The sequence below is a fragment of the Otolemur garnettii genome, unplaced genomic scaffold, assembly GCF_000181295.1.
Source record: "Otolemur garnettii isolate 467f Iridium unplaced genomic scaffold, OtoGar3 scaffold00004, whole genome shotgun sequence".
NCBI classification, from domain to species: Eukaryota; Metazoa; Chordata; class Mammalia; order Primates; family Galagidae; genus Otolemur; species Otolemur garnettii.
The window spans coordinates 18,750,346-18,822,434 of NW_003852399.1; the positions used below are offsets into that span (position 1 = coordinate 18,750,346).

The 72,089-nt window shown below is 39.8% G+C and overlaps 1 protein-coding gene across 1 annotated transcript; it reads right to left on the bottom strand.

Annotated features, from left to right (window-relative positions):
• Window positions 1-15,603: 15,603 nt before the first annotated feature.
• TRHR (thyrotropin releasing hormone receptor) lies at window positions 15,604-48,753 on the bottom strand. The gene is made up of 2 exons (XM_003782407.1): window positions 47,875-48,753; window positions 15,604-16,143 (listed from the first exon to the last, which is right to left on the bottom strand). The coding sequence occupies exons 1-2, from the start codon at window positions 48,661-48,663 to the stop codon at window positions 15,736-15,738; spliced, it is 1,197 nt and encodes a 398-aa protein (XP_003782455.1). The 5' UTR covers window positions 48,664-48,753; the 3' UTR covers window positions 15,604-15,735.
• Window positions 48,754-72,089: the final 23,336 nt, after the last annotated feature.

Here is a 72,089-nt window from a genome sequence, read left to right on the forward strand (position 1 = left end):
TTACTGAATCCATCTTCTAATTTTAAATTTTAGATTGTTTCTATTATAATTTTTCTCTCTGAAAAATATTTCCTCACAATGAAAACTAGATGTGTTAGGTTTTAATGTTCCTTAGTAGCATCTCAAAAGACTTCTTTATACGGAAAGACTGAACTCACGGAAATCCAGAACTACACTGAAAAATGAATTTGGGGGCTGGTTTGGAATATATCACTAAGTTTACCAGAGACTTGAGAGCTGGAGCCATGTAGCCGTTTCTTTTCAGTGCCAACAATGCTCGAGTAATAGACCCTAATTCCTCTTCCCTATCTGTTCATGCCCCGAGTATGTTAGATTCCATTTGCCTCCCAAATCTTCTCAGTCTGTGGTTGTCTACTCATTGTTTTCCAAAGGTGACCCTTACCCAGGCTTTATTCCATTTCTGCTTACTAGGCACTAGGGTCCTTCTGAGAGCCTAGCCCCAGCCTCTCTGTTTTCTTTCTCAGCCTTTCAGATTTGACAGCTCAGTTCACACCAGCTCTACTCTCTGGTGAAGTACAAAGAGGTGATCATACATGAGTTTTTAACTGTTCTCAGTAAGGGCAGAATTAAGAGGGTAGTGCTGAGGCCAGACGCAGTGGCTCACAACTGTAATCCCAATACTTTGGGAGGCTGAGGCAGGATAGTTTGAGCCCAGGAGTTGGAGGCTACAGTGAACTATCATGACACGACTGCACACTCCAGCCTAGGCAACAGAGCAATAGAGTGAGATTCTGTCTCTACCCCCTCCCCCCGAGAAAAAGCAGTGTTGCATTCAGATAGTCCATGACAACTTAAGGAAAACTGTCTCCAGCTTAGATCCCATGCTTTTCCCAGGTGCCTTCCAGCCATGGAGTTTATTTCCTCTTCGAGTTAGGCTAATGTTTCAGCAACTGCAGCTGAGCTGTGCATTTCATTTATTTGTATTTATTTTCAATCATCCAGGCTCCTACATTTTACTGAGATCAATTGGCTTTCAGACCTTCTTCCTCCTTCTAACCCTCTCAGAGCTCCTGAAAACCCAGGTGCCTCTTCCTGCCTCCGCCTGCCTTGGTAATGAAGAGGCTGTGCTGCTCAGTCATTTATTCAGTGATTCATATTCACAGAAAAGCATAAAGACAATTTTCTTAATTACAACACTTGATGCGGCAATGTGTCTCTCAATTTTCTGTGTGCGGTTCCCTCTGCGTAACAGGCACTCTGCATGAATTTAACACCTTTAATTGCTGGGGAACTTTCTCCAGGAGAGGCAATACACAGAGAGGGAAATCAGTTTCCAGGATTCCATTTATTTGACTCTGATCTTACTGGGTTCATGGGTTCCTGGCTGAGCCGCTGCTTTGTAATTTACATGCACAAATCAAGATTAAGCTTCTGATTAGGACTCTTCATCTGCTAATGAAAGTTTTTTACTTTTTCTTTTTAAATTTACCTGTAGGTGAAGATTTAGACCTCACTCTCTCTTGAGATCGCCGTGAACAGGGGGAATGAATAATGTCTTGGTCTCTAAGACATAGAGAAATGCTCTAGCCTTTTACCATAAAATTGAATTTTGTGAATCCATTGTTAACAGCTGGGGAAAGTGGCGTGTGGACTTGGTGGCTTCCCTCCAAGTGCACTGGAAAAACAGTAGGTCTGTTGTTTGTTGGGCAGAATGCTTTGTCATCTCAGTCCAGTCTATAGGATTTTACAAGGACAGGTGGGAAGCAGAATAAATATCACCACATAACTTTGTTTTTAGGATCTTAACAGCTAAATCTCCCTGTTTGATTCCACTTGACCTTTATCAGATGTCAGTTGCTCAAACTAAGCAGATTTTTAAAAAGGCATTTATAGTCTAATGACAGCCAAATATGTTTTGTTCTGGCTCTGCCCCTCACTCATGCCATCTGAATGCTCAAGGCTGTCGCCCAGGGAGATACATTCTGAAGCCCTATGTGAGGATGCCTGAAGTTGGTATAAGTTCTTCTTGTTTGGGTAGGGTTGAACTCAGGTCTGAAGTACGCTAGGGATACCTTGAGTTTTTCTTTGCTTTAACATTTGTTCTTTTTTAGAGACCCCCCAAAAAGAAGGAAACTAGCATGCCTGCTTTGTGCTGCAAACAGTCTGTTTTCAATGCAACAGCGATTTTCACTGAAGCTGTACTGGGATTCAGCCTGTTGTTGCTGGTGGGCCAGTGCCTGCCATTATTCACCTTCAAGCATTGACTCATATTGAAGGAGAAAGATATGCTAAAAGTGAAAGTTTTGTGATTGAATGTCTGAAAGCAGAGCTGAAGAAGGCAAAGGACAGGATAGATTTGATTGGATCTGACCTTCTAGCAGATAGCATTTGCAGGTGGAAGCAGAGAGCCTGTTTTTATGGGAATCATTGCTGCACACAGTGCATAAGCAGTGGCACAGAGAACCAGAGCTATGACACAGATGATATGAAGTAGAAAAAATGGGCCATTTTTCCATGCAGCAGGAACACAAGATGATATGAAGTAGGAAAAAGAAGCCATTTTTCCATGCAGCAGGAACACAAGATGATATGAAGTAGGAAAAAGGGGCCATTTTTCTGTGCAGCAGGAACACAAGAGCAGTTTTTCTTGGCAACTGTTAAAAGATTTGCACCTTTCAAAGTCAGAAGAGATGGTTCTGTGGGCAAAGCTGAATTATCATGGTGGGAAACACAAGTCATGGCAGATAGTAAGTGATAACCTTTGGTGGTTTTGCATCACTGAGAGAGGAGACTGAGGTTGAAGAACAAGATAAGTCCCGAGCAATGTGACACATTCCCAGAACTGTAAGGAATAACTCAAGGGGAAGCTGAGGTGCTCTGGTTAGGCTGAGATGTTGACTAGCCAGTAAAATTGCACATTAACCTTGATGTGATTTAATTTGTGTCCATAGTCTGGTGAAGTCCAGGGGACTCTCAACTGCATTTGCATCTATTTCAGACAGTACAAATACATATCTGGAAGCTCAGACTTCAATTCACTGGAAAGTAGAAGCATTATCCATTGCCTTAGGACACTTGAGTCAGTGCCATCTTTTGGCAGAGATCACCCTTTTTGCTGCATTTCCATTACTTCAGCACATTTACATCTGATGACTTTTTCTAAAATCTGATGAGATAAAACTTTTCTATTTGTTTTGTGTGGTTTCAGAAATGGAAGCTTGCAGAATGTGGGATCCTCCCCGGGGTGATATAAACAGATATCCTTCTTGGCAGAGAATAGTGTGGGGAATGAATTAGTTGTCTTATTTAACAGAGGGGTGAGAGTAAAGTCTGAGTGATGTAGGAAGGGCAACATATGGCAATTTTGAAAGAAATTTCTAGAAAGTGAACTTATAGTGGTAACAGTAATAGGAAGAAATGTACCAAGAGTAACCCTAAAAGCATTTTTTAAAATCGAGTTACCTTTTAGCAACTTAAATATGGAAATATCAGCTTATATGTCTGGTTGGGTTGATCTTTCTCTCTCTGCATATTTATCCATCCATCCATCTATCCTTCTTAAATATGTTGTTGGTCTTTAATTGAATAAGGTTCTTTTCTTCCATGTATAGTACCAGAAAAAAGGTATAACTTTATGTTTATGCGTGTTTGATGTTGAAAATTGTATACTTAATTTTTGACTTATATTGCCTTTCTTTTGGTCAAAACCATAGTAAAGTGAATAAGCATTTAAGATCTTTTCTGGGAAATATTCTGAAATCAGGAAAATACTCCATAATTGGGCTAAGCAAAGGCTTTATTGATAAGCCCCTTTACTCCTCCTTGAAGTTTTAGTACCATGCCCTTAATAAAGCGCTGGGAATACCAGGAGGAGAAACAATGGTGAGAAAGAGAAGAAAAGATAGAGAAGGAGGTAGAAAGAGAGAAAGAGAAAGATAGTGAGAAGGATGACTAAGGTGCCGTGAGGCAGTAGTTTCAAATAGGCGCTTAGATTCTGGGATACTTTAATGTACCAGCTTGTCCCAGAGGTTTCAGAGCACGAACACTTTGACTTAGGCTGAGGAGAGAAAATTAGTAAATAATCAGTAATTCTTATTACTGGGAAACATTTGGAACAAACATCCTCACCCACATCTTTGAGTTTCATGTCCTTGAGTTGTGTGCACTGGACATGAGGAGGTGATTGAGATATTGGGAAGAGGAGCGTGAAACTCAAGGCTGAGGAGAGGAAGAAGACGGCTGGGAGCTTCCAGCTCTAGACACAGTACATAAAACCAGGAGACATGCTTACCAGTGTACCATATCAGAATGTAGAGTCACTTGTGCTAAGCAAAGACACTTTTCAGTCTTGGGGGATCCCCTGGGATCATAAATGGTCTCCATCTCACTACCAATTGGTTGCCTTCAGCTTATTATGTGGCACCATTTTTTCTCTTGGACATGACCCTCTCTCTGCTTCCGTAGAGAGATGAACCCTCACTCCACCTTTCTTCTCAGGAAGTTCATGCAAGTAGAAATTTGGGTGTTGGGTCCCAATCCCTCTAGATCTTCTTGGTGTCATTCAGTTGCCCCAGCACTATTAATTTTCATAAAAATCTCAAACGTACATAACTGACAAAGGAAATTAAAGGGCAGCAATTCAAACTAACTATCTGCATTGCCATTTCTGCTCAGCACAAGGACGGGCAGTATGAGGCATAGCCTGCTGATTGATAGCTGATGGCTAACTCAGCAACCTCTCCATATGCCCAAATTGCAGCTCACCATTTGGTTATACTAATCAGTGTTACCATAGCCTTCATTTCCTGGCATTAAGAAGAATGTGTTTGATGTTCCAAACCAAGAAACAAATTCTTTAACTTGTCTCAGATCCTTCTGGTGACCAATTGCATACCTTTCATAGAAAATGACCAATTGTGGGGCAGTGCCTGTAGCTCAGTAGGTAGGGTGCTAGCCACATATACTGAGGCTGGTGGGTTCAAACCCAGCCCCGGCCAGCTAAACAGCAATGACAATTGCAACAACAAAAAATAACTGGGCGTGTGGCAGGTGCCTGTAGTCCCAGCTACTTGGGAGGCTGAGGCAAGAGAATGGCTTAAGTCTAAGAGTTTCAGGTTGCTATGAGCTGTGATGCCATGGCACTCTGCTGAGGGTGACATAGTGAGACTCTGTTGCAAAAAAAAAAAAAAAAAGGGGGAAGAAGAAAAAGGAAAATGACCAAATGTAAATAAAATAATGGCATTTGTATAAAATATTTAATTTTAAACTATGAAAGAACTTTTTCCCCAGTAAAGTCAACAAAGAATATGCTATTTGGAAGATTTTCAATGATCCTCTTAAAATCTTTTTTTCTTGTTTTTCCTCTGTTTATCAACCTGTTATCTCAAGATATTTCTATATATCTCTGTTCAACCATAACAAATAGGACTTAGAAGCCAACAAACGACGATTTGAATTGTTGCTGTCGTTAGCTGCTTTTCAGTGTTTTATTCAGCCCAAGAGTCGGTCATCCTTAACACTTAGAAGTTACCACAGTCATGCCACCTGCCATAATAGCCAAGGGCATGAAGCATTTAAGGTCTGGAGTGTGAGGCAAAAGTTGAGACCTCATTTAATCATCAATGTTGGAGTTTCTCTGAGAATAACTTGCAAAGCCAGTCATTAGAAACTCCTCTGCGCCTACTTGTGTTGATTTTATCAGGCATGAAAGTGACAAAGTCATCTAGTGGATACGTGTGATATTTTAGTTAATGAGTAAATGTGTGCACGAAGTGAAGAAAGAAAGAAGTCTGTGTTTCCTCTGCACCTCCCATTGTTTTACACTTATGAAAATCTTGTGCATGTGTACTTGGAGTTGAGATGGACTTTTCCAGCTTTGCTGCTACATAATAATATATGAAACTGACTTAAGTAAGAGCCATTCAAAAAGATCTTTGCCCAAAACACCTTGCTGCACTTGAAATATGGTTTGAAAATTATGAACATTGTTATTCATTTGGAAAAGAGAATTTACATAATTTTGCCATTTGATGAATTTAAAAAATGCCTCAGTGCCAAAATAATTTTGACGCTTGTAGGAGAAATATTCTAGGTCAAATTGATTTACTTTTGGACTTCCATTACCAGCATTTGTTATGTTTTTAGTAAACATATTCTTTTGGAATAATTTTAGATTCACAGAAAAGTTGCAAAAATAGTACTACTATTATTCTTTACTAGAAAAATAATTAAGTGAAATATTGTTATTATTTATCATGCCTTATATTTTCAGGAAGAAAGTTCCTTAATTGGAAGGTAAGACAGGGGCCAGGAGAATTTATTCCCTCTCTAATGACCACTACCTGACTGTTACTGCACGCGTGACATTCTATTTTGAACAAGTTAATTTTCGTAGTTTCTGTCTCATTCCTGTGTCTCCACACCATCTTCATCCTCTCTTCTCATTACTTCTGCTCAGACATTTTTTGAAGGCCTACTATCAACTCCACCCTGTAACTTCTGTGCCCTTTCTTATTTGTGCCACCATTTAACTTTCAGCTCAGGTCCCACTGTTTCTCAAAGTCTTCCCCTGTTAGGTGCTGTGATCTGAATGTTTGCATCCCACCAAAACTTAGACATTGGAATCTAATCACCAACATGATGGTGATGTGGGGCCTTTGGGAGGTGATTAAATCCTGAAGGGGGAGCTTTTATGAATGGGACTAGCGTTCTTGTACAATAGGCTCAAGGGAGCTCAGATGGCTCGCCCAATGCATGAGAACACAGCTGGAAAGTTCCATCCATGGACCAGAAAGCAGCCTTCACTATACACCAAAACTGCCAGGGCCTGGATCTCTGAGGCACCAGCCACAAGAACTGTAAGGAATACATTTCTGTTATTTACAAACCACTCTTCCATGGTACTTGGTTATAGCAAGTGATGAAAAAGACCCTAGCTTTGTCTGGATTGACTATGCTCTTTTTGGAACTTTTGTGACTATCATACGTGTTAATAACCAAGTTGTTAGTGCACTTTCTTTTTCTTTCTCTTGGCATCTTGGACTGATAGTTAAATCTTGTACTGTTACCTAAATATAAAATGTTTGTATTTGGTTTTATCAACTAGATTGTAAGATTCTTGGGGACAATTCTTACCATCTTACCCCATCACCAAAAAAGGACCTGGTACCTAGCATTTCTCAATGAATATTTGCATTTGATATAGTTGGTATTTTCTTTCTGGAGTCCAATTAGTAATTGTTAAGAAATGTCATGCCCATACCATGGGCCATATAGTCATAAGACTCGATTTCAACATGTAAATTTTGATAATGTCAGATAAAAAGAAAATTTTAAATTAAATTACATTTAATTCTCATAGTTCACTCATGAATTAGATGTTTCTATCTTCATTATACAGATGCAATGATTACATTCTAACCACCCACTACCTGTACTTATAAATTACATAGGAGATAATGAGAATAAAGTTGAATTGAAATGACAAGATCCTCTATGGTTCAAATATAGAGAAAGAACTTCTTGTGATTCATAAAATCAGTGATACATTAAAAGTGGGATAACTGACACATATATGCAACATCAGCTCTTTAAGATCTTTGAAGGCCATTTCTAATTGGAAATATAGATGGTCCCTGACTCAATGGTTCAAGTTGTAATACATGATTTTTCAAATTTACCATGGTGTGAAAGCAACATGCATTCAGGAGAAATCATATTTCAGTACAGTATTCAATAAATTAATAAATAAGATATTCAACATTTTATTGTAAAATAGGTTTTTATGTTAGATAATTTTGCCCAACTTTAGGTTAATATAAGCGTTCTGAGTGTGTTTAAGGTAGACTAGGCTAAGCAATGATGTTCAGTAGGTTAGGTGTACTAAATGCGTTTTCAGTTTGTGATATTTTCAACTTAGAAGGGTTTATCAGGATGTAACCCCATCCTGATGAAGTACAGTAGCAAGGGGGCAATGAGATCTATCCTCAGTGTCACTTTCTGAATTTTTAATTTTCAAGATGATATTTTTGATCCAACACTTAAAAGACATCACTTAAAAAAAAATTGGCATTGATGGTACCCCAAAGCCGAGCCTGAAACGAGGATTTGGGAACATTTCAGAAGTTATTGAGGAGACAGAAGTGAGGAAGTTTAAACAGTGGGACAAGGAAGGAAGAAAAGTTAATAGAGTGTGTTTGGGGGTTGGTTTCCAAATATGGAGAATGGGGGCTTAATCATTCCAAGGACCCCTTGAAGGATTTTTCTGAATATGCCTCAGAAATGTTCCACCAGAAGATAAAAGGCTGGAGCATAAAGCCATTGGTTTTTCCACTACCGTTTGAGTGTTGTGTCCAAGGGCATTAACTGCCTTGAAATTAGTGGTTCCCGGTGCCCATGCTGAGGGACTTTCCAGTTTTGGAGAGCTCTGTTACTTTGGTTTGCTGCAGCTGGGAGAGTGACAATGTGTATGGAATAGCCTGCCACAGCTGTGCTTAAATCAGCACCGAAGAGGAGAGACAGCACCAGACACAGCAAGGGGAGGCAACCTCTGGGGTTTGGGGTATAGAGTCTTCTATGTTATCTCACCTTTTTAAACAAGTACATCAGCTGAGTGGAAAGTTTTGTGGATTGCATGGCATGGACATATTACATTTATGTCCATTGGGCAAGTGATGTAAGGTCAAATGACACCAGAAATGAATCATTTGTGAGAAAAAGAAAAGTAAAGAGCCAGATCTTTCAGTTTGGTGCTTTATTGCTCACCATACACTACTGGAACACACACACACACTGTTTCCCACAGTTGAACACATAACACTGTACTTCTTACAGAAGAGTGTGTTCCACAGGACACAATGGTTAGTACCCAAGTGGTGAAATAAGTCAGCACACAACTTTCTAAAACTGATAGAGGCAGCCAGAACATTCCAAGGCACATAATAAGCAACATGCACGTCAACAGTGTTGCCACAGTAACCTGAAGCTAATCACTAATGTGGTTTTCAATTTTGTGTTTAATGCTGAAGCTTAGGTTTACAAAGGGCCGAGGTCCCTGAGCTAGCTCTGATCTCTACTGTTAGTTAGCATAACTGGGTGAAGCCAGAGTTGTTAGGGACTCCTGATAACATATGCATATATAAATATTTTTAAATATGTGATGACAATATAATACAGAAATAAGGTGTATATGCACATCTATTTTTCACTTGGAAAATTAGCACTATAAGAAGACTTTAGAATTGTAACACAAGAGAAATAGCATACTGTATTTTCTACAAACAAAATTCATGAAGTTTAGAAAATAAACACAACTGATTTATGTACATTTCTACTTTATATTCTTGTGCATGGGTGAATATTTCCTCAGCAAATATAAGTGCACACAGGTCCCTTCCTTCCTGTATGTTTCTATATATCAGCTGCCTCCCTGATGAATTGGATTTACTTGGGACACATAGCCTTAGGATTCCAAGCCTTGCTCTAAGGTTTATTTGTGTCTCCTGTCCTTACTCATCCTTGTTCTCTTCTATTTCTTTCCTGTAAGTATCTAAATCAAATCTTTCCTGGAAGGAAGTCCTACCTTCTCTACAAAGCTCTCCTTAATGATTCCAGGCCCCACCGATACCCCTTCCCCTCTGAAAAACTCAGTTATCTGCAGTTTGAAAGCATACAATTTGGCTTCCAATTATGCACTATGTTTTTCTTGTACGTTTCTGTGTTAATGTGTTACCACCAATTGTAGTCTCCTTGAATGTAGAGACAATCTTTTAATCTTCTTTATTTACGTGATGGACATGAGAATGCTACTGAAACTGTCACGCATGATGTACAGACAGGGATGGTTCTGATCACCATCTGTGTGCTTCATGCACTGCCTGTCACTGAGCCAAGAGAACGGTTTCAAAAAATAAAAATAGCACATTGAGTTATCTTAGCATGAGGATAGATCAACAGGCAAATTGAGTGTTATCAAGATTTTAGAATACAGTCCTTAGTTTGGAATTCGTTGATTTCTGTCCTACTCATTTGATACATACTTAGACACCATTGAATAGATAATAATAAACTAAACAATAGTTTGGATAATTTCTGGGATACAAAAGTGAAATAGACTTGTCTGTGAGGAGTAGAACTTAGTTGCTTATAAAGAATTACATGGTAAAGAGTCTTGAAAGCTCTTTGTGGGGGCCCAAGACCCAGCTATTTTCTAGGTGTGCTCAGGGGACTACCAACCTCAACATCACCTGTAAATGAGACTCTCTTAGGGCAGGGCCAAAGAAAGCACATCTTCAGATAAGATCCCAGGTAATCTTTATGCATATGAATTCCAGGTTTAGTTTATTATTCTTGGCTAGGAAGTATTTGGCTTCCTTACTGGTGCAGAACGCTCCTATTGTCTTCTGAATTCAGATCTCTGGTGAGTCTTGCTCTATTGCCTTGTGGTATTTGTTTTTCTTTTCTGAAAAGCATCCATCTTTATCAGGATCCATTCAGTTATTCTTGAGGAAGTTCACACTCTCTCTTTTTTTGTAAGTCAGGAATCAGCTGCATGCACAAGAATGAAGTCCATTATTCCATGAAGAATGAAAGAACCACTTGTAGGTCCTGCTTCAGGGCTCAGATACATTGAAGGAGCCCTAGATGACTCCATGGTCTATCCAACTTCTTCACTTTTACTCTTTCCACTGTGCTTTCATTTCCATTATTCTAGGTGAGAGTCTGTAGTCTGGACTCGCTCCATGAGGCCACACAGGCAATCATTTGGACATTTGTTGTTTATTAGCCATTGAAACACTCTTTGGTTTTTGTGCTGTATCCAGATTTCATACTGTGGGCAGTTCACTGTCCCAGCTGTTATACTTCACTGAGTTCTTTCATTTTCCTACATGTAATTTTCAAAATCTGAATAAATCATCTTATATAGGATTTATCACAAATGTGCTTGGTGTAGAAGGAGAATATGAACAGGCCTGACAACATTCTGTACAAACATCATGATTACTTTTGTCAAAAGAGATTACAATAGCTGCCTCGTATCCATGGCTTGGTTTCATTTTCTATAGTATCTGTTACCCATGGTCAACCTCTGCTCAAAAATGTTAAATGGGAAATACCAGAAATAAAGAATTGATAAGTTTTAAGTTGTATACAGTTCTGAGTAGCATGATTAAAGAAATCTCACATCATCTTACTCTGTCCTGCTAAGATGTGAGTCCTCCTTTTGTCCAGAGTCCTCACACTATATTTACTACTGGCCTGCTGGTCACTTAATATCTAGGCTATTAGATTGAAAAACCATAATGTCACTATAGGGCTTGGTACTAGATCAGTGGTTTCAGGCATCCACTGAAGATAAGGGAGAAATGCTGTATTTGAATGTTAAAATCAGAACTGTATAGATCTAGCTTATGTCAGCACAGTCAGCATTCAGTGCTAACCCTCTCAGTAACAGAACTATTCCGCAAGTGAAGCTCTTCCCTATGAAGACTGCCACTGAGATTGTACTCATAGACTGATCCTACAATACAAATATGACAGGGGCTCATCTGACCTTTCTTTTTCCCAGTGTAGATAAAAATTAAATTAATTGATATTTATAATTACAGTCCATAAAATAGAATCAGAATATGTAAGTGATTTTTGTATTAAAAGTTATCCCAAGACATTTCCCAATTGACGATTAACCATCGCTTCTTTCATCCATCTGCTATCTCAAATTCATATTTTAAATATTGCCAAATGGTTACATCTTGTATTCCTCATTGGATTGTGAGCTTTGTAAGAATGGGAAGAGCCTTTTATTTTCTGAAACAAATTTCTGCTGCAGTTTTTCACATTCTGAGTATTCTTCTATTGCTTTCTGACTGAAATCTCAGAAATACAGAACATCCTCTTTGTTCTGGAAGGAAAACGCCGTATTAAGCAGTTCAACTCTACACGTGATTCCTGCCTTTAAAGGAGGACCTAAGTAGAAGTGTTAGGTTTTCCATAATTTAAAAGCGATTCTATGAAAATGAAAGCTTGCAGAACTGTATTTTCTTAGACATAAATACGTGTGAAAGAACATTTTCACTTTCACATAAGCTATGCCAGGTCCACGGTTAGTCTTGAGTGAAGTTAGATCAGTCTTCCTGTTCTGAGGACATCAATGCTTGTGGAGAAATGTGAGTTCAGCCGGGAGAAAGAGAAAGACAAAAATATAATACTTATCACTACAGAACTCTGAAGATTTCTTCATGTGTGTTCTAAAAACTCAGTATTTGCTCAGTTCATCAAATTTTGGTTTTGACAGCTATTGGCTGTAGACAGCTAAGGATAAATGGAAAATAAGTTACTAGAGATTGTCAGGGTCACTCCCTCCTAGGGGAATGTGTGCCTCTCCACATTGGAAAATGTTTTTCTTTACACCTGGAACTGACTAGCTGCTTCTGGGGGCTCTCTCATTCACATCTAGTTTCCCTACTTCCTACACAAATATTCCAACCCTGTGCAAGTTGCACCTGAGAGGCAAAAATAATGTTAGATTTAATATTTATAGAATTCATAGATTCACGAGTTAACTGCTTAAAACCTTTACCTCCAAAAAGTCAAACGTTAATATTTTCTTTCTTCCATCATATTTCTAGATTTAACATAGTTTAAACTGATAACACTCATTTCTTCTTTAGGAGCAGACCAAAACCATGTAGACCCAGGTTTAAGCACATGGTGCTTAATATCCAACCTAGTCTTCTACAAATAAAACAATCCAAGTATCCATTTAACACTTAATCACGGTAAGCTAAGTTCTATGGCTATAGTTTTTCCTTTGACATTGCCAGTTGTTTAGCACAAACAAGCCATTTCTTTTGGTATATTACCAAAGTGTATTATTCTGTGAGATTAATCTGTTTAGAGTCTGGACTTTTCCTTCTTCAGCATTTATATTTGCATTGGAGGTTAAGCTCCAGGGTTATACTCACAATACCGATGAAGTCCTGAGAGGGAATTTATGTTTGCTCATTTTATTCATGATCTCTGTCCTTTACCCAATTACCTCAAGTGCAAGATCTAACCACGGACACTCAGCAATTAATGAAATTGGAAGTAATAAAATAACTCAGGGAATTTTATTAAGGGAGGCTCTTAATAACATGACTTCATCCCACCAGCAAATTTTAATCTGGCTTTTTATTTTTCACTTGATGGTATATTAAGTTTTGATAATTTATGCAACTATTTTATGATTTTCATATAGTGTGATAAAGAATACTTTAAAAAGTTATGTCTCTTCTGGGTAAACTCAAATATCCATTGGACATTACACAGGAACATTTAATTTTATAATGGCATTTGCTTTCGAGTTGAAACACTATGAACTGTGTTTTGAATTTCTTGTGTGGGCCAAAACTAACAGATTATTCATAAATAACTTTTAAAAAATTAAAATGGAAGAACTGAGTTCATATATTGAATTTACAAAATGAGAAGAGTATATTACTTCCTAATTATAATTTTTTTTTAACAGCTGATATTACCATTCTGCAAGGCATTTTTTTTAATTAGTTAGGCTACCAGGGCACACCAGTTTAATCACTATGCCAGCTTAAAAAAGGAGGAAAAAGGAAATACAGATTTTCTCCATTTTCTTTGTCCAGTAGCCACACTATTTAGGAAAATGGCCTTGATGTCTGATTCCTTGTCTTATCACCAGAGAAATCACAGCTGTAATGAGATTGTGATGAAGTTAATATTGACTAAGTATGTACCAGCATGCCTGAGACATCATAGGAGCTCAATGTAATTATTAGTTCCTTTCCTTAATGAAAAAACATTTAATACACTCCGGTCCTCATTGTTAAGCAATTTATGCACATGTGGGACTCATACGTGTTTTCACGCACCTACACATGTGCTTGTGTGATGTGGGTTTGGTGCTTCATCCATACGACCCTAAGATTAAAATTTAATCCAGGATGAAAAGGTAGGTAACATCAGTAGCTTCGCGTCATTCAGACAAACTTCTAGGATATTTCACGTAAATATTTGCTTATATTTATTTACTGATATAGTTACAAAATAATAAAATCTTCCTTGAGTAGATGAAGCCAATTTTCAAAAAAGCATATTCTAAAATGAGGTTCTGAATAGCAGAATCTCTATGAAGCAGTACTTGAAAGGCTCAACTACAACCACAACTTTACCTTAGAAATGCCAACAATATAACCTCATCATCTGTACTCTTATATTAATCTGAAATTTAAAAATAAAATAAAATAAAAGTTTCCAAAACTGAATGATGACTTCTTCATTAAACAGATGGGGAGGAGTAATTCTCATTAGCAATTAGGTTCTGTAAAATATCCACAGAACAGGGATATAGAAGGGAGAGGGCAAATGCCAGTCTATGAGGCAATTTTTGACACAGTTATTAAAAATCAGCAATCACAGAACCATCACCAAGGGCAATTTATACCCTTGGAAATGCTGATTGGCCAATCTCAGCAGGTGAATTACTTGAAAGAAATTCAAGGAGAACCTGACAAATGTCCCAGCCAGATTCACATTGATACCTCTCAAAAAATCACTGGAATAATAGCAGGTCTCAATGATAACTGTAAGGATGAGCTCTTGATAATACGATGAAATCAGCTTTAATTCCACTGAAAGTAAAGCCGACAGAGTTTTTCATTGCTTTGGTTTAGAATCTGTGAACACAATATCACCAGCATTTGAAAAAAAAGCAGGCAGGAAGGAAAGACAGTTGCAGACAAGTTAAAATCCATAGACTACAATTCTCAGTGGGAGGTCTTCCTCTGGAAGTGTGATAGATTCTGGCTGACATAGAATAACAACTAAGCTTTTGAGAATGTTTCAGACTTTTAAAGTAGATTCAACTAGAAAGATTCAGTTGACATGTCTCAGTAGTTTATACGCAAGAATGTTCGCAAAGGACACTCTCCTTGAAAGTTTCAGAGAAAAAGCCTGGTCTGGTCTTGGATATACTTTTCAGTATTAATCATATGTTAGTTTGTATCTTCATAGTTATTTAACCTGGGTATTTCTGTGTCCCATCCATCATTTCCATGGCTCAAAGAGCTGATAAGAGCTGGATTTATCTCAAAATCAAATCTGTATGTCTCCTCAATTTATAATTTTGGATGTTTTCAAGTTTATTTTACATTGCACTTGAGTGATGACTATTTTGTAAAATACAAAAATCACCTCAGAATTTTATAACCATTATGACAATCTTTTTGATATACTGAACATGTTTGCCTGAAATTTTATTTTTACTCTATAAATAAAATGTTTATTAAAGTATTTTCCTTTGTAGTCTCAGATATTTAGGAAATAGCACTGTCCTTTGTTAAAAGGAAATGTTGAATGCAAACATTTAAAAATATGTGTGTTGCCAAGTTACCAAATGTATACATAATTTTGGGGGTGTTGGGAAATCACATTTGATAAGGTTATTATGAATAAGTCAAAGTGATGCCTAGACTTTATCAAGGCATCAGAACTCCAGGAAACATAGTGAATTTCCCAAATTAAATGAAAAGGGCTGCATTTCCAGTTTTTATTATTGAGCTATGTCACAGGTCTATTTTGGGTGGCACTAGGTTTAAAGGAGGAAAGTTTGAATTATTCTCACAGGGCTCAGGATTTGTAGAGCTTTGGCAAAGATTGTATCTGTTCTGTCTTCACCCACAAGTATTGGCTATTTCCTCTCTTTCGTTGGGAACTGCACAGATTCTTACTTACTTTGTGGTCCATTTTCTTCTAATTCATGAGTCAGCTTTGACTAAAGGTGACTTCAGAAGCCAAGCAGGTGTCATCAAATGACACCTTCGTAGCAGACAAGTAAGTGTCCGTGACAGTGATGTCGTCAAGCTCAGTGCTGAAATGGTCTGACTCCTTGATGACGCTGTAATTCAGGGCCACGCTGTAGTTAGCTGGTTTCTCTATGGGCTTCTGCTTACAGTTGCAGAGCTTTCTGAAGGCTGCACGGAATTTCTGGGACATGAGATTGTAAATCACGGGGTTGATGGCACTGTTGAGATAAATGCAAATTCTGCAGAAGAGCAAGAACCAATTTTCTTGGAAAGGGCTGGAAAGAAATGAGTTGACAACTACAAGAGTCCTGTAGGGCATCCATAAAAGGGCAAAGAGAATTACCACCACTGCCAGCATCTTGGTGACCTATGGAGAAATACAGAAAAGTGAAGTATAAGCACAAATGGAAATAAAACAAAGCAACCTTTCCTTCTCCCACCCAAACCTTTAGTTCCCAGGATGGAGTCTGAGACAAGGACTTAGATACAGGTGGTTTATTTGGGAAGTAACCACAGGAAGCAGGATTCAGGGTGCAGAAGAGAAGGTGATCCAGGAGAAAAAGCCAAAATAGGGTATGTTATTGAGATGGGCAACTGCGACTCAAATGATGTACTGTAGAATTGTCTGTCCAAGGGCAGACAGGCTGGGGCCTTTAGCCAAGAGCTGCCAGCTCACATTTGTTGAAGGGTGCCCTTAGGGATTTTAACTCTTCTGTACTTTCAGAACCAGAAACTCCTTAGGGCTTTAGCAAGAAACTTGAGGCAGAGAAGAGGAGAGACAAATAAAAGGGATAGTGGATGCCTGAAGTGGGATGTTGTCTGCCTGCAGCAACTATGCACTGTAGCTGTGGCTGAAACCAGAGTCAGGATAAGAGTTGTCAGCATAGGACACGAAAAGTGTCTGCAATCAGCATTCAGGGACCTATGGTCAAATCTCACCTTGACCTTATGAAGGGCCTAAGAAATCATCTTAACCTCTCTTATAGCTTATCTGTGAAATGGAGCCAATATTGCGTTCCTAAATCAAATGATGTGGCATAGTATAAAAAGGAGGAAGCCAACAAGCCAACACTCCCTGAAGGTCTACCATGTGACAAACACTATATTGAGTGTTTCACATTTTTAAAATCATGTTTAAAAAGCTTAAAATACTCTAAAGTAGGTATTATGCCCACAATTTTTCAAATTAAAAAACAGGTACAGAGGCTAATATGTGTTAAGTACTTTGGTAGCCATTGGAGAGCCTCATAACCAGGACTGGAATCCAAGTCGGCCTGAATCACCATCAGGTGGAGGCCGAAGTTTTTGCTCTTCTCACACACAAGCTTTCTTTCAGATTAAAGAGAGGTCTGTTCAGAAAACAAACTCTGAATTTGACCCATGGCTGGCCTCACTCCTAAATACAGTGCATGGGAGGTAAGACAATAGGCATGATAAGATTAATATCCAAGATCGTCCAAGGGCAAGCTTATCAAAAGGTATAATTTAGCAGATTCTTTTCTCACTCACCTGGGTATTCACTGAGATGCTGGGATTGGTCTGGACTCACAGTTACGTCATCTGGCTTTGACTCTATAAGTGGTTTTAAGACCTTAATCAAGTCATGAATCTGTACTTTTATGTCTACATCTGAAAGTACTCCTGGTCTTATTATTTCATTTACTTTATAGAGTTATCAGGCTATAAAATAAAATAATGAATGTGGTAAGGTGTTAAAACTGTAAAGGACTATGGACATATTACCCTTTGATTAATGACAATGTAAAGTGATCATGATATTTCAATTACATGATGAATGCATTAAAATTGTTGCAGTGGTTATTTTGGGGAGGGAGGTAATGATTGGTTTTCATCAAGAGCAAAAGTTTATACATTTTAAAATAAATTTTCAGTTATCTTCAGTCTCTTATGGAGTTTGAGAGATTTCAGCTTCCTTAGCCTGGACTTTCTAGAAGTTCTGAACTTGAAAATTACCCAAAATAGAATGAACCAATTCTCCCTCCCTTATTTCTCTTAACCTCCCAGCTACATCAGCAAAGCCCTCATGAGCAGCCTGTCTTCTGGCACAGAAGGGGATTCTCCGGTCCCCTTTTTCAAGTTCTTTAAAGATTTCACATCCAAATACCTACTCTGTCATGAATCTACTATCAACTCATTCCTGACCTGGTACTGAATCTGATCAATAGGCTCCACTTTTTGTGTGTTGGAATGGCGTCTCTGTTCCCTAGTCCTCCGTGTCCGCTGACCCTGGGGCTCCACCTTGCCTTTGACCATGCTGCTTCCACCCCAGTGAAGAACTGTCTGTGAGTCCTGCTTTTTGAGGGTGGTGCTACTTCTCTTGCTGTTACTCTTCCTAAATCCATAGCAATTCCTTGCCTCCTTCCTCAACTCTCCAAATATCATTTACTCCAACATGTCCCATCTGTGGGCATGCATAGCCTTCATCTCTTTTTGAACGATTCCTACTCCTAACTACTTCCCTGCCTTGGCCCTTGTGAGGGCTACCCACCCACCCTCACGTTACTGCACTTTCTTTGCTTCAGGGTTATTTTCTTACTTTCTTTAAGCTCTCTCTGCCCTTTAGGAGTGCAGCCCAGGCTCTTCTGTTCCACTTTACCTGCTGCTAGCTGAGCTTCCCTTCTGTGCATGTAGGATGCTGACACTCCATGTTTTACCAAGAGGGGCAGAGAAGTGGTTCAGTGGGAAGATGTGATTTTCACACTGGTTCATAAAATATTGGGTTAAACACTGCAGAAACTCTGACTTCCTTAGAGATGGGGAGAGTCTTACACAGCCAAGAGGTTAACTAAAACCTGATATTTCCAAAGAAGGCTTTTAAGATTATAAGTAAATATTTGAATTGGCCCTAAGAAATGAAAGTTCAATTTAATGATATATGTTCTGAGCTTTGGGAGGAGATAATAGTAATTATTGCCTTCATTGTCATCATTACCATAATCATCAGCATCATCACCTACACCCCAACTTTTCTCCCCTGTCTAATACTCCAGGTTCTCTGACATCAGCTCACTGCTTCACCCCTGTCAGTATTTTTGACAGTGAGTTTTTTTTTTTTTTTTTTTTTGCAGTTTTTGGCTGGGGCTGGGTTTGAACACTCCACCTCCAGCATATGGGGCAGGTGCCCTACTCCTTTGAGCCACAGGTGCCACCCTCGACAGTGAGTTTTTGACGGTGTTATCCCCATTATGGTCTCCAAAATATTTAACTTCTTTTACATATAAACCCAACACAACTATTACTGCTAATTTTCAGAAGAAAAGTTGAATTTTGTTTTGTTTTTCTCTGTCGCCTGGCTTAGGATGCAATGATCTTATCAAAGCTGACCACAGCCTCAAGCTCCTGGCCCAAAGCTATTCTCCTGCCTCCACCTCCCAAGAAGCTGGGACTACAAGCATGCATGACCACACTTGGCTGATTTTTCTATTTTGTGTGGAGACAGGGTCACTCTATTTTGCTCAAGCTGATCTTGAGCTTCTGCCCTCAAACAATCCTTCCACCTCGGCCTCCTAAAGTGCTGGGATTATCCGTGTGAGCCACCACACCAAGCCTATTTGTTGAATTTCCTCTATTTTAATATTTTTCTTTGCAATCGTCAGGTGAAACTTTGCATCTACATTTTACATCCGTCTACCTCTTTGCACTTAATGTCAGTGAGAGAGAAACGCTAATGTGTACAGAAGGGCACTCTGTTTCAAGGTTGCATCTCTCCCATGCTCTTCCATAGCCCCACCTCCCGCCCCCCTGCCCTGGGCATTCTTTGACATCACCCTTCAGCATTTCATTGTGATGAATATACTTGTTCATCTCTCTAATAAATGGTACATTTCTCCAGGGCATGGGCAAATTTATGCATTTCCCTGCTCTTGGGTATTTCATACATTATATGACATAAAGAAGCCCTTAGAAACAGTTGAATAAATTCAGGCATGGAAGAAATTATTTCAAAATATAGAACTTTTTCTGGGTTCTGAAAAAGTCAAAAAAATTGGTCATATTTCACATGGTCAAAAAAATTTACAAACATTTCTTTTTTTAAATATTAAATAATCCCCCACAAATGGAGGCTAGGTCAATTAAAAAAATGAGTCCTTACTACATTTCAACTTTTATTTGAAATATATTTTTAAAAATTTAAGGAGCCGTGAAATGAAATAAATGCAGTGATGTTTCTGAGATCGACCCAGAGGAAATTATGTTTCCAGTAACACTGCTTAACCCCACTCATAATTATTTTTAGTGAATTTCAAATATCTTTAATTGAGTTTAATAATGTTCTAAAATATTAACAATTTTTTTATTAGGTTATTCGTACATAGATCATAAATACATTTATGCCATGATAGGATTCAATGTGTTGATTATTTGTACAAATTGGAATGCTTACGTGCTACTAAGCAACAAATTTTTAATAGAACCAGAGCTTGGCTTTTAACACCTCTTCCTCAATAAAGAAGCACCATCTAGAAAGGAATTGTTCTAGAGATTATAGTTCCTACCCAATTAATTTCACTATTGATTTTCAAGTTTTATTTCTGCTGATATTCTTTATCCTAAAAAAGTGACAAAAATGCAAATTTGAAAAATGTCCTAAAAACCTCATTATTTTTAAGCATTGACATTTTTTGCTGGAGTAGTACAAAGGGTGAGCTGTGGTATGAAAGACTACTTCTTTGTAGCAGCCTTTGCCCAGGATGCAAGGGTCCTAGAGAAACAGCACAACTGGAGGTGGCGCCTATGGCTCAAAGGAGCAGGGCTCTGGCCCCATATGCTGGAGGTAGCAGGTTCAAACCCAGCCCCGGCCAAAAACTGCAAAAAAAAAGAGAGAAACAGCACCACTCAATCTTTGGCTGAAAATGACCTTCCAGTATATTTTTTGGTTGGGAAGGAATTTGCCCATTCTAAATTATTTATTTGCATCCCTACTGTGTATCAGCCTTCTGGCTCTTAATGATTCAACAGTGATCCAAGGAGACATTGCCAATGCCTTCAAATCCCTTAATTATATTGGGCAATTGTAACACAATTGGAACAAGTGCTGAGACAGGTAAGTGTGGGTTCTGTGAAAGCACCTGATCTGGACTTGGGGTGGAAGGAGATTTGCGAGGACTTTCTGGCCCAAGTGACATCTAAGTCCAAATCTTAAGGTAAAAAGAGGTGGAAAGATTTCAGAGATTCAGTGTATGGGTCTACTTGGAAGCATAAGAGTGGGGCACATCACAGAGGCTAGAAGTGATTTAGTAAGCAAGTGCCAATTGTAGCATGTAAAAAAGTGGTGCTATCTCTTTCCCTAGGAAGCCAGTGAAAATCATTGCTGAAGTCTTTTTTTTTTTTTTTTGGCAGAGTCTCACCCCAGGTAAAGTGCAGTGGCATCATCATAGCTCACTGCAGTCTGCGGCTCCTGGGCTAAAGCGATCCTCCCTCCTCAGCTTCCAAGTAGCTCCGACTATAGGTGCTGGCCGCTGGGTCTGCTAATTTTTTTGTTTTTAGTAGAGATGGAGTCTTGCTCTAACTCAGGCTAGTCTTGAGCTCCTGGCCTCCAGCAGTCCTCTTGCCTCAGACTCCCAGAGTGCTAGGATGACAGATGTGAGTCACTGCATCTGACCAAAGTCTTTATTTTTATATGATGAGTGAAGTCATGCTTCATGCATGTTTGGCTGTCATCCCTTTCTCCTTTTATACAGAAGAGGGAATACAGCTGCAGGATGGAGTGTTGAATTCTAGAGAAATTCAGTCCTGGGGACCCAGTTTAGTCAACATGGAAGCAGGAAGACATTTTTGCAGAAGATATAGAAGGCAAACAAAGGAGGCTGTAACATTCATTTGATTTAAACATGGTGTTTAAAGAGAGTTGCCACCACAGATGGTTGAGAAGGGAAGGGTCTGGGCTTGATGAGCTGCTGTCCTTGGTCACCTGTGTTATCTTCTTTGTGAGGATCAGCTGGAGAGTTGATCAAGCCCTTTCATTCTTTATTGTGTTTAAATACATGGAATAAATGACAAAGTTCTCATGAGAAAATGTGGATTCAGAGGTTCTCAACACACCCTTTGTCATCTTTATGAAGTCTCTAGATCAGCAGTTTTCAACCTGTGGGTCACGACCCCTTTGTAACAATGAAAATACATCCTGCATATCAGATATTTACATTGTGCTTCATAACAGTAGCAAAATTACAGTTATGAAGTGGTAATGAAAATAATTTTATGGTTGGGGGTCACCACAACATGAGGAACTGTGTTAAAGTGTCACGGCATTAGGAAGGTTGAGAACTACTGCTCTAGATAAAGATCCTATTTGGCATTTTTAAAATGTGAATTGAACAGATTTCTTTCTTATTGTTAAGAGTATAGCTCTTTGCATAGGCACAAGTTCAACTCTGCACATGTGTGCTGTGTGGAAAAACAAGGGAATTAGATTCTCTCTTCTGGCCTGTGAGGAATCTTATACAGCTACTATCACTATTGCTATTATGGTATTATAACTCTTCCTACAAGTTCTGAGACTATTAATTAACAATTGTTTATTGTTTTTTTTTTTTAAAATACTGTTAGATTTATGAAAGAGTTGGAAATATAATTCAGAGAGTTTCTATATATCCCACATCAAAGTCTCCATGTTATCACCCCCTTATATTACTATAGCATGTTTGTCACAATTAATGAATCAATATTGATAATTCTTATGTGGAGTCACTTTATTCAGATTTCTTTGCTTTTTGCCTCATGTTCTTTTTTCTACTCCAAGATCTCACCCAGGATACCACATTGTTTAGTTCTCATGTGTCCTTGGGTTCCTCCAGGCTGAGACAATTTCTCTAGCTTTCCTTGTTTGATGATTTTTTTGATGATCTCAAGGGTTTTAAGGAACACACAGTAGAACCTCTATAAGTTGACCATGACCTTGATAGTTTTAAGGAATACAGAGAAGAACGTCTATAAATTGACCACCACCCAAGGGACTGTAGCGAGCTGGTCAACATATGGAGGTGGTCAACATAAGGAACTAGGTTTACTATCCTGATAGTACTTGTGGTGCATGTCTTGTCTATGAAAATTAGGTCAACCTAAGGAGATGGTCAGTGTACGGAGGTGGTGAGCTATGGGAGGCTCCACTATATTAGGCATTTTGTACAATGTACCTCTGTTTGAGTTTGGCTAATGTTTTTCTCATGGTTAGACAGGGTTATGGATTTTTGAGAGAAAAGCCACAGAAGTGATGTGCCATTTGCAACATAATATATCAACATTTTTCTCTTGAACTCACTCCAAGCAAGCTTGCCAGAATGGGATAAGCCATGAAGATAATGACTTTAAACATATCTTTTGAGAGTTGTGCTGGAAGAACTGGAGGGACCAGGGAATAGTATCTAGTACACAAGTGGGGAAGTTGGTCTCTGCTCAAGCATATACACAAAATTACTTTTTAAGTACCTGCCTATTCTTTCTTAATCACATTTAGCAGATCAAGATAACACATGAGAAAATGCTACCTTTCCCATCCTTAGTCTGAATACTCAATGGAGTTCTGATGAAAATTAATTGTTGAATTCTTTGGAATGAACTAAATTCTTTTGTTATCATTAAACCATTTTGTGCTCATATTCCTCTAAGTTCCATTGGGAAATGTTATCAGTTTGTTGTTGAGGAACTGAAAATTGAGCTCAAAGAAGCACAGAAGTAGGCCAAGTAGCTCATGCTATAAGCTCGTCTATAAGCAGCAAAGCTAGTTACTGAACCAAGTTCTTTTGAGTCTAGGTCTAGTTTTCTTTCCAGAAAATAACAAAGTCAACATGTTTAATGAGTTGAAGAATTTCAGCTGCTATAAATATTGTTTATGAACTATTTGGAAGGGATTATATTGTTGCCAGAAAACATCGTTAATCCTGGAGTCGCTTGGTTTTTTTTCACCACAAATTGCAGTGTTACATTTAGAAAGTACTGAAGAGGAAGAAAGTTTTTATAACAGGATAGAAAGGAAAACTTCACACCCATCTTTCACGGGGGGTGGGAATAAAAAGAGAATTAAACATGTAAAACTAAGCAAATAAAACAATAGAAACCTATAGTTCTTGAACCACAACCCAATGAATAGGATGTCATTTATTAGGCTCTGATTACATGGGAATTGGAGACAATTTGATTAACTGTCAGACATTAGTTTATTATTTTAGGAAATCATGGGAGTTGTTGTTGGAATTCTGATTCAGAATAAATTCTGAATTTTGATTCTATATATGACTTAGAAAAAATTCTGTGCATGGTCGTGGGTCTTGTTTCTATCTCACACTAAGCATCTGGAGATAAAGGCTATGGCATAGTTTTTATGTGTTATAGAGTGACAATGTAGAGAAGGGATAGAAGAAAGTTGAAATCAGCATTCGGCATCTTGGTTTCACAATCTTTCTCTGCCCTTGAGGACACTGGAAAGGTTAATCTGAACTTTGTCTAAATTCCTGGGCAATCTTAAGTTGTGGAAAAGGTTTGTTAGTACTGAAAAGGCAAAGCCATATATCAGAAAGTAATAACCACATCATCAAACTTATATTTGAAGACTATTTACCTCTTTTATAATGAGTGATTTTCAAAGACCTCATAGGTAACTTTAATTTATTAATGGGTTCTTTACCAATTTTGGATCCCACCTTGTATGACATCAAGTTCTGTTTCTGGCTTCACGAGCAAAGTAAATTAACAACACATTTTCACTGTATCTCTACCGTACAAAAAGCTGGGAGGGGTCCTTAGTACATGTGTCTGCCACATAATAAGTGCTCAATGCAGTTCAATTGTTGAGTAAATACTTAATTTTTATAAATGTTAAAATATAATTATGGAGGTAAATATGGGTTAGGGTTCTTTAAATTAGCAAAGTGTTCTAGTTTGTGTACTTCTTCTGGCTATAAGACTTCCATTTTCAGAAGGGTACTTTTTTCTGGAAATGTTATATATTTTTGGTTAATAAATGCAAAACAGGTAGCCTTTGATATTCTGATGCCATTCTATGGAAGACAAGAGCACATTCCACATTTGGACCCTGTCCACATTCTTCTGCATTTCTGCATATTAAAAAAGTGTTCTGTGACTAGGACTATTTTGCTCTCAGATGGTCCTCAGCAAAGTGGTCCAGAACCCTGTGCATTTTGTTTCATTAATAAAGCTGGTTGAAGGATCCACTTGACTTCATAATTAAATATACCTGAATTTAGCCAAGTTCCCACACAGATTGGAAGTTCTGGAAGCTGATTCTTGCAGATTATTCCTCTTTGCTTTGACTTATGTCTGGACATTCAGTTTTTAAGAGAAACCTTGGTGTGGGGTGCTTCATACCATGAAGTGAGATTACTGGTGGGGCTTCAAAGTTGAATGATGGAGCCAAAAAAGGGATTGGAATGAACCCCAAATCAGTTAATGTATAATAAAAGTGAATCAAAGCTGAGTGGTAATTCATAGAAGAAAGATCGCGGGCTGACATGCTCTGCTTTTTGCATTATTTATGAATTTCTTGAAGAAGCCACCCAGGGATACTAGCATGTATGATGTTTCTGAGTCCACTTGTCAAGTGCTGTATCTAAATGTTGTCTTCAGAATAGCCACTCTTGCAGGCATTACATAGTGTTTTCTGGACTCTACTCCGATTTTAAATGCTCATGGAAACAGATCATTAAACACTCATTGTAGAGAAACTTTGGCTGTATTTGGTAATGCTTGAGGAAGAAGTTGGGCTTAAGGGGAAAACATACAGGATTTTGAAAGTATAATTTTATTGGTACAGAGCATCTAGCAAAATGGCAAAAATATTTTTTTCCTCCACAATTCTAGAGGGTGCTGAGGAAGATAAGCAGAGCTCTTTCCTCAGCAAGATATTTGAGGGGACAAGAAACTAGGCTCCGTATCTCAGGGGGACTGCATGTACCAACAGGGTCACAAGCTGGCACTGTCATTGGCACAGGCAACAGTGGAGTTACAGGACAGCGTAATGCTGTGTAGAACGTAATGTGACCCTTCCTCTGTGATGCCCCAAATTTTCCAGGAAAATAACTGTGTATCACCAAGGACAAGTGTGAAGGTACTTCCTGCAGGAAATGAACAGAGTTCTGCTCCCGACTCTGATGTGGAATGAACACTCAAAGTCTTGTACTTTCCTTTAAGAGCAAAGTTAGAAAGTATTAGAGAGGGATAAACACACTTGAAGAGTGAGAAAAGTGACAGGACTTTGAGCTGTCAGTCGAACTGGGGGTCAGTGTTGAGTTATGTCAGAATTTCTCTGGGTAAGCGAGGCCCCAGGAGACTGTCAGCCTTGCTTCCTGAGAATCATGGAGTGTCCGCCTTAGATGGAAACTATCCGGTATTTTCTTAACGTGTTCAAGAATGGGAAAAAAGCAATGACGATTGAAGACATTCTTATCTAACGATAGGAATTAGCCAATGCAAGGGAGAAAGAGAATTAAGACATGTGAAATACTACCTAGCAGGCAATGTTCCTGGGATCAGTATGTTCTTTATAACAGTCCTACTTGACATTCCTTGTACAGAGATTAAGACTGATGTCAGAAATTCAGATGCTGGTGTTCAAACTGCACACTGTAAAGACCTGTACATTTGACTGCAAAGTGGGTTTTTTTTGTTTTGTTTTGTTTCTGCTGGGGCTGGGTTTGAACCAGCCACCTCCGGCATATGGGTCCGGCACCCTACCCTTTTGAGCCACAGGCACTGCCCGAGCAAAGTAGTTTTTTTTTTTTCTCCTTAATACTTTGAATTGGGAAGAAATATTTTTTTTTCTGAAGTGTGCAAAACCAAAAAACAAAAATTAAGCTTAATGGCTGACCTTGGGGGAGGGGAGCAGGGAGAATGAAGAAAGGATTCTTACTGCCACACAGCTCTCTGCTTACAGCACCTAACGAGGATATCCCTGTTCACATGTGGTACTAAGTCCTTGTGGAACATGTTTTGAAAGTGTTTCTGATATTAGGCTTGTTATGCTGAGTGGAAACAGCTAGGTGCTGGGTAATATTTGCAGTTTAAATGTGAAGACTCATTGCAAAGCTTTCCACAATACCAGCAGCCAGTGTCGTGTGGAGGCTTCAGTATTGATTATGGAGTCTGATAATTGTGCATCCTGTTGCTTGGTTGTTTTCTTGTTCACAGAAGGTGAATATTTGAAAACATGCTGAAAGAGAAAAAACTCTGGCTGGCAGAATTGGGATTCACATTACAATAACATCTCAATTTAGAAAATAAAATGTCATTGGGAATTCTTTCATGAGCCGTGCTAGAAGGCAGCTAGAGTACCTTTGCCATGGGAGGAGTCTGCTATGCAGCCTTTTCTAAGTGCTCTGTCTTTTAGGTGCCTTACTGGTGAGTAGTTAAGTCTGGAACAGCCTGCCTCATTCGGACTGGCTGGGTTTTCTCACCTTTGCTCTCTACTCGTGGTCATTTTTTCTATTTGGAAAAGACTGGAAATTCTAGTGGGGCATCTTGCCTGGCTCAGAGAGAGGAATCCACATCCCAGCTGATTAATTCTCCTAAGACATTGATCCTTCAGAGAAAGAGGTGGCCCACAATTCCTCAGTCCCCTGTGATCTCTGGCTCTGCATCCTGGCAAGGTGACATTGAAGGCTGAGAGGCAGACAAGTGACACCTCAGCTTCGCCCAGTGGGGGCTGAGAAATAAAGTTAAAATGTAGAGAGTGAGTGATGGATAGGAAAGGAGGGATAGTGATCCCTAAATAGAAGTCAAACTCCCAGGGCTGCCAAATTTCAGTAGGCAGTTAGTCGTCTTGCTGCTAAAAGTCTTGGACAGCATTCCTCATCACGGAGCTGGGAGAGCCTGGGAGGTGTCCAACCCCTCTGCACCTGTGCCCCTCCCCGGGGAGACAGCCTGGACCATTCTCCGGCTGTCCAGAGTCACAGAGCTGATTTTCTAGCTGTCCCAGAAGAACTCACACAGTCAGCCAAGGGGGAGCTGTGTTTCTTTCCTTCAGCAAACCATCAATTCAACTTTTCCACTGATGTTTAGCTTTCTGGTGTGCTAAACGTGATACTCAGAATCAGAGGACTTGGCTGTAAATCTCAGCTATGCTACCTGTTACCACACAAATCTTCAACGAGCCCTGGTGTCTTCATTGAGTATGTGAAAACCCATCCGTGCAGGTTAATTGCAAGGAGGCTGTGAAACCGTGCTGTGACATGTACTGCCCCTTTCCCACACAGGGAGCTGTTGGGTTCTTTATCCTGTCTAGAAATCCACATTCTTGGTAATGGGTAGCAGCTTTATATCCTGTGTTAAGCTAACAGGCTAAGCCAAACTTCTTTCCATTTATCTGCCTCTCACCCGTTTGACTAGAAACCTATCTGAGTGTCAAAATCATGCCAGCCTTGGCTATCTGACCCAAACATTCGACAACAGCTTATTGGTGCATCAGAGTCTCTTTGGGATGGTGTAATCTTGGTTGCTTTGTGGTATAGTGTAGTGGTTAAGGCTGTCGGGGTAGGTATAGAGGTATTCTAATTCTAGTTCCACCACTTAATGTCTGTGTGACACCAAGCAAGACATCCATTCTGCTAAGCTTCAGTAGATTTGTCTGTGAAATATGAGCAGACATGAAGACTTAATGAGGTAATTTATGTAAAGTAGTGGTACAGGGTATGGTCTTCAATAAAAGACAGCTGATTTTACCCAATTTAGGAGGCATGATTTCTCATTACTGGGGAAATGTGGAAGATTTAACCACATGGCAGAGAAGTGTTTGACAATAATAATAATAATAAATACTTTACCGAATACCTCATATATATTAAATATAGCAGCTGGGACTTCCCTGAATGACTTCATCTTTATGGTGTGTGTGAGGTAGGTAGTCTCTTCATTCCACAGATGAAGAGAAGGAAATTCGGAGAAGTTCATGTCTCTTGAGAAAGTGTGGGTATGACTCTTGCCCCAAATTACCTCCTTCATGTCTCTGTTTACTGATCTGTGCTAATGGTCACGATCTTTTGTGACCTCTTCCTTCTTTTGCGTACCTGCCTGTTTTCTCTTGTTTTTCCCTAGGATCAGAGTTCCTCAAGGATTCCTACAACATGAAGGGTTAACCCCTAGTCGAGGCAATAAATATTCAGGAACTGGACGAATAAATGAATGAGTGAAAAATGGTTGATGCTACTGACTTACGCTAATGGTTGACTTACGCTATTCTAAGTCTCCCCGCCTCTGTGGAATTCCATGTGTCCATTTTACACTTCGAGCCTTCATCACAAATGTCATGATTTTGTTCACTGCATATTTTTATCTCTAACTTCTAAAAGAGGGTTTGATATCAAAAAATGCTTAATGTTGGGTGGCTCCTGTGGCTCAAGGAGTAGGACGCCAGCTCCATATACTGGGGGTGGTGGGTTCGAGCCTGGCCCCAGCCAAAACTGCAAAAAAAAAAAAAAATGCTTAATGTTAAAAATTAAAATCAGTGTGTAAAAAAAAAAACTCAAAAAAAAAATCAGTGTGTAAACATTTTTTCTCAAAAAGGGACATGATAAATCACATTGAAATTACAGTGAAGAAAATTTTCTATAGTCTGTTATGCTGTAGAAATACAGAATTATTGGCTATGTTGGTATGAAGAATTTAGGACAAGTACAGGGCTAAAGGAATGCTAGCTCCCAATGATTTACGCTGGGCTCCCTTCCCATTATTGGATATTGATGGACCCTGGGTTAATATATACCAAAGTGACCCAGGATTTGCCCCCAAACTAACAAATCTCACTTTGACAGGTATTCTTGTTCTGTCCTGACAGCTGTCACACTCCATCATTTGTGGCTTCGCTGTCACTCATGAAGCTGTAGAAAGCAATTTCTCATGATGGCACTCTGCATCAATAGATCACAAATTTGTATTTTTAGAGCCAGTTGAATGAAAGCAAGGATTCTCTAATACAGGGGTCCTCAAACTTTTTAAACAGGGGGCCAGTTCACTGCCCCTTAGAGCGTTGGAGGGCCAGACTATAGTTTAAAAGGACAGGTAGCTGCTAAGCAGGACAGGCAGCAGTGGCAAAAACACCCGGCGGACTGGATAAATGTCCTCAGCGGGCCATAGTTTGAGGACACCTGCTCTAATACAATCAGCAAAGCTTTTTATTTAGGAGATACGTGAGTTAAGCTGCAGGGAGAGGATGCACTAGCTGCTAATTTAGGCTGCCTGTGGTAGGCTTGAACTCCCCTGGTTCTGGCAGTTTTGTAGCATTCAAACATATTGACTTAATATGTTTGTTTATTTATGGAGCACTTATGCACTAGCACTTGTGCTAAGTACATAATATTTTCATGTATTAACTCCTAATTAGGAATAATTCAGGGGGCACTAAACTTTATTGTAGAGGGTCAAATAGTAAATATTTTAGCCTTTGCAGGCCGTATAATCTCTGTTACAACTGCTCCCCTCTGCCAGTGGAGTGAGAAAGCACCCACGTTCACAATATACAGATGAATGGGTATGTCTTTTTCAATTCCATGTATACTTTACTTAGGAATACAAGCAAGAGCTGATGTGGCCCATGACTGTTATTTGCCAACCCAGGAAACAGATGAACACTTTTAACAAAACAGATAATTGCATATAATCTATTTCAAACTACTGTCATGATTGATAACTAGTTTTTTCAAGTTCTTCATTCAACTATCGACAGAGCCCACGAGAAATATGAACCCACACAATGATGGCTTTCAGCTTCGGGACCAAAGTTTTGATTTAAGATTTTATTTCTCATATGACCAAATCATAATTAGTATTATCACTTGACTAACACTTAATGGAATATAATGGTAACACTGTTCTTTTAGCCATCCTGAGAGTTCTTTTTCCAGAAGATATGCCCTTGTGTGGATGATTAGATCAGAAGTGTTAATGGCAGTACAGGAGGCACGTGGAGAAGATGCATTGATGGATGGATGAGAGTCAGACCTCCTGGCTCTGAGCAAGCCAATCTCTTGGTTTTTCTATCAAATTCTCCTAATTTATATCTCCATTTTACAAATGAGGGAACTCACGCACCTCTGTTTACAAATGGTAAACAAGGATTTGAACCAGGCAGGAGAGTGTCAGTCTATCTGCCTTTGTAAAGTTAATGGTTTCTTATTCCCCAGGTGAGAACTACATAGAGATTGTCATACTTCCTCTTACCTGAAATGAAGGGAGCTAACACTGTGTTTGGGTAAAGAAACACTTATGAAAAATTTCTATCAACTACTGACCTACCTAACGTTCCCTATTCCACCAATGGAAAATTTTTCAATTTTGAATTAGAACATAGGATGCATTTTCTTTTAGAATAAGAGTTACAAAAGTTTATAAAATATGATTAAATAATATCACCAATGCTTTATTTCCAGCATATAAAAGCCAAATGACTTATGTAGGACAGCCTGGCATCTTAACATTGCATCAGTGAGGAAAAACTCTGTTGATTGAGTTGCAGGCACTGATTTATAAATGGCATTCACCAGTGCCTGTCTATAGAATTAAAACAACACCACACTCTGAAAATAGGCTATTTATTCAATATCTCTGGCTGCCCTATTTAAAATTACTCCCCTCCTAGTTCAGCATTTCATTATCTCCTTTATTTGCTTGATTTTTTTTCTCCACAAACTGATATGCCATAATTTGATATAATATGTATAGTTTTTTTTTAAATTTCCTGTTTACTTACTCCCTTGCCCTTAAAATGAAAGCTCCATGGGACAGAGATGGTTGTCTTATTTGCTCATTGCCGTGTTCCCAAAGTCCAAAACAGTGCAGTTCCCAAAGTCCAAAACATTTAAGCGGATATTCAATGCATTTCTGTGGCGTGAAAGCAGGAGTTTGTCAGACATAGAAGCAGCAGCTCTCCCCCTCTTTTCTTCTGGGCTTACATATAGCTCTCTCTCCCTCTGCACCTTATCTCTGAGATGCTAGCACCAGGAGTAAGTGTGCGAGGAAGTATACGGTTGCTATCAGAGACTTTGATGAGAACTAGGAGCAGACTCCTTGCTTTTCCCTTTTTTGACCGAGTGACCTTGAACATAATGTCATTAACTCTTAGACCTCTCATCTTTAAAACCAATGGGATAAATTATATGTATATCATAGCAGCAAATGGGATGATGCGTAAAAATCCCTTAACATACGCCTGGCACATGTTAACAGTTCAATAATAATTATTTATTGGAACAGTTAGTAAACGGCTGACACCCATGCAAATGGGACGGATTACTTTCTAGGTTACATTGTTCGGAGGAAGACCAGAGAAGTAGGGTGTGACGTGATAGTAAATGAAGAACCTAAATGAGTGTTTAGATCATGGTCCTTGAACAGGATTGGAGAGCATTATGGAGGATGATAGGGATCACTGGGGGGAGTTTTCAAAACTCATCACGCTCCCCGGAGGGTCTGCAGTTCTTCTTTGGCTTTAGCCCTTGCAGGGCAGGTGCCTCTGCAGCTGAAGGGAAGATGTCCAGCTCCTCGGGGATCTTGGATGAAACAAATGTTGATAACGACACATTTACAATACGGTATTCAGACATAGTATGTTCCAATCCTCGTGATGACCATAAACAGGGCCATATATTGAAAATACTGGTTAGTTATATACAAGGAAATGGCTCTTCATGCCGCAGGCTTCTGTGCAGAGCGCTTCCCCAGCAGTTCTCTGTAACAGCCGAGATATTTTACTTCGCAGGGCAGACATTTCTATTTCTCTTTAGGGGAAAATGGTTTCGTGAGCTTTATCCTTGCTAATCAGCATTGTTCCGTTGTCTTCCTGATCTATTATTGGTGCTTTTGAAAGACTACTTTATATTCCAGCGTTACTAAGGAAGTTGACTTCTCTAGCTTTCATTTGAGGGATTGTTAGGTCACTTTAGCTGAGGCAGAAAGGTGACTTCACTGAATAAATAGAATTCTGATTATAATAGCTGTGCTGTGTAACTCTAACAGACAGCAGCATTATCTGACAGTGAGCTTATGCGTAGGTAACAGTCTTCAAGAAAAAAAAAATATACCTTCCTCCCAGGCTACCGAGACCCCCATAGTGAACACTAAAAATTATCTGAGATGGTAATTAATGTTGTCACAGCCCAGAAGTTTCTGTCTTTTGACTAACAAGGCATAATGAGGACAGGAATTTTCTGTCTTCTGGTGCCTCTGAGCTGTAAAATTTAAAAGTTTACCAAAATCAAGATTGCTTTCTCAACTCACGGTATATGCACAGACATTTGTCTATTTTAAAACTTGTTTTGATGGGAACAGTGAGGCTGGTGTGATTTAATAACCTCTCTGGATTAATTATTCTGAAGAAATGTGTGGAGTTGAGGAGGCGCCAGGGTGGACACTGTTATTCATTAGCTTAAAAGCCACGGTCAACAATGGCAGTCTTCTGCCTGTCTCGATTTCGGGTCTGCATGGGATTTTGAGTGGCTGACAAGGAATCCTTGAGCTGGAAGAGCTCCTCTAAGGGATAAACAACATCCTGCGTGGTGCTGAACGTGCAGAGGGGCACTGGGAGCCAGAGCCTTTCCAGCGTTGGCTTTTAGTGCTTTTGAGGGGCTTGGTGAGGAACGAAAGGCCTCAGCAAGGTTCCCATACACCCACTGGTCTATGAACAAGGAGAGTCTAGCCCTCTGGATTGTGTCAATCACAGGGAATTAAGAGTGTTCGTACCTTACGTCCCCACATTCTTTTGAGGTAAAGTCAGTGGCAATGTCAAGGCAAGAGTAGGTGCAAAAGGGAGCTTTATGCTTTTGTTACAGGCTAGTTGCGTCTAAGCGTGTTTCCAGAATTCTCTAAAGACAAAGTGGGAAGAGCTAAGATACGGGAGGGAAGAGAAAAACAGACTGTGAACATCAGACCTGGGAATACTGATAAGCAAAGGTCTGGCTCAAGATTGTGAGGAGGGAGAGACAGCCCAGGCACTGGTGCTGTTCCCAGGTCTGGAGTGAGGGATTTACTGAGGCATCTGGCTTCCACCATTTTGGAGTCAGGGTTTCTGATGAAACTTCTTGGCAAACGAAGGAATCCTTGCTCTGGGGGTAATGCATCACAGCTGATCCAGCTTGGCCCTTTTTCATAAGATCTTGCCTCAGTGAGAGAGAATGAAGTGCTAGCTCTGAAATCGTACAGGTAGTGGGCCTGTCACTCGCTTCCTGAGGCCACAAAGGGAATGACCTTGAGGACAATGCCAGTTAGCTTCTGATCAATAAAATCACCCATTCTGCTATGTTTATTGGGGATGAGTCCCAGAACAGATCCATTGAAATTGTTTAGAATCAGTAAGAAAGTCAGATCACCTATAATTTACTACCAATTTAATTTTTCTTTCAAAACATGGATCCTGTTATTATTCTACTTCTCCCATGCCCTGCAATGAACATCCATGCCTTTTCTCTCTGCCATTACCTTCATCTTTCTCAACCAGTGACTTTCTATTCTGCCTCTCTGGGAAAATAGAGACCAGCTTGTAAGAACTCACCACTGTCTGTCCCATAACCTAAGATGGATTTGCAACCATGATCATCCTTATCTCCTTTCCGTATATCTTATTCATTCCTTCTTCAATTAATGCATTTATGCATCTATTTATTTGACAAACATTTTTCAGATACTTCCACACACCAAACTTTGTGCTAGGTGCTTAGGTGGATCAGCAAATTAGGCATAATCCCAGCTGACCGGGGAAAGAAAGATGACCCCTATTATATTCCCTCTTGCTTCCTCAGGAAGCGTGCTCTGCCAACTCTGGGTATTGCTCGTGTAGCCACAGATAATTCTTCCACTCTACTAGCTCTTTTCCATTAAGAGGTAAAGAGGTTCAGGTTTCTTCTATCTTAAGAAGTAAAGCAAAATAAATCCAACAAAAATACCCCACCGTATTTCTCCATGTTGTTACTGTGCCCACGTGGTCTAGTGTGTGCTCTGTCTCATAATTAAGCTTCTTAAAGCAGCAATCCACTCTTACTGTCTTTTAGTTTTTCTTTCATTCATCATTCACCAACTGTATACAGTCTAATTTATTTCTCTCAACACTTTACGGAAACTTCCCCGGCAGAGATTACCAATGTGCTCTTGGGGTGCTTTTTACTTTATCTTTAATTTGTCTATGGACCATTATTGAAATAATCTTCTTTGGCCTCGGACTCTGCTTTCTCCTGATTTTCCTTCTCCTTCTCCGACTATTCCTTTTCTGTCTCTGTCTTTTTTGTTTGTTTTGGATTGACATATTTATTTATTTCAGATTGATAAGAGGGTATGAATGTTTAGGTTGCATTGTTTTCATTTCTAAGATGAATTCAAGTTGTTGTTGAGCCCCCCACCCAGGGGGCACGGTGCCTGCCCTTGTATTGTGCAGGTTAAGTGAGAATTTGCCCATCCCCCTCACTCTTCTTCTTCCTCCTCCCCCTCACTTGAATATACTTGTGATTTTCTTTCATGCGAGTGTGTAGTTGTTAATATATTAATTTCATCTTAGTATTCAGTATATACTTTTGCTTTTGCATTCTTGTGATACTTTGCTAAGAGGAATGTGTCTCAACTCCATCCAGGTTAATACAAAAGATGTAAAGTCTCCATCCTTTCTTACGGCTGAAGAGCACTCCGTGGCACCCATATACCACAGTTTGTTAATCCGTTCATGCGTTGATGGGCACCTGAGTTGCTTCCTTTTCTGTTTGTTTCATAGGCTGTTCATCCCACTCTCTCCAGAATTCTAGCTCCTCCAAGGTTTTTTCTCTATGTCATAAAGTGATGACACCTCATTAGCCTCCTATTTTGTTGCCCAAACTTAAGGAGCTACTTGCAGTTCTCTGAACAGATTGTGTTCTTTCTGGTCTTGGGGTCTTTACCTGTCTAGTTCCCGCTATGTAAACGGTCTTCCTTCCCTTCTTCATCTGTAAAACGTCTATTAATTCACAAGGCTCCCCTTAGAAGTCTTTGTTTCCAGAAAGCCTTTCTGATGCCACCTCAGATGCCACTAATCTGTGCCCTTTACTCTGATAACATTTGTTTCTTTACGGCTTTAATTAAGTCTACTATTATTTTTTCTATTTTAGATTGTGAACTTCTCGTGGACAGAAACATTGTTCATTTTGTATCCTAGCGCCTAACACAGTGCCCGACATATAACAGGTCTTCAATTAAATCATAAGTAAGGAAGTGCAAATCTGTCCTGAATCTGTGTATCTGCTTGTTACTTTTACAGTTTTCTTCTCCTATATAATAATGTGCTGGAAGTGATTGTAATAATTTAACTAGATTGTGCTTAATTCGAAGATAGGACTTCTGCTGTGCACTGCAATTGGTTTATAAAAGCGTTATTGATTTGATTGCTCTTAACTTATTCAGAGACATGTTTAATTGATTCCTAAAGAAATCCCTGTAGCACCCATCATAGCACATTATAATCTCTACTCAAATATTTCTCCTATAAATTTACCCCAGACCTGAGCCCATTTCTATCTTCCCCAGTAAAATAGAAAATGTATCAGAGTGTTCTTTCCTCCCACCCTCCCCTCATCAAATTTTATGTCTGCAAGATCTTGCATATATTTGCCAAGTAGAATCAGCCACAAAGCCGAACTCCTACCAGAGGGAACCCGGCAGGCTGTCTGTTCTCCACATTGTCAGGGGCCTTGAGTCACTTGACTTTACAAAAGTGATCTTTAAAAATTCATGGGGTGCTCTGCCTTCCTTCTGCCTCTGTCCTCTCACTCTCACGATGGGGCCACCTCTCTCACTGAGTCACTTCCTTATTTTCTAAGCTAAAAGCTGCTGCTTGCAGAAAATACTCTGAGTTCTCCCATAGTCATAAATCCCCATAAAACTCAAACAACAGAGGCCCAGAATGGGAGAAGCATAAGATGATTTACTTCCTGGCAGCTACTAATTATGCTTGGGGCAGTTTATCCAAGTGGTATAGCCAAAAATCACCTGTGTTGTTTATGAAAAGTTGCAATATTTTTTCCCCAAAATGTTATCTATTTTTATTTCAACTAAATACAGCTGTCAAGTGTTTTACATTATGCATCCTCATTCATGTGCATGTGTGTTTGGCCTTGTTTAATTTTCAGAGCTAATTCAGCTTTACGTGTATTCTCGTCCTTCTGGTGTGTCTGTGGGCAGCTTGGGGGTGGGGGTGAGGGTATTTGACTTCTGTGGCAAAGCCGTGACTTCTGTTTTATATAAATCCATGTTCTCATAACTGCATCTTCCTCGGCCCCCTGGCTCACTCTTCTTTCTGTACTTTCTCTCTACTTGGGGGAATTCACTGCAAATCTTTCTTTGGCTCTTCAGTGTTGTTTTAAGAGGGGAAAATAATTTTTTTTATTTCTATTGACGTTTTCCCTCCCATTCTCATTTAGCCTCCTACATGTAAACATTCCTCTAGGCCTCACTTCTGTCAGTCCATTCTTCTATCTTTCTTTGTAATTCAACGCTGATGGTAACTACTTTCTTTATTCTCATGATTCCTAATACTTACTGGATCCTAACCACTCACAAGCTCACATCTCCAGCTCCTATATACCACCCCTTACCTAGAAGTTCACCATTTCTGACAGTATTCCTAATATTTCCTGCTCAACATTGCTTTCCACAATTCTACCCTTGTCAGTTTCCTGACTTTAGAGTCAGATTTGATTCTTCCATTTCCTTCATTCTTTACATCCAGGCTTTAGTTACTACCTTTATCAGTATGTCCCTAGGCACCACGGGAGGCAATGGGGACACAAAAATAAACTAGGGAATGTTTCTGCCATCATGGGATGCACAATTCGGGGAGTGAGACAGACATTTGAACAAATTATTAACGGCACCATGGTGAGTGGTTAGCACAGAGGGCTACACAGGAAAGGGAGAAACACCAAACCCTGCCCTGGGAGGTGCCCGGCCCAAGTGTGGATTGGAAGTAGCTGGCCAAATACGGGGCTATGGTGTACTTAAGATGGGGAGTCTGACTCTGGTTTGGAGGCATGATAGATGGGAAGGGTTAAGGACGCTTTCTGTAGAATGTTGTGTTAGGGAGCCGAGATGGGATGAGTTTGGGAAAGTAAACAGGGAGTGGATCCATGTGCCAAGTGGTTTCAGTGTGGGAATATCAAAAGCTATCAGGCAGCACAGTGATGGTACCAAGTTTGCCTTTTGGACCTTCAATGATGGTAACAACATTCTGGGAGATGCATGAAAGAGGGCAATGAAAAGGCACAAAAGCATCTGCAAGGGTGGCAAGGCAGGGAGTCCAGCCTCCTCACGACAGCACAGAGAGACCAGGATGAGTCTGGACCTGAGGGACTATCAATGGAAAGGGGAGGTTGAGTGTGGGAGGGATTGCAGAGGGAAGAATCCAGGTATGATGACTTGAGGATGGTGGGGAGCTCTGAAAGAGCTATTTGAGGAATGAGAAGAGAAAATGAGAAGGATAATGGTCCTGCAAATGGATAGATGGAGATCACAGAGGGCCCATCTGGGATGGAAACTCTAAGAATGAGGTAGCCCTGTCTATAGAATGTGATGTTCTCTGGCATTGCTCAACAGCACAAGGGCCCCAAGAAGGCAGGTGCTGGTGTTATCTTGTGCTTGGTTTCCCAACAGCAGTGACTATTTCTGCTGGCCTGAAGGTCTTTGAGTAATTCACACCAGCCTGGTGATTGCCTACCCATTGGTCAGGAGTGACACTGACTCTCACTGTGGTGGGGGCTGCTCTCCAGACTTGCATACAGTGAGCACCATTTTCTCCTGCTGTCTCTTCTGTGAACCGGGCAGCTTACCTCATGTTTTCTAATTATTTTGTATTTTACTGAAAGTTCTATAAGATAGTAGCTATCATTGGTTCTTCAGAACAGTGCTTGGCATGAAATGGGTGCTCAATAAATGTTTATTGAGTCACAGAGATAATGGATGAACAAAACCAAAAGGATGATGAAAGGGTCATATTTTAGAGGGCTCTAAAAGCCAATCAGAGAAGATTGGAGATAATTTCTTTCTGAAAGAAGATGATGTGTGCAAATTGCTTAAGGAAAATTAGTCACATAGGGCCACTAAGATGGATTTATTCTCATCTTTATAGCTCTGTTCATACCGTTTCCTTCCCCACGTTGCTACCTCTCCGCCTCTCTGGACCTTCTGTCTGACATTGCTCTGCTATTATGGAGGGAGTATTAGAGGCGCATGGAAAAGCCAACAGGTTTTTTAAATAACAGAGTGAATTACTCTGGGTCTGCCATATTTCTAAGTCAGTCTGTCCCGTTTGGAGGGGGAAATCTTCCTAAAAAGTCTTACCTACCAATGCAATTGCCATTTACTATTTACATTTTGGTTAACTTGGAATTTAAAAAAGATTTGATAAAAGACAGGACAATTTTAATTAAAATCAGAGAAAGATGTGGCACAAATAAATAATACATTCTTTAGGGAGCAAAACAGGGTGTTGGACTTGATCGATCCCCTAAATATGCATGAGTGTGCTCTTTCACTCTTTCATTTATTATAAATGTAAAATTAAGTATGCTTGATATGTACACACATATATTAGGGTGTATATATATATATATATACCCACAAATGCAGAAGAATGCTGGCAAATGTTTAATAATCATCTCTCCCCCCCAAATAAAGGGGCCCTGGATTGCCATAGTAGCTGATTTCTGTAAGTATTTCACCCATGACTAATTTTAAGCCACTGCAATGGCTCTGCATGCAGAGCTGGGGAGAGAGACAAGCCATCTGCTCTTGCAAAGCCTGAGCTTCTTGGATGCAGCACACCACTGTGTACAGACACTTTGGGGAGCTTACTCTGTGTCAAATGCAGTGCTGAGGGTGCTGGGGACACAGAGCCTTACTCTTAAGGACATGATTGACAGTGGGAACACAGACATGTCAATAATTTTTCTATGCAAGAATTATTGAAGTATATGCAAAGTATTATAGGACCACTGGAAGAACACCTAATCTATATAGGTAGGAATTGAACTCTTTAAATATGCCTGAGAAATTTGATGGGATGGTTTGGCGTCATTTTATTTGGAAGATTTATTTGAAAGATTATTGGGAGTTTTCCAGATGAAGTGTGTTCTGGCTGAGAGAACACAGCAGGTTCAGAAAACTGCAAATAATTTAGAATTGCTGGAGTATAAAGTCTGGGTTGGGAGAGCCACAAGAGATGAAACAGAAAATGTAGGAGAGAGCCAAGATCTTATTTGTTATGCTAAGAAGTTTAACCTCTAGGCCCAGGGAACTGTGAAAATCATTTTGATAGTAGTCCTGTATGTTAGCAAGATCCCTTAGTTAGTGACAAGCAGAACGATTTGGAGGAGAGTGGAATGGGAGTCAGAGAGGCTGGTGGGCGTGTACAGAAATAGGGCAGTGAGAGGTGGTGAACCAGGGCAGCGGTGGTGTGAGCTGAGAAGTGGGTCAGCTTGAAGAGTGATGAGGTAGTGCGTAGGTGTCAAGAGGGGCCTAATAGGAGAAAAAGGCGCATAGAAGGACTCCCAGGTTTCTGGCAGAAACCTAAAATAGGAAAGAAAGGAAGAGGTACAGGTTTATAAGGGGAAATAATGAGTTAGCTTTAGCCACACTGGATTTGATGTAATTATGTGATGTCCAAAAGGCAATGGCATGTGTGGGTCTGGAGATGCCTTTTCTAGTCTAGTTCAGACGCTTTGCCGACAATTCCATTCCATGGCTCCACTCCATGATATCAGACTATTCCCTTACTGAATGCGCCCGTCCTCTCCCCCTCTCTATTGAACCTTCTTTCTTCTTTTCTCCCTGTCTCCTCACTGCTGCTCTCAGACATTCAGCTGTCTTTACAGGTCCAGTTCAAGTACCGTGCACTCCATAAAGCCTTCCTTTCCTCTGCTTTTCCTCTCACTGACGGTGTGTCCTCCGTTATAGCACACAATGTCTGCTCAGGACTGTTTGTGAGTGTGGCCCACATCGAGCTCCTTAAAGGTGAAGAGCTTGTCTTTATACATCCCTGCAGCCTCCACAGCTGGGGCAGTGCTAGATGCTTTGGGGGTGTGAATAAGGGTTTAATTAATTGGAGAGGATATTGACCGAGAATGACCTACTGCAGAAGTTTGGTTAATGTTGAACCAACTTGAAATGTATAACATACTTTTCTCTCAAATCATTAAAGAAAAAAAAAAGGTAAAGGAGACTAAGAACAGGTTACAGAGCAGCTTTTATCTGTCTAGAACTTGGGCTATCTGCATGTTGAAGAATTAATGAGAGGCTAAATAAAGAAATGTAAGGTATAGTAGTCATTGTTAAGGTCAGTCGTTAGTCATTGTTAAGATTTTTCTCTGTGTGTGTGGCCAAATTGAGATTTCTGTAGGAGTTTAGGTTTTCTGTTTTTTAGGCACATAGAGAAATTTCTGTTTCTTACCAGTGAAATTATAGCTCAGTGCTGCAAATATATAGTTTGAAATAAAGAATCCATGTTCATCTAAACCTATGGTTCTCAGCTTTCTTAATGTCCTGGCCCTTTAATACAGTTCCTGTGGGTAGCGACTCACAGGTTGAGAACTGCTGACCCAAAGAACACAAAACACATAAATGCAGGAAATTAGTACTTAGTCAGTTTATGGAATATGTACGAAATCTTTCCTTAGATAGGATGTAGATTGGAAAATGGAAAGCTATTCTTTAATAAAAATAAAACAGCACACTTAGATACCCATGTGCTTAGTGACAAAAATTCTACTTTTCTCCCTTTCCACTATTAAGGATATAGCTGAACCCAACTGAAAAAAATAATACCATTAAAAATGAAAGATGAGCGTGTGAAAATAGCCCCAGTAATCTTGGGAAACCTGGAATTTAGGCCGAATGTTGAAGAGTTTAGTATTATTATTTTGCCTTGTGAGGTTAATTGTTGATTAAGCTACCTGGGGAGAAGGATGATTATTGAGCAAGGGTTCTCTCTGATGTAGGTGGGGCTGGCAGTTGCTTATGTCTTACAATTTAAGGGATTTTATGGCTCTACCTTCCAACATTCTGCCTCTTTGTGTCTTCAAGGTTTTTCTTGTTCAACATGTCTTCTTTGAAAAGTAAACAGTGGCTCTGCACCTGTTACTCAAAGGTTAGGGCACTGGCTGTATACAGGGCTGGCAGGTTTGAAACTAGCCTGGGCCTGCTATAAACAACAATGACAACTACTCAAAAAAACAGCCGGGCGTTGCAGCAGGTGCCTGTAGTCCCAGCTACTTGGGAGGCTGAGGCAAGAGAATCACTTAAGCCCAAGAGTTTGAGGTTGCTGTGAGCTGTGACGCCACAGCACTCTACTGAGGGTGACATAGTGAGACTCTGTCTCAAAAAATAAATAAACAAAATAAAATAAAAAGTAAACAGTGCTGGAGGCAGAAGTTGGGGGGAGGGGGGAGAAGAGAGAAGGCATGAACTTTACCTGCCTGACATCATTTCCACGGCACACTGGAGGTGGGGGGACTGGGGGATGCAGGGATCACTGAGAAGCAGCAGAGAAAAGAAGGAGCCCCGGGTAGACAGGTGGGAGGGGAACAGACAAAATTTTCTCTGATATATCTCATTTAATATCAGCAATAAGGTAACTTTTCTCCCATTTTATGGATGAGGAAACTGAGGCTCAGAGAAGCTGGCTCAATACAGATCTCTTTCTTTGACTCTGTGCTTTCTCTTTGAGACTATTAATTTTGTATGAAAAGGCAGGAAGCAAAATTATAAACAAATTTTGACTATAATTATGTAAAAAAGATCCAGTAAAAACGTAAGAAAAGGGATATAACAAAATGATACTGAGTGTGATCTTTGAGAGGTGAGATAAAGGATGCCTTTTTTCTCATTCCTAATTTTCTCTGTTTTTCATAATATACACAATTACTTTTATATGATCACCATTATCATCATCACCACTGTAACTGATAACAACAAAAAGCACCTACTGTATTTTGTCCTATAGAATGCACATTTATTTTGCCCAAATTTTTGATAGAAAAATAAGGGTGTGTACTACCCAGTAGCAGTATGGCTCTGGAGTGAGGGAGCCTGGAGGGCCTTCCAGAGCTGCACCCTCCCATCTGGGCCTGCCACATGCACGGGGTTCCAGTCTGGAAGGATCCAGGGTCTGGTGGGGTCAGGCCAGAGCAGCCTCCACTGAGCCCTGTGATCAGAGGAGGGGACAATGGTGGGGCTGGCAAGGGAAGCCTGGGCTGTGCAAGGTGAGGGCCGAGGGCCAACACCAGGGCCTGGCCATGCAGACCCTGGGGTTGTGCCTGGCTGCCCGTGGGCTGAGTGGCCTCAGAAGCCCCCACCCTGCCAGCCATGCACATGGCCATCTTCGCCATGGTTTCGAATGTGGTGGAGAGGGAAGGGCTCCCAGGAGAGAAAGCAGGGGAAGTCTTCACAGAGTGGGCAGCTATAGGAGGGCTGTGTGGTCTGGACATTTCATAGGGGGAGTGTTAGCCCTCCCCAGATGTCTCTCTCAGCTGAGAGCTGGCCATTTTCTCATGGGGCATTTTCCTGAAAGTTTGAGCCTAAAAAATGTGGGTGTACATTATACACAATAGCCAGTTATGCGCAGCAAAATATAGTATTGCTTTAAAAAGGAAAATTACTTTTATTTCTTGGACTACCAGCATTCCTTCTAATACAGTGGAAGACTTTTAAGAATTTTATGGAAACTGACTGTTGGATATTTTAAGGCTTGATTAGTAAAGTAAAACCCATAATGAAAAATTTACCATTAACTCTTAGGACTATGTTACATGGTTCCCCTACCAGTTATACTGTAAGAATGAAGAAAAAGTTTCAGAGTGATTCCACTGAAAATAAAACTAGTAGCATCATCTAAAAAATATTCTGCATATCCTTGCAATCTGTGAAAAGTACACATCTGAATTGAAGGCACTTATTGACATTATACCCCTTTACAAAGATGGTCAGGCATTTCTGTGCTTCTAAAATACTGAAAGATCCAGTCAATGACAGAGTATTTTATCTACATAATGCTGAGCACCTGAATTAACCCAGCTGAAGAAACCTTTAGACACTTCAGATATAGACCTGGAATGTAACAAAGGTCATAATTTAAACCACGCCTCCTTAGTGTCAACCAATTATAAAATAGCATAATGTTTAATTAGATAATCTTTTTTTTTTTTTTTAAGAGACAGAGTCTCACTTTGTTGCCCTTGGTAGAGTGCTGTGGCATCATAGCTCACAGCAACCTCCAGCTCTTGGGCTTAGGTGATTCTCTTGCCTCAGCCTCCCAAGTGGCCGGAACTACAGGTGCTCGCCACAATGCCCGGCTATTTTTTTGTTGTTTCAGTTTGGCCGGGGCCGGGTTTGATCCCGCCACCCTTGCTATATGGGGCCGGTGCCCTACTCACTGAGTCACAGGCACCACCCCAGATAATCTTTTTGTCTATACAATTTCAAGTCATAAGTTTGAGTAATTTGTTTTACTGAATTTATTCAATATTTAGGTGGTTTTCTAAAATGTAAACAAATCTCTGAAAAATAGGGAAAAAATAGTCTGGCCTAGATTTTCTGCATAGGGGACATAACTTAAAAACAAATAACCAAACACAAACCTCACTTTGTCCCCTGCATTGTATTTCCTTTTTAAAGGTAGTGCTGTTAGACTATGCACATTTGACTTTAATACAATTTGGTTAGAAAGACCTGACCCTGATGAATATCTTTTAAAATGTAAATTAAACTTGCCTGAAAGAAAACATGCAGAGAGAATACGAAAATTACAGGTCTTGGGTTATAGAAGGTAGAGGTTTGAACCTCTTTAAGATTTAATTAAAAAAATTATTTTGGAAGTGGATAAAGCCAGATTAAAGGTCACTAATTTGGGACAAAACTGGCTGTGCTTTCCTGCTCTCTGTTCCCATTCAGCAGGGCACCACTTCTCTTCCAGACTCAGAGCCCAGTGCCGTGTTGAACTGACCCCCCCCACCCCCCGCCACCCCCGCTTCATCCTGTGTGTCTAATATCGTCACATCGCACCCTTTCTTTCTTTGAAACATCTCTTTGCTTTACACCTTACTTCAAATTCTCCTGATAGAAGATCCTACTACGTCATGCCCGTGTCACTACCCACAACTTCCCCAGTGGTCTTTCTCCCACCCCTCTCCTGCCCTTCAAATCTGCCTCCTCTGCAGCCGTCAGATTTCCCATCCTCAGAGGCCACCTTCAGTACTGCTGCTCCCCGTTCGCCACTCATATTCTTGCCTCGGCATTAAGTTCAAACTCTTTTCTCTGCCTAACTGTGGGATCCTCTGCCACCTCCCTTCTCCCCGCCCCCCACCACATGCACACTTTTATAAGTCTAATCTTACCTTTTACTGCTCCCCCAAATACATTATTCATTTTAGGCAACCAAGTCACGGCATCCCATGAAAGTCCCCACCCCCCGTGCACCCCTCCTTGCCTGTCTCCAGACCCATACCCATCCTGTATGTCGCGTGGAATGCCGTCCCTCTTGACTTTTACTTTACAAGTTATCCTCCTCTTTCCACAGCTGTCTCAAATGCCACCTGTTCCACGAAGACATCTCTGGTTCCTATAGCCCCATCATTTCCCTTTTCTCTGAACTCCCATCCCATCTATTCTCAGGACTGAATTACAGGACACATTACTTAAGTGCACTGCTATTGATTTATGCGTCGCGGTATGTTTCTCAGTGAGGGCATTTTGGTTATTTGTAACAGGGACACTTCATCATACAGAACCGCCTTGCCCATTGTTGGACATTTGTCATCCTTTGTTCCTAGATGCTGATGGACAGTGATGTTAACATGATAACCTGAATGTTCTGCATAGATTTCCAAATGCCTTAATTATTATTATGATTATTATTTGTGCAGTTTTTGGCCAGGGCTGGGTTTGAACCTGCCACCTATGGCATATGGGGCTGGCGCCCTACTCCTTTGAGCCACAGGTGCTGCCCAAGGCCCTAATTATTAAAAAGCTCTTTAAAGAAGTTGTAATACAAATACACATCTTTTCAACAAATACTCTCTGTTTAAGCAGTGAATGTATCATTTTAAGAACAAATCTGTATTCCCTTACAGTTGCCAACATTTTTATAAACTAGGCAAGAGCCTACCTAACACTCTGGCGTTAATCACCAGTCCCCCTTTGGTATCTTTCATAAGATCCTCTATTGAGCCTTCACACTGATCCTGGATGTTGCTATGGATCCTGCTTCGTGGATGAGAAAACTAAGGTTCTCAGAGTTCTACTTATTCAAGCTTGTGGAGCTTGATTGGAACCCTGGCATTCAAGTTCAGGGTTCTTTGGAATCAAATCCTTGGCTTTTTCTTCTATCACACCACCTCTGTAGAGACAGCATATCTGTAAGAGCTTTGAAATAAAAGTGTGAACATGTAACCAAATTAGTTATTTAAAGCATATTATTAGGGCTGATAGGCATTAATGACTGTAATTGAAAGAAAGGACATTAGATGAGACAAATGATTTTTTAGAATCTATAACAAGACCATAAATTGGAGTCTAATGAATGAACGTACTCACTACACTTCCTTGCTGCAGACATTAGCCTGTGTTTGGTCTCTAATTAGGATGTACATATTCTTTACTCTCATATTGTGTTTGTTAACGTTTGTCTTGGCAGATAGTCAACAGATCTCTCTGAATTTCCATTAATCATGTTTGGGCAATAGGTGGCCAGACGTACGTTGTATTAGGTAGCACTGCTAGATTGGATATTAGAAACCTAAAAGCTGGCAATAGTTGCTTAGGTCTTCCCTTCCATCATCCAGGTATTTTTACAAATGAATTTTATATGTATCAAGTATCATAGTATCAATTAAAATGCTGCATGTATTTCTTGTTAGTTGTAGTTCATTATTAATTTCATGTATATCTGCAGAATCTAGATTTTTTAGTAGTTTATTTTACTGTGTGCCCACCCATATATCCAATTAAAATTCTTTACAGATCAGCTAGAGTTTAGGAAGCAATAGTGTGGATGATCTATATGCATGTTTTTTTAAAAGTACACCCAGTTCATACCTGTGCATATAGAAAGAACTATATTTCCTGCAGAAAAAATACGAGATAATTAAACCCATTTGAAAGAACCAGTATTGTGAATTTCAAGTTTTCTTTTCAGCTATCAGAATAAATATTTACTGTCTGTTTATTATGTTTAACAAAGAAGAAAAAGAAACCAAAAGGTAAGTTTGTTAGTAACTTAGGACAATCATGTGAATATAGATAAGTGGTATAAAAACATTTATTCCTACATTGTCTTACAAATCACATCCACTGTAATAAAGTTGTACTTCACTCACTGGTAAAACCACTATTCCAGTGTAACCATGCGGGCATTAAAATGATCTAAGAGCATAAAAGAATTTTTAGTTAAACTTTGCAGGAACACCAGCCTCAAAAAATTTCAATTCAATTATTTTTATAACAAACTGTGCTTGGTGGTGGCCCCTTTTATTTGGACATTTCCTGAGCCAAGTGTGTTTTCTGCTTCTGCATGTGGGGACACCCTGTAGGGAGCTGGAGGAGAGGGTGATAGAATCTTCCCCACTAAGGTTAACAAAAATAAGTCTAGGAACTTCTTTCAGTTATGTCTCAGTTGTAAGTACAGAATGGCAAGGAAAGTTTCACTGTTTAACTTATCTCTTCTCAAACTATCTTGTCAAATCTTTGTTGTGCAATAGAATTTTTAGAGTAATTCTTTGTCATGCAGTAAAGTTCATCCCTACCGAAGCCAGAAAGGATTCAAATATTCTAATAATAACTCCAGAGAGAGACAAACCTTTTAAAGGTGGAGTTCTGGAGTTTCTGTTTATATTTCTTATATCTGCATGGCAACTGAACTGATACCTGCTGATGTGCTATCACATTTTCCCCACCTATTTTTAGATCTTCAGTTGCTTTAGAGATGGATTTAATATGTAAAGCAGAAGCTTACACTGTGAAACACTTATGTGATTGTATTTTGATTTCACCATCACCTAGATAGGCAAACTTGATCCCATCTTACAAGACACTCTAGCTCACATTTCCTCTATGGACTCGGAGGTTCAGTTTTGCTTACCTGCTTCCTTGAAGAGACTGTGCTGTTGAAACATCTATTAGAGGTATTTAAATTCAAGTTCTTGTTCTGGTGGGTTGACTCATTTTTCCACGTCTTAGAGTTTTCTTTAGGATCTGAAGGAATGGGATTTAAGAAGAGGATTCTAGCTATGAATCCATAGAGGACAGTGGCCAGGATCATTGGCACAACATAAAAGACACCAAAGTCCATTAGGTAAATAGGTGAGTAGTAATTCCGGGAGATCTTGTAGCCGCAGGACACCACAATAGCATCTTTGTAGGTGCTAATATTGAGATCCAGCAAAAAGAACCAGAGCATACAATAAATGGATGTGAAACCCCAGACAAAGATGATGATCTTTTTGGCTCTGGAAAATGTGCAGAGGAACTGAGCTTTGATGGGATGGCAGATCGCTATGTACCTCTCAATGGTGAAGGCTGTGATTGAACAAGAGGATGCATTAATTCCCAAGTACTGCAGGTAAGTGATACACAGGCATCCGACATAGCCGTAGACCCAGGAGCCGTAGACGCTGTCTGTGATGTTGGGAAGGCCTGCAGCCACCAGGACCATGAGATCAGCTACTGCCAGACTCACCAGGTAGCAGTTCGTGGGCGTCCTCATGTGCTTGGTTCTCAAGACCACCAGGACTACCATGATGTTGCCCACGATGCCCAGACCACAGATAACGAGCACGAGTGAGATGGTGACCACTTGGTACTCCAGGGACACCACTGCTCGTGGCTGAAGCTGTGTTTGGTTCAGTTCACTGATGGTCTCATTCTCCATCTTTACTGGCTTAAAAACTTCTCTCGGACACAGACTGCTCAAAACATCTTCTGCCCAGTGCCCACCTTTATCACGGCACGCCTATCTCCCTGAGAAGAGTTATGGTACATATTCATTCACAATGTCACCACTTCTGATCAAGTCACAGTCACAGGCAACTCTCACTTCCTCTCCTTCCACCTTCCACTTTTTCCTACAGAAATAGGGCTCGTATGTACTTAGGAAAACTTCTCTCATTGCAATCACACAGTAGGATGGAGTAACTATTTTGACCAGCTCCCTCTTAATGGAGAAAAATGCTAAAGAAAAGAGAATGGAAAAAGCTCCTTGTTTTGAAAGCAGTGTCCAATTGGAAAGAAGAATAAAAAAAACTAGGCAGTATCAGCTAACAGGAAAATAAATACCAAGAAGCCCCTCAGATGCTTGGGAAAGTATAATAAAGAAGAAATAGGTACCGGAGTGAAAAAGCCAAGAGGCTCACTGGTCAAGGTGGGAGGGAGTTTAGTTGTTGCCTTCTTTGCTCTCTCTCTCTCTCACTCTCTCCAGAGATCTTTGGTATAATAAAACAGCCTTTGAGCCTACATTTCCCCAGGCCTCCCTGCCCTGCATCCCCAATAGAGAGCAATTTCTTCTCTTACCTTATCCTCTGTAGTGCTGCCTGCTTTGCTGAGCTGAGGAAGTGGTAATAGGTTCAAGTTTCCAACCCTGCAGAAAATCTTGTCTGCTGTTTGACGGGGAGACCACTCAGCAGTGCTCAGCCCTCGGAACTGCAGTTCCTTTAAGCCCTCACAGCCCTTTCAACTAATGACAGACCATACAGCCGCAGCAGCAGGAGCGGCAGCAGTGAGGCTGTCAAATCGCAGATCGTCCCCTAATGAGAACATACACTGGCTCCCTCTCTCTCTCACGGAGACACGCACACACATTCACACACTCCCGCACACGGGGCAGGAAGACCTCACTGATTCAGAGTTTTCTCCCCTGGCAGGCTTTACTTTTAAGTGTGCTGATGATACCGTCCTCACTCTGGGAGGCTGAAATCGTAATAAGCAAGGGCTCCAGACGCAGCTGGTTGTTTAGCTCTGCAGGAACCCCAGCACCTGAGCTGCCCTGAAATATATTTACACTCCTTGCTTGGTAGGACTTTGGAGGTGGCAAATCCTTCTCAGTCTAGACACAGCCCTTGAAGCTTGAAATATCTGTCTGAGCTGAAATCAAGCTCTTTCTCTACGATGGAAACCCTTACTGTGTCTCCAGTGAACCAGAAAAATCGGTTCCCTCGCCTCGTATTTTATGAATGGAAAATGAGTTAAAATTGATTTTAAACCATTTCAATTGCATTATTCTGAGGCTCATAAAAAATGACTTTGTAAAAACTATTTGAGCTCAGATCATTGATTTAAACCTGTATATGACCCGTTAAGTTTGTGCTTCGACTCTGGCTCTGGAACACTTCTGGAATCTCTCCCTGTCTTTCCCCCTCCACTCATTCTCTGCACCAGCAGCCACGGCCAGCCCCTACCAGTGTTCTGTCTCAGTTTATTTCTAGGTGGAAAAAAAATCATCTGCTGGAAATCTAGCTCAGGGCCACTCCGGCACCACACCTCTGAAATAAAAGTTTACAGAGCCATCTTTTTCCTTTTTTTAAGAAAAATACATTTCTGTTTGATTATTTACTGTCTGCAGTAGCCGGTGAGTGAGCAGATCTTTACTTTTCTTAGTGGAAGCACAGCAAACTTGTCTCTCTTCTGAAAACACCAACTGAATACACCAAACGTTAAGGTTTCTCTGCTTTTGCCTTATTAACTGACCTTGGAAAATAGCCCTTAGCTAAATTCCCTGTGTGGTGAACTTGTTGATTCTCTATTTTAAAAAGTTCAGATGCTCTTCCTTCTAGAAAGTGTCAGTGGAAAAATCTACTTTTAGTGGACAAGACCATGGGGATATCTAAGACATGTAGAAGGCCAGGGAATAATATTGAGTGATGTCCACCTTCTGACCCACGGAGGCCTCCCCAAGTATCCATTTCTTCCTTCAAATCATTCACAGTTACAGATTAATGACCTTGGGGCCAGAGACAGCCTTCAGGCATGCATTGTTTGGCTAGAGCAAGGGAGACTCAAGCATAACTTAAAATAATTTGTTTACTTTTTACCTTTCAAAATTTAGAAATTTAATATTAAACTGGGACTTTTTTCATAAAAATTTGAAAGGGCTAGCAATCATGGGCCCGTGTTCCTGCATAGAGGTAACCATCTAAGGCTGAGTAGCAGCTGTGGGCAGGAGTTTGTGGGGGTCCTGGGTACAGGATGGCCTCCACTTCCCCACCCCACACTACCTCCTCTCTCTTCACACAGTCCTCTGGAGTACCTGGGCCCTGTCACCACTTGAGTTTTCACCCTTATGTGATACCCAATTTCTTGAAAGCAACACTGATGGGTACCAGGCAAATGTGATTTCTTTTATCCTGAGGGGCTGTTTGCCTGAATTCTAGTTTTCTCCTCCACCTGGTTTAGCAGACTGGACAATGGGTCTCCCCTTTGCCTCTCTCCCTGGCCAAGAGGACAGAGATTACTCTGAACAGTTATGTCTTGCCTATCTCTATGGTTTTCAAAATGAGAACATGATTTCTAAAGTGAAGGCTTTGCCTCCTTACCCTCCCTCACCCCAGCACTTGCAACCTGAAATACCTCTTGAATGGCCCTACTTGAGAAAGCCTATCTTTCTTTCATTCTCCAGAAGACCTTAGTCAGCTTTTAGGCCTCCTGCAAACACCTTGCTTCAATTCAAGACTGACACAGGGCAGTAAAGAGGAGAGGAGACGAGACCTCTACAATGCTATCTGCTCTCCCAAGTCCACCTCTGCTCCAAGTTTTTTCTTACTGACACTCTTTAGCAAGCATTTCTATGCAATGTCATTATTCCCGATTTCCATTCTGTGTTCATTTATTCTTTTAGCAGGAATTGTTAACCTCCTACTATGTACCAGGCGTCTAGTACATAAAATTTTGTTTTTACCTTCAAGTAGGTCATGGTCTATTGGGAGAAACAGACTTATAAACAGTTACCGTGAAATACGCACTAAGAGTGAGGATCTGAAGGGTTTGGGTTATGAAGGGAAGGCACTTTCCGGTGGTCAGGGAGGTGGACTGAGAACCCAGAGAAGAACTGCCCCAGAATTATCTTCTGAGGCAAGATAATGTCTGCGAACACCCCAGAAGAGCAGTGCAGCTTTCCTGTGAGAGACAGAGAGAGTGCAGATGTCTGGCTGGAGGTAAGATTAATGGAATATACAAGTCCCAGCTGTGTGAAATGGCAAGGGATGTGGGAGATGGAAGAACGATTTTATGGCTCTGCTTAGGCCATGAGGAGATTGAGCTGGTGATGAGACAACCACCTGCTGACTCCCATGCAGGTTTTCTAATCAGGAGCCTCCCCCAGGGGCTGTATGTGCTGAATCAGAGGGTCCTCAGTTCCTTCCTCCTCCTCCGCTCCTTGCTCTCTTGATTCTGGATAAGCCATTCTTTGGACCACCTCCCCACACCTGCCCAATTCATTTTGGTCCTGGGTGCTTTCAACCCACTTCATGCTCTTTGCAAAATTATATTCTCAAATTAACTGTGATTTCATAAGTAGATTCTTTGTTTATAAACCTCAACCAGATGATATCTTAATAAATGCTTTCTATGTGCAAATGATTGCACAAAACTGGGGTAAAATTAACCTTACTTTGGGGTTGACATTTATTTTTTCCCCCCTGTGGAATCTTAAATTCTAACCAACTGTGGCTTTTACAACTCCTGAGTATTTTTGACTAGAGAGAAATAGCTCCTTTGGAAACAGTCCCGGCGCATCTGTTTTTGTAAAAAAGTGAGGTGAGTTGCAGCTGTAACAGTATCGATGGCAAACCCCAAACACTGTGCACATCTCAGATGCACACTGCGCCGCTTTCCAGACCTGTTTTCTCTAACCTTGTGCCTTTAGCCGCTCATGTGCTGTTCAGCTAAGGAAAAGGAGCCTCGGACTTCACAGCCTCCCTTGTAAGAATGTTCATGGGTTCCTGGATTGTTTTTTTTTTTCCCCCTAGTCTGGCCTTATCTTTGCTTCTTGAGCTTGAGGAAAGATTTAGCACCTCTGCTCCCTTTGCTGGGCGTGCCCAGTATAATGGCTTGTTCCCAGGAAAATCATTCATTTGGCCAAATCTCTATCCCTGCGACACTATGGCTGACATCACATCATACCTGCTGGGCCACCCTGCTATACACAAGAGGAATTCAGACAAGCCCTGCCTTTCTCTTTGGGGGTGACTTAGGTATCCAGGGAAGCCTCCAGCGGTTATCTCAAATCCGTTAGTAGATAGATGTTTACACTATCAGCATTTCTCAAAATTCAGCGTGCAATCATCTGAAGCATCTGGAGAGCTTGTTAAAACCCGGATTCCTCTCCCCACCCACCAACTGCTGTTCCTGTAGATCTAGGAAGGAGCCTGAGTATTGTACTTCTGGTAAACTTGCAGGTGCAGCTGACACTGCTGGACCACTTTTGAGTAACTGTGTCCTAACTGATGCAGCTCAGTGGTTCTAATGGGGGTGGAGGAGAGGGACGATGAACCAGGCTCACTTAGAGTTTTAACATTTACAGCCTAGCTTTCCTACATATTTCAGCTATAGCTATGTTTGCTAGGATGAGACGAGGCCCTAAGAAAGAGATTGGGACTCTGGACAAAAACAATTGATTTTTGGAGTAACAATTGATTACTCCTTTCCTGTGTACATACCACTATCTTGTATTATCATAATGGAGCTTGGCTTTGGCAGGTGGGGTATAGCGGCAAAAGAGAACTTCTGTGTTCCCTGCAGTCAGGTGGCACTGGGGTCAGAGGCAGGCGCTGATGGTGCAGGGTGTCCAGCTAGGTTGGTGGTTTGCAGGACCCTGACCAACTGAGGTGAGGACAAAATTTAAGGGGGTGCTAAAAACCTCAGTAATCAGGATAATATTTTAATGCAATATTTTTAAAAAAAATCTACAGCAAAGAAGTCTATCATTCATGATGAAATGTCAGTATTATGAATTTTCCCTTTTGCCTCAGGCTCCAAGTACTAATCCTTTATTAAATTTTTGATATTTTGTTTCTTAGGGATTATTTTCTACTGCTTTTGATTTTTAAAAATATCACATCCAAATATCGCCTTGGTTACTGAGCTACTTTCACTTCGCGTCATCATTTCCCTCACATCATTCCCAACGGGCTCATATTCTGGCTGAGTATCAGAATCATCTAGAAAGTTTTAAAGATTATAAGATACTTGGGCCACTCCCTCAGGTATTTTAATTTAATTAGTCAAGAAACCTAAGCTGTGGTATGTGTAAGGACGGTAGAGAGCCACCGACCTATAGCAACACAATTTGGTTTGGGGAGAGGAGATATTGGTGGTATGTGGTAGTACAGGCCGCAGGAGGGCCAGGCAGCTGAAATACACTGTGTGCAAGCACCCTGCCAACACGCAGAAAGGTGACAGCGTCGGAAAAATTGGCAGTGTAAGATTTAATGCTGCGTTACCTAGATACTGAACAAAAGGATCCTTAAATTTTCTCTATTCAGGTATAGGCTTCATCCTGGGCCCTGGAACAGAAGAAAGAGCTGGGCAAACTTTATAGGAAAAAAAAAAGTCAAAATCCACTTTTGCTTACACTTAAATGTTAGCCAGAGAAAATTGTTGGCTTTTGATCAATAGGTGGAAATACTTTATATAATGGGAGTATGAAGTTGTGTCTGTGCTTATTGGAAAAGGCATGAAATCTTGTTTACTCAAAAGATGGAATATGCTGTCTGGTTAATATTGTCTATTTGGGATGAAAGTTGCCTTTCTTTTTTATTTCTTGACCATATATGATTTTATACTTTTTTAGTGTCCATACTTATGGAGAAAATAGGAACTTAGTTTTTTTTTATTTCTTATAGCATAACTGTGGTTATGGGGGTACAGTGTGCTGTTTTCATGTACATTTTGAAATACTCTCATCAAACTGGTCAAGATAACCTTCATGTCATTTTCTTAGTTATTGAGTTAAAACGTTCATACTCTGCTTTTAGAAAGATTCAATTGTACCCTTGTAAGATAAACTATAGAGGTGACCCCACCAATCACCCTCCCTCCCCCCCTCACCTTGCCCTCCCACGGAACTTAGGCTTTAAAATAAAACACAGGGCCAGGCACAGTGGCTCACGCTTAGGATCCTAGCACTCTGGAAGGTCAAGGTGCATGGATTGCCTGAGCTTACAATTTTGAGACCAGCCTAAATATCTAAAAATAGCCGGGCTTTGTGGTGGGCGCCTGTAGTCCCAGCTACTCGGGAGGGTGAGGCAAGAGAATCCCTTGAACTTAAGATTTTGAAGTTGCTGTGAGCTGTGATGCCACAGCACTCTCTCAAGGGGTACAAAGTGAGACTGTCTCAATAATAATAATAATAATAATAATGATAAATAAATAAAATAAAACACAGTGGAACTTAACCTAAAAGTGTTTTAAAAAGGAAAAAGCACAAACACAAACAAATCATTGCTTTCTTTTTGTAGTCTGACCTGTCTGTTGTCTGCCCAGGAGAATAGCACATTCCGGAAGGGTTAATAGTGTTCATCAGATTTTCCCCAAAGTATCACTGGGGATAAGACTAATACAAAAGATGAAAGGACAAAAATCATAATCAAATTCTCCAACTACTGAGTGCAAGCTTACTTTGATTTCTTGCATATTTTATAGAATAGTATTTAAATTTATTTTTTAAATTATATAATTTTACAAAGTTCCTGTAAAATTCTATTTGTAAGCTGAGCATGTTTTGTTCTTTACCCTGGCTGTTAGAAATCTCAAGTCCAAATTTAGGTCTTACATGAACAGTTGTGTAAAACTTCACCAATACTTTCTTTTTTTTGCCTACTAAATCGGTCAACTTAGTATTTGACCTACAGTTGCTCTTATTTTTTTCTTTAATTTTTATTTTAGAGATAGAGTGCCTCTCTGTCCCCCAGGGTAGAACACAGTCGCATAATCAGCTTTCTACAGCCTTGAACTTTTGGGCTCAGGTGATCCTCTCACCTTAGTTTCTGTAGAAGCCAGGACTACAGGTGCATGCCAGCTCTAGCTATTTTTTTTTTTTTTGGACATGTAAAGATGGGGTCTTGCTATGTTGCCCAGGCCGGTCTCAAACTCCGGGTCTTAAGTGATCGTTCCATGTAGGTCTCCATAAGTCCTAGGATTACAAACATGAGCCACTATGGCCTGCCTGTTATTTCTCTATTATGTCATAGATATATGCATAAACACACGCATATGCATTATTTCTGGGGAAATGTCAAGAATCAAATACATGTATATAATTTTTAAAAAAATCAACTTTATTGAGGTATACTTTACACTCAATAAAAAGCATTCATTTCAATTGTATAGTTTTATGAGTTCTGACAAATACATAAACCTTTGCAGCCTTACTATTATAATTTAGATTCAAAATGTCCCCCTGCGTTCCTTCCCAGTCAATTCTTTACCCCTTGAACAATTCTGTGTTAAGGCAATCATCGTTCCGCCTTGTACCTCTAGATTATACTTGTGTTCTGAAGAGTTTCACATCAGTAGGATTATACAGCATGTACTCATGTTTCTGGCTGCTTTCAATCTGTGTAATTTTTTGTATGTATCTATTTTGTAGTATGCATCAGTATTTTGTTCAATTTTATTCTTGCATAATATTTCATTGTATAGGTCAGGTGTCCTCAAACTATGGCCGGCGGGCCACATGCAGCCGCCTAGGACATTTATCTGGCCCGCCAGGTGTTTTTGCCGCCGCTGCCTGTCCTGCTTAGCAGCCAACTTGTCCCGGGGCCCACAGTCCAGCCCTCCAACGGCCCGAGGGACAGTGAACTGGCCCCCTGTTTAAAAAGTTTGAGGACCCCTGGCATAGATATATGAATATAACATATTTTGTTTATCCATTCACTTATTGTCAAACCTTTAGATTGTTTTTAGGTTTTGCTTTTTATGACTAAAACTTCTGGTAATATCCACACATACACAATGTTTGTAGAAAGATTTTGGTGTTTTTTTATAATATTGAGTCTTCTGATTTATGACAATGGTGTATTTCTCTCTTCATTTAGATGTCCTTGAATTTCTGTTAAGAAATTTTTCTGTTTTCAGTGCAAAGGTCTTATTTAGGTCTTATTTAACCTTACTTAATATTTTATGTTTTTGACATTACTGTAAATAATATGTATAAGCATATACCTGTAGTATACGCAGGTAATTTCTGTCCCCTTTTGTTCACTGCTGGTATAATCACATCTGTATATTGATTCCAAATTTTGTATTGAGCTCACCAATTTTAATAGAAGTCCTTGGTTATTATTTAGAATTATCTGTGTTCATAGTAATGGTGTGCGTGAGTGAAAAATGTTTTACTTCTTCCTCTCCAGTCTCTGCCTTTTAATTAATTTTTCTTGCCTGAATGTGCTGGCTAAAAAGTCTTGTACAATGTTGAATAATAATAATAGGAGTGGGAATTCTTTTCTTGCAACTAACATTACATGAAAATAATTTTAGTCTCTCACCATTAGTATGATATTAGCTGTCAGTTTTATTCAGAAGTGCTTTATTAAGCTAAAAACATTCTCTATTCATTATTTGTCATGGATAGATGTTAAATTTTATAAATTTATGTTTCTGTTTGTATGGATATGTCTATATGGTTTCTCTCTTTTACTACATATTCTGTTAACATAGTAACTTGCACTGATTGAATTTCCAATGCATTCTTAGATAGATTGTAGATTTGATTTACCAATTTTTATTTTTATTTATTTTTTCATATGGCTGAATGATAATTATCTTTATTTCTTTTTTTCACTTTTTTTATTAAATCATAAATACATAGACCATGTATACATTAATGCATTTATGAGGTACAATGTGAACAAAGATATTTGTACCAGACTGTTCATTGCAGCTCAATTCATAATAGCCAAGTCATGGAAGAAGCCCAAGTGCCCATCGACCCATGAATGGATTAATAAATTGTGGTATATGTATATCATGGAATATTATGCAGCCTTAAAAAAAGATTTGCCAGTTTTTAAAAGAACTTTTGCATCTATGTTCCTGAGTCATTTTGATATAATTTTCTTTTCTTATGATCTCTTAGTCTAGTTTTTACAAGGAAGCACTGCTCTGATAAAATAAGTTGAAAAGTCTTCACACTTCCTATATATTTAAAAAAAAATTTAATAGAATTGGTATTCTTTAAATATATGATATAATTCACCAGTGACGTCACCTAAGTGTGGAGTTTTCTTTGTTGGAAGGCTTTAATTACAAATGTCATTTTATCACTAGATAGGGAGGTATTCTTGTGTTCTATATCTTCTTAAGTGGTTTTAACTATTTAAGGCTTTCAGTGAATTTATCTAGTTTAGTTAAGGTTGTTTATTTTATTTGCATTTTTTTTTTTTAAGACAGAGTCTCAAGCTGTCACCCTGATATCACAGCTCAAATTCTTGGGCTTAAACAATTCTCTTCCTCAGCCTCCCAAGTAGCTGGGACTATAGGTGCCCACCACGATGTCTGGCTATTTTTTTGTTGCAGTTGTCATTGTTGTTTTAGTTGGCTCAGGGCTGGGTTCAAACCCACCAGCCTGGGTGTATGTGGCTGGCGCCCTACCCACAGAGCTACAGCTACAGGTGCTGCCCTATATGCATCATTTTCATAATATTTCCCTATTATCTTTACAATATCTCTAGGATCTGTAGTGATTCTCACTCTTTTATTTTGCCATTGGCAATTTGTGCCTCATCCTTTTTTTTTCTTGGTAATTCTAGCTACAGATTATCTATTTTATTAAAGTTTGCAAATAACCAGCCTTTAGTTTCATTATTTTCTATTTTAACAAATTCTGCTTTAGCATTTACATTCCTCCCTTCTTACTTTGGCTTCAGTTGCTTCTTATGGTGAAAACTTAGATTGCTGAGTTTTAGAACTCTCTTTTTTTAATATAAGCTTTCAGAACTACACATTTTCCCTCTCAACATTGCTTTCAAGTCCATTTATTTTGGTATGTTGTATTTTTATTTTCATTCACCTCAATATATTTTCTGCTTTTCCTTTTATACTATCTTTTAGTCTTTAGAAGTGTGCTGTTCAACTTCCATATGTTTACAGATTTTCCAGATATGTTTTATTAATGATTTCTACTTTAATTCCATTGAGAACAACCAAAAAGATAGATACTTTGAGATCAATCCTTTCAATCTATCAGGATTTGTTTTACGGCCGATGGGCTGGTCTATCTTGGAGAATGCTCCTCGTGCTCTGCTTTGGTTGAGTGATGTGTTCAGTCATGTCATTTAGTTCAGGATGGATTGTAGGGCTAAGTATTTTATATACCTATTGATTTTCCTGTCCACTTGTTTTTATCAATTACTGAGATACTGTGTATAAGTATTCAAAGATAATTATGGATTTTCCTATTTATTTTTTTACTTCTGTCACTTTTTGAATTAGGCATTTATGAAATGTCCCTCTTTTCCCTAATATAACTTATTCTAAAATCTATTTGTCTGGTATTGGTAAAGCCTCTATGGCTTACTTAACACTGGTTTCTTCATGTTTTATTCTTTTCTATTATTTTACCTTTCCATATATTTACACTTAATGAGTTCCTTGTAATAGTGCATAATTAAATATTAGTTTTTGATTCAATACTCTATGACTTTCCCTGTGCTTTTTTTTTTTTTTTTTTTTTTTGAGACAGAGCCTCAAGCTATCCCCCGGGTAGAGTGCTATGGCTTCACAGCTCACAGCAACCTCCAGCTCCTGGGCTCAAGCGAGTCTCCTGCCCCAGCCTCCCAAGTAGCTGGGATCACAGACGCCCACCACAACACCTGGCTATTTTTTGATTGCAGCTGTCATTGTTGTTTGGTGGGTTCGGGCTGGATTCGAACCCACCACCTTAGGTGTATGTGGCTGGCGCCTTAGCCACTTGAGCCACAAGTGCTGAGCCATGACTTTCAAAGTGTTTAAACCATTTATACTTAATGCAATTATCAATGTGGTTAGATTTACATCTATCATATGGCTACTTGTTTTATATTTATTTCTTCTGCTGCTACATTAAATATTCTCTTACAAATAAATTTATAATTCAATGGACAAAATAATATTAAAATCTAATTTTTTATGTTTTAGAACTATTTCCTTTTTATGTGAAATATTTTTACATATCTTCTTAATTATCTTTTGAAGCAAGTTTTTTTCTTATATGTGTATTTGAACTCATTATATAGAAGATTAATCCTTATTCATCAAACTTATCTGTGGCTTAACATCATTTCCTTTTTATCTACACAGATTTTTATTTTATGTAGTGAAAAGTTTTAATCTTTTTTCTATCACTATAGGCCTCTGAGTTTATTTCCTTCTAGTATTTTAGGGGTTTTATTTTTAAATCTAATAGTTTAATTTGTCCACTATGTATTTTGACGTATAATTTAAGATATAAATCTCAACTTTTACTAACATCCTTGTATGTACAAACACAAATATAACATTTGTTAAGATGCTGTAGAGTCTATAAAAAGTAGTCTGTAAAAAGACTATCATTATTCTTATTACTTTGAGTAATAAGTTGAGTGCTATGGCGTTATCATAGCTCACAGCAACCTCAGACTCCTAAGCAATCCTCCTGCCTCAGCTTCCCACTGGGACTACAAGTGGGACTACAGGTGCCCACTGTACTGACTACTTTTTTTTTTTTTTAGGAGATATGGGGGGGTCTCACTCTTGCTTAGGGTGGTCTCAAACTCCTAAGCTCTGGTGATCCACTGGCCTTCGGCCTCCCAGAGTGCTAGGATTACAGGTGCGAGCCACCACAGCTGACCAAAAGACTATTATTTTTAATGATTCCAGCATAATTTGTAAATTAGTTTATCTTTTGTTCTATTTTTGATTAATATTTTTAATGGTGATGATGATGACAATGAAGAAGAGCTGTTGACAATTAAGCACTTAAGTCAGAACTTGTATAATTATTATACATGCTACACTTCTCTTAGACCTGGGAATAACATCAGAAGGCAGGAATTGTTGCTGGGTACATTTTACAGAGAAGGAAACCAAGACTTCAAGCTAACACAATTTCCTTTACACCATTTAGCTGAAAATTGGAAAAAAAGAAACTAAAAGCCACAAAAAACTGTACACTCAAGTAGTTTGCACTATTGCCTTCCAGCCACTCTGCACGCCCACATGTAAGACTATTCTGTTCAGTGACAAGGCTGTCTATTTCATTGAAATTAATGTTCAGAAACTCATATTTCCATATAAACTTACATATATCCCCTCCTCACCTGGCATGTAGTAAGCAGAGGCTACAACCACACAAAGAAGGTGGTTTGTGTACAATACAAACTGTATCAATGAGTGAATCTATCTTCCCAAATGATGGGCTTTAAGTATAATCCACAGAATCATTGTGGTGTGCAAATGACCCATACCTGTATATGTCATGTGATATCAGGCATTTAGTCTAGCACTGGGCATAAAACAAAAACTTAATACATTTACTTCTCTATAAACATAGTAGAATCAGGGAAAATAGAATTGATACTATTAAACTTGCTAAAACACCACTTAGTACGTTTAAAGTGACATTTAAGCTGTAAAATACTCTTCATTATATCCAGGGGAGCTTTCTGGTGGTTTGGCTAAGATATATCTCCATGGAGACCCTAGTGTGGTAGATACTTTTGACAATATACACATATTCTTTTAAATCTGAGTTAATGTAAAATATAACATTAAATGTTTGGATGCCTCAATACATTCATGAACTAAAAACTAAAAAAAATTCAAGAGTTTGTTCATTCGCAATAATTATATCCCTAACAAATGAGGACGCCTGCAAGATTGAAAATTCTTCTTGGATATCTTTGAAATTATAATGATTGTGAAGGGAAACCTTGAGAAAATATTTGTTTTAGTTGCTAAGAGTTGTTGGCTTAAGTAGTATCTTAAGACAGGAAGGAGAATGCAAATTATTAAAGCTATAAAATCATTTTAATCTTAAATTACACATGAACTTCATGGACACCTTGTATTTTAAAAGAAAGAGAAGGAAGAGAGCAGTTATGAAGGAAACCCAGTCAATTACTTTGGGGTTGAGTGAGGCTAGAAGGCCGAAGCACAAACTACTTGAGTCAACAGGTGTTTTGTTTTGAGGTTTGTGTGCGTGTGTATGTGTGGCTTTTAATTCCTACTCTGGGACTTACAAGCTTAGATTTTTCTTTTGACTTGTCCAGTCTTCTGGGAAAGCCCCTATGAGGAAGGATGGCAGGGAAATAGCGTCATGACTAAAGAGACGTTACAGAGTCATTTCTCCCTTTTGGTGTGAAAGTTCACCTGTTCAGCCATTCACGCTTGTTCTGTGCTTACTTACAGAGTGCCAATTATTTGACAGGCTCTGTGCCACATGCTGTTGATAGAAATGTCACTATTAAAAGCACGGCGGAGTCCCCAGACTGGCATGGGTGACTTACATAGGCTGCTAATTATAGCAGTCTGTCTACTGCTATAACTGAGGTAGGTACACATTTTTATGGCTGTGTAGGGTTAGGAGTAATGTGAAATCATGTGGCATAATTTCAAAAGATCAAAGAGAAGGTCAACAGGACTCAGACCCAGGATGAAAAAAAAAAAAGAACAATAAAACAATAAAGAGTTGGATAGATATCCCTTGACCAATTAGCTGGAGCAGAGGGAAGGTGCCATGAACTGAACACTCTGAAAAGAGAGCCGTAGGCGCCTGGTCTTTCTCTGAAAATGTCCCATGGTGAACATTACTCCATAACCATCCCGTGCCTGATTCCTCCTTGGGCACAGGGCCCTGCTGCAAAAGTGTCTGCTGAGTCTGTGGTTCTTAACTCAGACAGGTCTTTAGCCCCAGCTCATTTACTACTATCTGTGTGACTTTGGCATGTCGTTTAACTTTTCTGTGCCTCAATTTCTTCAATTGTAAAGTATGGATAATAATAGTAGCTATCTCTTGGAGTTGTGTGGTTTTTATTTGAAGAATAAATAGAATAACATGAGTTAAAATTATTAGAACTAGTCTACACAAGAGTGTACTGACTGTCATCTGTTACTATAATTGGAGTAGGAGAAAAGAACTGTTTGCTAATTCTGCTGACTTTTGAGGCATGGGCCTCTGATATACTGAGGTTTCAAGAAGCTGGCAGGGCCATCTATAGGAAGCTAAGTGCTCATCTGCATTGCAGAGAACTGACAGAGAAAGGCAGGATGCAAGTCTACCTAATGAGGAAGAGAATGGATAGCATGGCTCCTTTTTAGCTCAGCAAATCCTTGAAAAAAGTCAGGGATGCTAGAGTGCCCATTCATATCGATTCTTTCTGACTGAAATTTATAGTCCCTCTGCCCGTTCTAAAGCAAAATAGGTTTTCATCAAACTCTAGCCAAATGAATACATAAAAAGAGAATGACATCGGCAAGCACTGAAGCGTTGCTATTTTTAAACTAGAGATTGAGAGCCAATGTTGGGTTGTGAAATCAATTTAAAGTTTTAGGACAATTTTCTTTTTTAGGTTGTAGATAATAGGAGTAAATATATATTTTTTAAACTTCTAGTTTCACTTGGTTCTGTAAATAATAACACAATGGCTGACATTGATACTGTGCTCAACACTATTCTAAGAATTTCACATGTAGTAACGTGATTAATTGTCATAACAACCCTAAGAGATGATCCTATTGCTGGCTTAAATTCGCAAATGAGGACTCTGAGGAGTTGAAAAACTTCTCGAGGACAGAGAATTGTTGAATTCTGCCAGACCTGGATGCCTGCTCTAGAAGCTGGGAAGCACACGGCCATAGTACAAAGCGCAAAGTGGGTCTCTTACTTCTCACTGTGCCTCTGGCTCAAAATACTTTGAAACCCACATGATGAAAAGAAGACCTGTGACTCCCGCTGCCCCAGCACCCTTCGGAAAGTGTGTCACCTTTGCAGACCTTCAGTCATCTTGGCAATCATAGTTAGGGTCAATATCCAATCCATTTCTGAGTTTTAGCTAAAGGATTTAATGCATTTAAGAATGCAAGAAGACTATAAGTTTATGGGAAGGAATAAAATGTCAAAGTCTTCAAGGGCACGCTTTTAAGGAGAGAAAAATGATAAACTGCTGGGATGCACCCACCATACAATTTTAGTTACTACCATTCACAGAACATTGTTCCAGACAATAAATATGTACAGTGCACCTACATATCCCAAGTATTGTGGGGAGCAGAGATAAATAAAACAGGGCCCTTTGTTCTGAAATAGTATATGGACCAATGGAGACAGAAGCAAACACAAAATATAACCTTGTAAGCGTGTGATAGAAAGGCGAAGAAATGCAGTGAGCTCCTCAGTTATACAGGAGAGCTGTCATGCACTTGGCCTAGAGGATCCAAAAGTTCACGAAGAGCCAAACCATCACTTGAATTATTGAGAGAAGAAAGAGGAGGGAAGAATTTCAGGCTGAAGGACGAAGGTGTGTAATGAAGTGAGGAGGGAGCATGCTGGTGGAACTATGGGTTGTTCCAACTTATCACTCACTATCACGTATCTCAGTCATGAAAATATCTTTAGACGTCAACATTCTGCATCTTTGTACAACGTCCTAATAACTGAAGAAATGCTGAACCTTGCCAAACTAGCTGCTTTCTCCTGCGCTCTATTGACTCTGTGTAATTGAATACTATTTCAGCTGCAAAGAACATGTCTGTAGTATACGCCTATTTCTAATGAATTCTGCTGAATTGGCTTACGTAAAGTCCTAGTGTACTTCAAAGATCAAAGCCCGTTGATTGTACTGACTGATTCACTGTCTTTCCAGGGAGCTGCTGTGGACAGCAGCTTTGAACTTGCCTCACTTCTCTCCATTAGAAGTGTTTCCACTTCTCCACCACAGAACAAGCCACAAGAATGTTTCTCCTCATTCCAGACACATGCTTTTAACAGCATATTTCAACATGCAATATAGGATTTTGTAAATTCAGAGTTCAGCATAATGTGTAGTGCCCAGGGCTATTTTTTAAAATAGTTCTTGGACGAGCAGGGAGGTAGGGTGGTATATGTAATGGAAATAAATCCTTCTGGGTTCTGTAGAAGAGTTGAGTATCCCACACGTCAGCTCGATGACCCTGGGAAACTTACTACACTTCTCTGAGTCTCGGTTTCCTCATGTATAAAATGAAGGTGTTGAAATAATTGACATGTTCTGACTTGAAATGTGCAAATTGGAGGGTATCTGAGGTTCTCATTGAGAAATAAAGGGGAACGGTGTCTAAGCTTCAGAGAACTCAGAGTCAGGCCACAGTTTCTCTTCTATCTTGAGGGAATCAACATGGAAGTCAGTTTCTCCTCATGGGCAAAGCTGTATTCTGGAGTTAGACTGTGAAGTTCTACCCTCTGGCTGTGCCCCTGGGATTTGGTCACATCTGGAAAACAGCACTGCTTACATTGACCAGCAGCCTAGAAGTCCCCTGTCTTTGACCTCTCCTGTGCTTCCATCATGAAAAATGCCCAGGTGCTTGTGTATGGAAGCTTTAATGTCACCAGCTAGTAGAGAGTCTTGGGGGCTAAGACGTGCACAAAAGAACAGGGCAGAAAAACCCACATGATGTAAAAAAGTATCGAGCTTTTAGGGGACAATAAATGTACTGCACATATGCAGATGAGCCCCCTTGAGAGCAGGGTCATCTTTCCTCCTCAGAGATAATCACTAGACTTATCTACTTGCTTCCTGTTCTTATGGAATGCATATTAATTCAGGAGGAAACCAGAGCTCTACTGGTTTGATTATGCATATTTTATAGTCCTTCCAGGGTAAGTTCGCATCTTTCATTGGTTGCCCGTCTAGCTGTGGGTAAGGAAATACCGAGTCCTGCTCCTGTGCTGTTGCTATAGCGATTCCCGAGAGATAAAAGCCAGGCATGAAGTATTCAGGTGAAATTTTTACCAAGCTAATGTTTAAATTAAAGGTAGACTTTATTTATTAAAGTATTTTAAATCCCGTCATCTGGGAAGCTGAACACTCTTTCCCGATTACTTCGCCTTCTCTCCTTTGATTGCTGTTTAATGCACACAGGTGCCTTTAGTGAGGGGGGCCCACTGGCATCTCCTCATTCTCAGGTGAAAACTAGGGGGGCACAGGGAAGGTGGTGCTGTGATTGGATCAGCTAAAGGGAATGGGAAAAAAACTGCTTTTTGCCCAACAGTTCAGCCTTCTATTTTGTGGATGAGAGCAATCGAATTAAAAAGAGATTACAAGTGCGTATGCTCCCCTCCCCACCTGAAACAGTGGCTCAAATAGTTTTTTTTAAATCACAATAACTACACTTTAGAACCTGGACTTTGTTTTTTAATTTAATTTTGCAAAGAGGTGGGACACAGTGGCTCACACCTATAATCCTAGCACTCTGGGAGGCCTAGGCAGGTGGATTGCTTGAGCTCAGGAGTGAGAGATCACCCTGAACAAGAGCAAGACCCCAGCTCTATTAAAAAAAAAAAGAAAGAAAAATTACTGTCATGGTGGGCACCTGTAGTTCCAGCTATATGGGAGGCTGAGGCAAGAGGATCACTTAGATCCCAAGAATCTGAGGTTTCTGTGAGCTATGATGCCATGACACTCTACCCAGGGTAACCGAGTGATGCCTTTTCTCAAATTAAAAAAAAAAAAAAAAAGTTTTGCAAAGAGTGACCTCATTAGCCTTTGCTTGTGTATCATGTTTATATTTCTGTCCATACATTTCAAGACAAAATAAGCTAACTTATTAGCAGTGGGTCAGAAATTTGGTGTTGTGTCACAATTCCTCACAAGAGCAAAGATGTGAGAGTGAACCAGTTGTAGGTAAAAGGCATGGAAGGTTGGCCTGGACAGCAGGGGGAGAACAGATCCTCCCTCAGGTACAGGGAATCTGTGGTGTTCTCCTCACCCTGGTGCTCAGCACTGTGTAGATAAGGCACAGAGAGGAAGTGCCTTTGGCTTTGCAGGCCCTGTGACCTGTTGTGACTCTCCTGTTCTGTCACCATAGCAGAAAAGCAGCCACAAACAGTAGGTAAATGAAGAAGCCTGGATGTGTTGCAATAAGACTTTATTTACAAACAATGAAGTTTTATTCTTCTATGATTTTCATGCATCACAAAATGTTATTCTCCTTTTGGTTCCTCCCCCCCCCCCAACCAATAGTGCAAAAAGTATTTTTAGTTCACGGGCCACTGAAACAGCAGGCCGTGGGCTGATTTGGTCAGATCTGTGGCTTGGAATGTGAAAAGGGTGGGATCTGGGTTCAGATTGTCTCTCTTTGAATCCCGGTCTTTCTCTTTCTACCTATAGTCAATTAATCTCTCCATGTCTTGGTTTCCTCGTGTGTACAGTGAAGTTGGTAGTAGTCCCCACTCCGTGAGTGGAGTTTGTTGAGGGTTACGGAAGGCATGCCTATATAAACTTATGAGAATTGTTCTTAACTCTGTGCGCTCACTAATGGGCATAATTATTATCCACCCAGGGCCCCAGGGCCTTGTGGAAGGTGCTTGGTCGTCCTGGGACGACCTGAAGTCACAAGGTTTAGAAGCTATGGAAAGACTAATGCAGCTTGGCGTGAGGCGGTGCCCACCCTGTCTTTGGCAGGCTCTGCCGAGCCCGGTGCCCCTGCCCGCCCGCTCCCAGCCGCTCTCCACCCGTCCATCTCCACCAACGCTCCCCTGCAGACACGGCTGCCTGTGCTCCGTGGGCCGCCACCTTCTGCCACGCAAAATTGAATCATTTTTATTAGCCTGCCACTGCGCTTTCCAAGTGTTGACACGGTGATTTCAGGACTGGTCTAATTATTTTCAGATCCTATGATGGCCGTATTCTATCCCTCATAAATTCAGAGAGGCAAAATTTTCCTGAACATTAGGCAGCTGTTGCGTAGCAGAAAACTGCCCTCTCGGAGTTGTCCATGAAAACACAAAGTTTTTTTATGGTGCTTGTTGTTTTCTCTCCTCATTTAACCGCTCTCGTTTATTTCTGGCTCCTGTTTCTTTGTGGGAGGTTAGAAATGAGGAATTTCTTTTCTTTTCTTTTTTTTTTTCCGAGAGGCGTGCAGAGGATGGAGAATCAGAATGTTTTATTTGGAAAGAGTTCTGGAAGTATCTAGACGTTTTCCTACCGATGATTTGCTTTCTTTTGTACCTGATTGATTTAAACTATTTCAAATCCATTTTCCTAAGAGAACAACCCAAAATCTTAATTAAAAAAAATTTTTAATACACAAGCTACAAGACGGTGTGAGTCACCAAAGTATTATCTGTAACTTAGGGCAACGCTGACATCGGTTTGGAGAATTTCCTAATGGAGACCTCTGAGCACTTTTTCTTGCTACTTAAAAATGGTGACAGATATTTTCTGAGATTAGTCATTTTCACAGGTTTGTGATTCCTATGAAATTTTTTTCAGGTGTGAGATTTTCTATTAAGTTGTACTGCAATAGTTTATGAGTTCCTAAAACACATTATTAAAGTATTCATTGAAAGTATAAAAGCATAGGGGTCTGTAGTTAGTTCTAGTTCTGGCCCCAAACTTACTCGTTTGGTAACTTTGGGTAAGTTATTTAAGTGGATCTTTGCTCGGTTTCCTCTTCCATCTAGAAGTGTCATAATTGTACCCACCTTATAGAATTATTGTGAAGAATAAAATCCGTAACAGGCACAAAACTCCTGGAGTGGTGCTTAGCACAGAGGTATAATTTAACAAATGTTATGTCTTTTCATTCCTTTAATCATAAGGTCATACATTCCCATGATGCTCAAATCTTTGCCCCCTGTGTGACCTTGACCAAATTGCTGACCCTTCTTGAAACTCAGGCTTCTTCTGTGTAATATGTGGATAATACTAGTACTTACCTAATGGTGTTGGTGTGATGTGAAAATGTGTTAATACATTTAAAGCGTTTAAATCAAGTCCTGATGCTTAGTAAATGCTCAATAAGTGTTATCCATTATCTTTACAATCTGCCAAGGCCCCATGTAAGTTCTGGGTGTTTGGGGGAAAAAAAACCACCTGTATTACTCACATACTGGTAAGTGGGACCACAAGTAAGCCAATAATTTTAATAGAGTTTGACAATTGTGATGACAGCAGTATGGAAAGACATTGTTTAGGTGACGGTCACAACCCATGGTCAATCTCTTCCTTTAAATGTAGTAGGACTGATGCGCCTTCATTTTGGTTGTAGCACCACATCATATACTGCCTAGAAGCAGAAGGCCGGTAAGCTTCCTAGCAGAGGGAGGCTGTGTGGTTCTGAGGAAGTTAGACACCGTCAAGCAGCTCTGGGTTCAGTCTTTCCCTTCGCTATTCACCCGTTAAGTTCCTCTGCATCTTAGAGGCTCCATTTCCGTCTTTGTAACTTTGTGATTACCAGGACCATTATTAGTTTATATTTGACACATGAAAGTTGTATGGAAGCTACAGTGGTTATTCTGCAGGAGAGGTAGAAGCAAATATCACTACCCAGTTAGCAAACGGGTTAGAAAACCAATTACTTGTTGATGTAAATAAAGCCTCCTTTCCTGGCCTCTAACAACACAACTTCACCATTCTAATGTGAACTTACACAGGTGAATGAATGGTCACATGGGAAAAAATGACCTTACATCCTTAACAAAAATTAGCCGAAAATGGATCACAGATTTAAATGTGAAATGTAAAACTACCAAATCTAGAAGAAGACAGAGGAGAACATCTAGACGCCCTTAGATTGGGTGCTTACTTTTTAGTTGCAACACCAAAGGCATGATCCATGCAATAAAGAATTGACACAGTAAGCTTTGTTAAAGTTAAAAATGTGGGCTATGCAAAAGACACTGTCAAGAGAATAAAGAGACAAACCACACACGGGGAGAAAGGCCTGTTACCAGGAGATGGGATACAAAGAACTCCTAGAACTCAACAGTAAGAGCACAAACAACCCAATTTAATTAAAAATTGGCCAAAGAACTCAACCGACACCTCACCAAAGAAAATATAGATTGTCAAATAGCATATGCCATATGGCATATAAGCACCACATCAGATGTCATCAGAGAAATGCAAATTAAAACAACATGGCTAAAATCCACAATACTGACAGCCCCAAATACTGACAAGGATGGGAAGTAACAGGAACTCTCATTCATTGTCTGGATCATGCAAAAGAATATGACACTTTGGAAGATGGTTTTGTGGGTTTTTACAAAACTAGATATATTTTTATCATACAATCTAGTAATTATGTTCTGTGACATGTAGCCAAAGGGGATTAAAAACTTAGGTTCATACAAAAACTTGCACACAGATGTTTACAGTAGCTTTATTCATAATTATCAAAACTTAGAAGCAAATTACCTTTCAGTAATGGATGGATAAATAAATGGTAGTACATCCAGACCTTGGAATATTATTCAGTGCTAAAAAAGAAATAAACAATTGTGACATGGAAAGACAGGAGGAGCCTTAAAGCATATTGCTCAGTGAATGAAGCCAATCTGGGAAGATTACATATCGTGTGATTACAACCACACAACATTCAAGAAAAGGCGAACCTAGAGAGAGAGTAAAATAATCAGTAGTTGCCAGGGGTTGGGGGTAGGGACTGAAGAACAGGTTAAGTGCAGAGGATTTTTTGCCAAAAAATCAACAAAACTAGGATGCCACAGTAGTGGGCACGTGTAATCATACCTTTGTTCAAACCTTAAAATGTATAACGACCAGAGTAAATTGTAACATAAACTACGGGCATAGGGCGATAATGTTGTGTCAAGGTGAGTTCATAACTTGTAACAAATGTACTGCTCTGGGGTTGGGGGGTCGATTTTGACATTTTGATGACAGGGAAGGCTATGCGTGGGGCTCATAAGGGGTATATAGGATATCTCCATGCCTTCCTCTTGATTTTTCCATGAACCTATAACTTCTCTGAAAAATATTCTGTTTTGAAGAAAACATGAAAAAAATATAATTAATACATTTATCTTGTATATAGGCATTACCTGGTGATTGTTGAGAGAACAGCAGTGTTTTATTGAAAATACAAGTCCTGCTAATCTCAACTGATAAGGATTTTGTGATTTAAACACTTGGAGAAATTCTGGGTTAAACAGATTTATTTAATGCAGAACATTTCATACCCTTTTAAGATAATAAATTGCACTGGGAGTCTCTATGCAGGGACAAAGGATGCAGCATTTCTCAAATTTATTTGGCCATAGAGCTCCCTCTTCCTCTCCTTCCTTTTCCGGTATATGTGTGTGTGTGTGTGCTTATTCTGTGTACTAGACTGGTAGAATTCATTTTGCAAACTGATGCTTTAGTTTTTTGTACACCCATACGACACTCCTCTAAGTCTGCTGCATCGCCTCATAACAACATCACTGCTGGTGTTCTGCAGGTTGAATTATAACATCATGCCAGGCACAAACACGTTCTTCCCATCTCCTGGAACTTAAAGGAGTCCTGGAGATTCTCCTTTGAACTACCTGCCGTGTGTTCATAATAGGCCTCTGAAAAATTTTTTTAAAGGAAACTTTCTCAAAGCATCAGATTAACACTTTGAAATAGAAAAAAAAAAAAAAAAAAAAACAAGAGCAAATAACAGGAAACAAGGAAAAGCGATAGTTGAAATCCACTGTGAATATGTATTCCCCAAACAGTCTTTTATCTAAGAGCCGAAAGAATTCTGTTTTGTGCATTAATAGAAGTCTCCCCTCTGTCTGATTCAGCCTCCTGGTTTAAATTACTTTTAGGTAATGCTTATACAAAGCTCACAGCCAGAAAGAGGGGCTGCACAGGCGAGGATAGGCTGCCTGAAAACAAGTGGATACATTTGAAGAAGAATGAAGGGAAGGGCCATGGCCAAGGGCAGCTACCAGAACATTCTATCCATGGCCATGAGTTGTAAAGTGCCTCAATAGACAATCAAGAGCCCACATGGTGTTTTCAAATCTGGGTCTACCTGGGATCAAAGAAATGTGCTTTTGGTCAAAACTATTGTTTTTATAGCCAAACACAAGTGTGAATTCATGCATTTATACAAAACCCCAAATGCAAATTAAGGTTTCTAAAGCACATGAAGAATTTCATGGCAAGACGTACTCAATGCTAACAGGTGAGCTTACCCGGTCTGTTGTTCTGGGCTTTGAATGGGTCATGGGGCCTGAGGAACCCCTCTACACTGGGGCTTCATAACTGAAGCAGATGGCTGTCCTCTTTGAACCTGATGGTGGGGATAACCATTCAATTCTTAAAAGGAAACAAAGGTGGATTTAATCAATTTAGCAAAGTCTGTATTTACATGACATAA

Coding starts and splice junctions, on each gene's coding strand:
- TRHR (XM_003782407.1), bottom strand. CDS start 48,663: ATGGAGAATGAGACCATCAGTGAACTGAACCAAACACAGCTTCAGCCA. Junction 16,144..47,874: donor CAGTCTCTTCAAGGAAGCAG/GTAAGCAAAACT, acceptor ATTTCTCCATAG/GTCACCAAGATGCTGGCAGT.